This window comes from Mustela erminea, chromosome 2 (genome assembly GCF_009829155.1).
Source record: "Mustela erminea isolate mMusErm1 chromosome 2, mMusErm1.Pri, whole genome shotgun sequence".
Classification (NCBI taxonomy): Eukaryota; Metazoa; Chordata; class Mammalia; order Carnivora; family Mustelidae; genus Mustela; species Mustela erminea.
Window position 1 is genome coordinate 146,639,534 of NC_045615.1, and position 72,089 is coordinate 146,711,622.

The following is a 72,089-nucleotide window of genomic DNA, read 5'->3' on the forward strand; positions in this document are numbered from 1 at the left end:
TAAATAATAAAAACCTTTTAAAAAAGGAGAGAGTCTGTTTTGTGATTTGCCTCTCTTTTTTCCCCCTTATGTACATGTTTTGTTTCTTAAATCCACATGAGTGAAATCATATGGTATTTGTCTTTCTCAGATTGACTTACTTCACTTAGCATAATATTCTCTAGCTCCAACCACATTGTTGCAAATGATAAGATTTCATTCTTTTTGTTAGCTGAATAATATTCCATTATAGATTTTTTATACACACACACACATACATGTATTATACGCATACACACATATATACATGTATTATACACACACACACACACACACTGCACATTTTCTTTATCCATTTATCAGTTGATGAACACGGGTTATTTCCATAATTTGGCTGTTATTGATAATGCTACTGTAAACATCAGGGTGCATATGTCCTTTCAAATGAGCATTTTTGTATTTTTTGGGTAAATACCTATTAGTGCAATTGCTGGATCATAGGGTAGTTCTATTTTTTTATCTTTTTGAGGAACCTCTGTACTATTTGCCAGAGCAGCTGCACCAGTTTGCATTCTCACCATCAGTGCAAGAAGGTTCCCCTTTCTCTACATCCTCATCAACTTTTTTTAAAAATTTTATTTATTTATTTGACAGAAATCACAAGTAGGCAGAGAGGCAAGCAGAGAGGGAGAGGAGGAAGCAGGCTTCCCACTAAGCAGAGAGCCCGATGTGGGGCTCGATCTTAGGACCCTGAGATCATGACCTGAGCCGAAGGCAGAGGCTCAACCAACTGAGCCATCCAGGTGTGCCCCTCATCAACTTCTTAAACATGGATTTTTAAAAGGCATTTTATAATCTCTATTTCAATCAACAACTAAAATCAGTGGCAGTGAAACATAGCAGACAAAATTATGATCCTATTTGCTACTTGATTTCATTAGGAAATCTCAACCAATTTTAAAACAAAATTCCTGTGTCACCTCTCAAGTAGAACATACTAAAAGGATTATTCATCCCTAACCACCCATAACTTCTCATGGGCTTATTATATTTTAGTTCCATCCACCTTTGAATGCATTTATTTTTAGAATGTAAGGGGAAAAAAATAAAGATGAGAGATTTTAAAATAAATGTATGCATTTAAATGTATTTACTTTTTAAAGATTTATTTATTTGAGAGAGAGAGGGAGAGCGCAGTAATGCACAGGGGGAGGGACAGAGTAGGGGGAGAGAAAAAGGAAAAGAGAATCCTGAAACAGACTTTCTGTTGAGCTCAGAGCCTGACACAGAGCTTGAGCCTGAGTTCACAACCTGAGCCAAAATCAGGAGTCAGTCACCCAAGTGACTGAGCCACCCAGGTGCCTCTTAAATATATTTAAATAAATGTACATATAAAATTAAAGAACTCAAGAATCATTATATGTAATTCGTGGATAAGCAAATAGTAAGGAAGAAATATCTGAATTAAATCAAAGCAAGAAATACCTTTAAGAACAAAGCTCAGTAATAAATAAGAGTTTCATACTTAAACAAAACAGGCATCAGACATTTAAAAATGTGATTAGACATTATCTATGCATTTGCAAGACTAGTTTTGTGGCGCACCTGTGTTTAAGCATGAAATATACCATTCTCTCAGTCATAAAAGTAGGCAAAATGAAATTACAGTATAATTTGCATGAACAAGAGCATTTCTGTCTCTTAATAATTTTGGTAGTTTGAGAAGGCTGACAAGAACCTTTCAAGGCATAGTAAGCTGAGACGAGAATTGATTGATCTGGTTATCAGAGTCGAACACTTTCTACACTGCAATTTATTCTTTAACCAGTTTCACATAAATTATTTAATTCTGCATTGTAAACTGGAAATGTTCTGATTTCCCTAGTATGCTAACGTTTCTTCATTATTTCCCTCACAAATGATTAAAAGAAAGACATTTTTACCAATTTTTATCAAACCACTAGTTTGGTATTGTAATTTAGCAAGGAACCCATTTTATAGATGGATATAATGCAGAATATGAATGAGGACTGACTTAACCCAATAAATTTAGTCAATGCATCTAAATTGGGGAATCAGAATTCTAGGTTGAGGAAAGAGAGAGAAATCACTAAGCCCTGGGTCAGCATAACAAATGGGAAAACTAGACAACCATATACATAATATGATCTATTAATAATTTATATTTTTGAGAATAAATTAATCCAAGTAATAGCTAGAAAATACTTTTGATAAGAGTGGGGGGGTGTGGGGGGAAGGGATAAGTGAGAATATTGGCCTTCCTTATCATTTTGTATAAAGAGACAGAGAAAGTTAAAAATCAGCTGAGATGGGGTTCCTGCGTGGCTCAGTGGCTCAGGTCATGATCCCAGGTTCCTGGGATTGAGCCCCACATCGGGCTCTCTGCTCAGCAGGGAGCCTGCTTCCTCCTCTCTCTCTCTTTGACTGCCTCTCTACCTACTTGCAATTTCTGTCTGTCAAATCAATAAATAAAATCTTAAAAAAAAATCAGCTGAGACTACCTCAAAGACATTTCAAGTCTTATCTTTTAGAGCGATGTTACAGTTAATTATCATCTCTAATGCTTTCCACTTATTCTTTGGATACTTATCTCTATTGGGCATTAAAAGTACTTGAGTATTTCTAATTTTTCCACTTCATACGTATATCACCATTGGCAGCACTGAGCTGGTCCCTTCTCTGATTATTCAAAATTGGTTTTACTATGGTTTTCTCGGAGTAACCTTACTTTGCACCTCTCTTCTTCCTGCAGCCAAGACCAGTTTTCAGTTAACTCTGTCCCAAGCCGGGATCATATTCACCTTTGCTTTTATGGGTTTTAATGGTCTTTAGTTCCACACTCATAGGATTCAGCCATTCTTCCTTTTAAACAGGTTCTTAAGCTCTAATTCTGACTTATTTTTGAGAATTTTAAAAAATAAATAAACTTACAATAACAAATGACTATTCATATGGACCCCATATCTCATTTTTCATAAAATTAGATGCATACATTTTACCTTAATACTATATAATGATAATTTATGTGTTATGTTTTCACATAATAAAATTATATAACATTATATGTATTTTTCACATAATATAATTATATATAGATATTACATTTCATTAATGAATCCCACAATGAAGCAAATAGACAGGAAATCCAGGTCAAGAAATACTCATTATAAAAACATTCCCTTAAGAAACAACTATTACGAATGAAAAGAGTTGAAACAAATGTAGGAATTGGTCTGAAAATTTAAATTTGGTTTTGCAAAAGGCTCTAGTATATTATTCCCTCTGAATTACCATATTATTTTACTAAGCCCCTCTCATTTATGTAAATAAAACGTTAGAGTATTTTATTGATCTATCTTAAATGTCCACTTGAATACTCTCAGCTAGCTTATTATTATATTTCTTTAATTGAAAAAGTTAATAATAATAGGGGCGCCTGGGTGGCTCAGTGAGTTAATGCCCCTGCCTTTAGCTCAGGTCATGATCCCAGAGTCCTGGGATTGAGCCCTGCATCGGGCTCTCTGCTTGGCAGGGAGCCTGCTTCCTCCTCTCTCTCTGCCTGCCTCTCTCCCTACTTGTGATGTTGGTCTGTCAAATAAATAAATAAAATTTTTAAAAAAAGTTAATAATAATAATATTATTATTAAAAGATCACTCTGGGCCAAAATATTTGACAAATATTCCTCTATATAACTGGACGGCTACTGTGAAATTTATCCTATCTCTATTTGAACACATTTATTATTACTTTCCCATCATGTATGCTTAGGAATTTTTTTTTTATCAACCATGGAGCGACCTTTCTGTCTAAAGCTTTTAATCTCAAATCCTTTTTAATTTTCAAATGCTAATAATGACAACATATCAAACACAACAAATTCTCAAATTCAAATGATCTATAACTGAGAAAGGAATTAAGTATGCATTGTTACCAACATTTTCCTCTTTTATGTTTGTATCCTAACATAAAAGATGCTATAACTTTAATCTCAAACTACAGAAATATAGAATAATAAAAAAGTTTTGAGAAATAGTTTAAAACAGAAAGATGAAATTCAGCTTTTAAATATAACTGTAGACTTGCACATTTCAACTTAGTTGTCACAAGCAAACTTCCACTTTAAACAATATTAAACAGGAATCAGTGAGGCAGAGATATGGATAATAAAAAAAAAAAAGCAGATTCCAGCTTGATCAAAAATTTATTTTTTATTTTTTATTAATTATTTTTATTAACATATAATGTATTATTTGCCCTAGAAGTAAAAGTCTGTGAATCATCAGGCTTACACATTTCACAGCACTCACCATATCACATACCCTGCCCAATGTCCATAACCCAACCACCCTCTCCATATGATCAAAAGGAAAGCTGGGAAATTATAGGCAAACATTTTGAACTGTTGAAATCCATTAAAGTTTAAAGAGCCTAGAGCAAAATTGGGTATACATACATACAAATAATATCCTTAACCTGTCTCTGGAGACTTCTATATAAGACAGGTACCATACTTTAGGACAAACATGGGAAAAATGGAAAATTTTCCTTCTTGTGATTTTTAAAATTAAAATTCTTTTTGCTTGAATTATGTCTTTTAAAAAACAAAAAAACTGCATCATACAAAATATGTAATTTTATTGATAAGATGTTTCTCATCTGTAATTCTGGATGAAATTTGTCTAGTACTTGTCTGTTTCTATGATCAAAATGCTTATCAATGCCTACTGTCAGATTTTTAGATGTGACTACCCTAACATTTTGGAAGTAAGTAAAAATGAAGTTCAAATTATGGTCATTTTAAATCTGAGCCAAGTAAAAACAAAATAGTATTAAGACATTGTGCTTTCATGTTGCAGACACTGTTTGGGATATTTTACAAATAGATCTAATTTATTTGATTTGTCGAATTTAAATCTTATAATATCATGTGAAGTATGTACTATTTTTATCTACAGATGAGGAAACTGGGGCACAGAGAGATGTTAATTAAGTTGGAAAGAGCATACAACTAATGAATAACTGATTATAGGTCTAACCTAAGCAGTCTGGCTCGGAACCTAGCCACTACACTACTCAGTTTCTTTTTATGAAAAACTTCAAACATCTAGGAAAAATAAAAATTGCAGTTTGCCTATGAGTATATATATTTATGAGTATATGAGTATATGAGCCACATATATTTTATTGCATATCATAAAACCTGCATAGCACTTTAACTCTCCCTCTCTTAAGGCACTTATTTCACTCTATCTAGTATTACAAATATTTTTACATATCTTCTTTCATGTACATTTACACCAAGACCTTAACTTCCTTGACATAAAAATTAGATCTGACTTTTTGAATTCTCAAAAATCCCTGGTAAAATTTTACATATTCTTTAAGCATTCATTCAGTATTTTTGAATAATAGAACATAAATCTGTCTCCTTCATTAAGAAACTGGATAAAAAACCACAATGCCCTACAGGTCTGGATTAAGTCTTTACTCTCCATATAACTACCTCCCCAACTAACCCCCCATTAAAAGTGGAAATAGATACCAACTCTCTCACTGAGACTGAATACATTTCATAAAAACTAAGCAAAACTGAATATAAACTTTCAACCTACAGTGATTTTTTTAATAATTTCAATAACACAATTACTTTATTTAAAATTCAATATACTTTTACTTAGTTACAAAGCTCCAGTCTTTATAATTTAACTGGTAAAATGTTTTAGAAACCATAGACTATATGCAACCATTGCATTTTTAGTATTTTACCATGTAAAGAAAGGGAAATAGCTGAAATTAACAGCAGAGAATGACCCAAATAACAGAGATGAAAAACACTAAACATTTTGATAATGCAGTGGTAATTTTTTCCAATTTGAAAGGTATCGAAGGGAATAATAGGAAGTAATAGCAGAGAAGAGGTAGAAATTAGGGATAGAGATAAAATTGGCATTTAAATTTATTTGAATAGGCAGTTGAAGAATTCAATAACATAAGAAAAATGAGTACAAGAGGAAAAAATGCATAAAGATGAAAGATCTTGAGTATTAACTGTGCTTCATCAGAAGGGACTAGATATACAAAAGAAAGGAAGATTTGAGAGGGAACTCACTGGCAGACTAGCATAGATTTTTGTTTTTTGGTTTTTGTTTTTTAATCAAGATCTGTTTTTTTAAATTGATGTATAATTGACAAACAACATTATATTACTTTCAGGTGTAAAACATAATAATTTGATGTCTATCTATATCTATGTATCTATATATATCCATATCTATAATCCATTTATATCCATATATATATACATATATTGCAAAATAATCACCACAGTGTCTATTTTACATCTGTCATTGAGCATAGTTACAGAATATTTTTTCTTATGATGAGAACTTTTAAGATTTACTCTGTTAACAATTTTCAAACATGCATACAGTATTATTAACTACAGTTTTCATACTGTAACACAGTATGTAACACATTACATTCCTATAACTTACTTGTTTTATAATCAGAAATTTTTAACTTTTGACTCCCTTCTCCTATTCTGCCCACTCCTAACCTTCCCTCTGGCAATCCCCAATCTGTTTTCTGTATCCATAGCATAGAACGTTTTAAAGGACACAAATGAACAACAATTTCAGAAAACAGGGAACATTCAAAACTATAGATAGTATAATGAGAACAAGAAGTGAAAAGAAGTCTTCAATTTTGGTGACTAAACAGTTCTTTGTGACTATAGAATAGTTTTTCTTTGAATTGGGGAAGATAATTTTTGGTTGATAAAGAAGGAAGATTGTATGAATACTGAGAAAGAAAAAATATATATGTACAGATTACTTTTTAAAGAAAGAATAGTGACTGAGCAGTGATCTAGACGTTTACCAAATTATGGTTTGAGCATTAAAAACTCAAACCATTGTTAGAATCTTAGCAGAAAGAAAATAATTGCCACTCCAAAAAATTTTAAAGTATGATCATTCTTGAAGTGAAGGTCAGCACAATTTTCTGAATATCCCTAACCATTAATCTATGGTATATTTTATTCTGAAACACCTTTAGAAACAAATCATCTCACATTTATGTAACACTTCATATTCTCCAAACAGATTTCCTGGCCTTTGAAGTACTGTGATCCTCACAATAACCATATGAGTAAGAAGGAAGATTATTATCTTTTCAACTGAGAAAATATGTTCCCTGAGAAGTATCATTTGACCCTGGTATTGCTTGGCCTACAACTCAGTACATTGAATCCTAGTACTGATGTTCTTTCCACTAAAACCAAGAGGGCTCAGGAACAGTTTCCTTCTGTGTTTACAACCAAGACTTGACTTTAAAGACCTAATAAGGGGGTGCCTGCGTTGCTCAGTTGGTTAAGCAGACAGCTCTTGATTTCAGCTCAGGTCATGGAATCAGATCATGGTCTCAGAGCCCTGGGATGAAGCCCCACATCAGGCCGTATCTAGCCTTGCATCGGGCTCTGCACTTAGCAGGGAGTCTGTTTTTGAGGATTCTCTCTCTCTCCCTCTCCTTTTGCCCCTTCCTCTGTGCGCTCTCTCTCTCTCTAAAATAAATAAAAATCTTAAAACAAACAACAACAATAAAAAAAAAGGCCTAAAGACCCAATAACCCAAATATGTATAAATGCAGAAAGTTAAGTACTCTTTCACTTCTAGTCTCAAGGCTATGAAGTGGTTCCATAGCAACCATTGGCCATTCACTTCTCATTCCTTTTTTTTTTTTTTTAAGATTTTATTTATTTGACAGACAGAGATTACAAGTAGGCAGAGAGGCAGACAGAGAGAGAGAGGAAGGGAAGCAGGCTCTCTGCTGAGCAGAGAGCCCAATGATGCAGGACTCAATCCCAGAACACTGGGCTCACGACCTGAGCCAAAGGCAGAGGCTTTAACCCACTGAGCCACCCAGGTGCCCCACTTCTCATTCCTTTTTATTCATTATTCTCTCTCGAAAAACCATTAGTTGAGTTGAGACAATCTCTACTTTAGAACAAAAATAAACAGAATGAGTTGCTTTTGTAAGTTCCCAAAGCGTATCAGTGACAGAACTAGTATATGACTTTAAAAATCTCAATACAGGCAGTAATTTCTTTGACCCCGGTTACAGCAACCACTTGCTAGACACATCTACAAAAACAAGAGAAACAAAAGCAAAAACAAACTATTGAGACTTCATCAAGATTAAAAGCTTTTGCCCACCAAAGGAAACAATAAAAAAAAACTAAAAGGCAACCTACAGAATGGGAGAAGATATTTGCAAATGTCACATCAGACATAGGGCTAGTATCCAAAATCTATAAAGAACTTATCAAGGGGTACCTTGGTGGCTCAGTTGGTTAAGTTGCTGCCTTCAGCTCAGGTCATGATCTCAGGGTCCTGAGATGAAGCCCCATATCTGGATCCCTGCTCAATTCTTTTTCTCCTTCTCCTTCTGCCCCTACTTGCTGCTCTTGCTTTCTCTTTAGTGTGTGCATTCTCTCTTTCAAATAAATAAATATCTTTTTTTAAAAAAAGAACTTAACAACCCAACACCCTGAAAAACAAAAAACCCAGTAAAGAAATGGGCAAAAGACATGAACAGACATTTCTCCAAAGAAAACATACAAACGGCTAACAAACACATGAAAAAATGTTCAATGTCATGTGGCATCAGGGAAATAAAAACCAAAACTATGATGAGATGCTACCTCACACCAGTCAGAATGTTTAAAATTAACAAGTCAGGAAAAAAAACAAATTTTGACAAGGATACAGAGAAAGTGGAACCCTCTTACACTGTTGGTGGGAATGCAAACTGGTGCTGCCACCATGGAAAACAATATGGAGGTTCCTCAGAAAGTTAAAAATAGCCATTCACTATGACCAGCAATTGCACTAGCAGGTATTTGTCCAAAGGATACAAACATAGTGATTCAAAGAGGTACATGGACCCCAATGTTTATAGCAGCAATGTCCACAATAGCCAAACTCTGGAAAGAACCTAGATGTGCATCAACAGATGAATGGATAAAGAAGTTGTTATTCAGATAGATAGATAGATAGATATAGGAATACGATGCAGCCATCAAAAAAGAAATCTTTCCATTTGCAATGACATGGATGGAACTAGAGGGTATCATGTTAGGTGAAATAAGTCAGTAAAAGAAAGCCAAATACCATATGACTTCACTCATATGTTGAATTTAAGAAACAAAACAGATGAACATGAGGGAATGGAAGGAAAAATAAAATAAGATGGAAACAGAGAGGGAGGCAAACCATAAGAGACACTGAACTCTAGGAAACAAACTGAGGATTGCTGGAGGAGAGTAGTGCGGGGAAGGAATAATTTGGTGATGGACATTAAGGAGGGCACTTGATTTACTGACTACTGGGTGTTATAAGCAATTCATGAATCACTAAATTCTACCTTTGAAACTAATAAAAAACAAAAGAATTTAAAAATCTCAATCCCTTACCCAGCTTCTTTTACTGGGTAACCCTGATCCTCATAAAACTAATTCTGTTTATTAGGACAGGTTTATTATGTTACAGTGAATATACAAATATACATGTGTACATATATACATATACTTATCAAATATTGATGTATACTTGAATTACATAATGTTGAGTTTGCAAGCAATTGGGAGGACTGGAAAGTTACTTTTATCCACCTACCCAGGTTTCCCTTCATTTTGTTATTTAAGTAAATGCACCCTGTTCTGAACTTAACTTTGCTGTCCATGATGCTACATAAGCTGTTAGATTAGCTAGTGATATACTTCAAAGTTAAGTGGTGAAGAGAAATACATAAATATGATAGATCTAAGTAAATAAAAGATAATTATAGTTTAGATATCAAGTAGGAGTTCAAAATATAAATAATGTGGGTTCAGACTATCTGGCTCCTTATCACTACCTAGGGAAGAAAATAATGACTCTGTAAACTTATAGTATTCATGAAACTGTTACAAAATATTGTTCAGAGATATCTACTGGTTGTGAAATTAACTTCATGGAGAAAAAACAATGTATATTGCACCAAAGATAGAGGAAGCATAAAATATATAATATTGTATTTACAGGGTACATAAAATCTTATTGGATCAGTGATAAATATTTGTGCTTCAACAAATTTTATTATTTTATAAACCACCTTCCTTGGGGATGTTTGTAAAATATATGGGCAATTTATTAATCAGTATTAAAACGCAACAATTTTAAATCTTGGGCAGGAAATGTGTGCAAAGCAGCCATTCTAAAAAAATATATTTAATTAACAGGATAGTTTTCCATTTAAAAGTTATTTTGTCTGAATAAAATTCTCTAAATACAGATTCAACACTTATGAAGACTGGAAGGCTCTTGTTCAGAAAATATGTACAAATAAAAGGTATTTTGCTTTTGATACTAATCAAATTTTAAAATACATTGATGTACACATTAAATATTAAATAGTGAGTTTTTATTGTTTATGACAGATATTTGCACTTTTTCTTCTGATTCTTGAAGATTTTATTCTTTTTTTGCTGTTGTTATTCTTGATTCTTAACATTTCAAGCAATCAGATTCTATGCTGGTGCTACTGGTTCATAAGAATGTCAAGGAGTTATTTAACTTTCTATTTGACACTCATATGATTCATTTGGAATGATTAGAATGTGCTTATTATTTTATGAATGAATTATTCATTACTAAAGACAACACAACCCGTGAATACCAGCAAGTAGTATTAATCAAGGAATACTTATGGCCATAAAGCCATCATATTTAAAAAGACAAAGAGGAAAATGAAAAATTTTAAAATGCAATGAGCTGAAAAATGAACCAAAAAACCCTATATATCTTAAATTCTTCCTCAAGCATCATATATAATTAAATGACATCTCACAAATCTCGTATTTCTAAGGATTTAAATTCTTATTATGGCACTATAACTATGTGGCCACTCTATTAACTAGCACCTCAGTCCACCCTAATGTTCAAAACTGAATTCAGCTTTCTCATCTCTACTTCAGATTTAATGAACTCAAAACTGTGAACCACATTCTCTTCAAAGCAATTTTTTTCTTACCAAGAAGGCAGAACAATAGCTTGAAATGTATTGGCCCTCGTTATTTTTTTTTAAAAAAGATTTTATTTATTTATTTGTCTGAGAGAGTGAGCACAGACAGACAGAGCGGCGGCAGAGGCAGAGGGAGAAGCAGGCTCCCCGATGAGCAAGGACCCCCGATGTGGGACTCGATTCCAGGACGCTGCGATCATGACCTGAGCTGGGATCATGACATGAGCTGAAGGCACCTGCTTAACCAACTGAGCCACCCAGGCGTCCTGGCCCTTGTTATTTGAAGAATCTACTTCAAATAAAATAATAATATTAAATTATTAAGTAACTAGAGTTTCAACATTGATCTAAGACACTCATACCATCTTGGTTTTATTTGAACCCAGGATGATGATAATGATGATGGTGATGGTGATGGTGATGGTGATGATGACGATGACGATGATTACAGCCACAAAAAAACAAGCCATGAAAGCACTATGTGTGTGTGTGTATATATATATACATATATACACATATATATATATATATGTGTATATATATATATAATACCTATGAGGTAAGTATTATTATGTATGTTTTCCCATTGAGAAAATAGTGGTTTAGAGAAAATATGTAACCTGTTTTTTACAACCAACCGTGTAAGATTGACTCAATATTAAACCAAAATCTGTTTAAGTGAACTTGTATTATTTTTACTTTGTTGAACTATTTTCAAGGGGCCATACTTTAAGATCAAACATAGTAGATTAAATAATTACATTTATCTTTGTGCTTTATAAAATCCCACTAAAATTATAGTAGACAGGGGTGGAAAGCATAAACCCAAGAAGACAAAGAGAAGAGGAGGAGATAATATATAAAAGAAGTAAATATTCAGAAAATAAAAAACAGATGGATGGCAATTGGTATGGCAGCTAGGAAAAAGGAAATTCCTGTTGGAAAACCCTGAAAAGATTAAGGCCAAAATGTGGTAAGGGCTAAAAAATAATAATAATTTAAAAATATTTTTAAGTAGAAACCCTGAATATTTCCCCCTTAAATCCCTTTCCCTACATTTCTCCCTTAGGTAATTATTCTGTCTCAAACTACCAGAGGATCCCAGTTTTAGAGATTAAACCTGAAAAAAATTGAATCTTGAGCACATGGGCACAGTTTAGGGTGGAAGAAAATGCTATCTTGAAAAAATGAGATGAAACATTCACATCTGAAATAGTTAAGTACCCGTCAGGCCCACCTGCCCCTCAAGTTCCCAGAATAGTCCCAGAATAGTTAGCTTAGATCACACTACCATCAAACCGATACCTCCCTTACCTTGAACTGGGTATTCCTCTCTGGAATAAGCAATCAGCCCCAGAAAAAGTCCTTCAGTTACTACAGTTTGGTTCTTCACAAAAAAAGTCATATTTACTCAACCTCTTTAATGTTTTTTCCTATATTAATTTATTTAAGTTTTTTTGTCTGATTGTGGTATGGCTGGCTGCTTCATCTTGCTTACAGTTGCTACTTGCATGATAAGTCCTTTTATTTCCCTTTTATTTTCAACCTATTTATATCTTTAACTATAAAGTGTATCTCCTATAGACAGCATAGATTTGAGTCCTGGGTTTTTTTTAATGCAATTTGATACTGACTTGATTATTTAATTCATTCATATTTAATGTGATTGTGACTATAGTTAGATTTATATCTGCCATTTTACATTTTGTTCTCTATGCGATTCATATCATTTTTGTCCCTCTTTCACTGCCTTCTCAATATTAAGTAGGTACTTTCCATAACATTTTTATTCTTTTAATAATTTTTTATTATATTTTAAAAATTATTTTCTTAGTGATTGCTCTGGAGCTTTATATATCTTAACTCCCAAAATCTAATTAAGATTTAAACTAACTTGATTCCAGTGAAATATAAGAATTTTATTCATATAGAGCTGCCTTCTCTCCCATTTTTGTGCTCTTATTGTTATACATGTTATATACATATATGTTACAGACCCTATAATATATTAGTATAATTATTATATTGTATAATCATATCTTTTAAAGATAAGGGAAAAAAGAAGAAAAGCTCCAAATATTTATTTTTGGAGTTTGTATATTAATCTTCCTATTTGTGGTTATTAATTCTCTTCATTTTTTTATCTGTGCATTCAAACCACCACCTGGTATCCTTTCCTTGCTAATATAAAGTTTTGTTCCCACCCACCTTCTTTGTACTGGTTTTGATAAATACATTACATTTTTATATCCTATAAGCTCAACAATATAATTATATACATATGTATATTGTTTTATGCAAGTGCTTTTAGTTTTTAAAAAAGGAACATAAATATGCAATTATACTGTCGTATGTAATTACCCACATAACTGCCTCTACTGACACTTGTGTATGTATGTGGATTTGAATTACTGTAAGGTGTCACTTGCTTTTAGCCCAAAGTACTTTCTTTAGTATTTTTGTAAGGTGGAATTGCTAGCAACAAATTCTCTCAGTTTTGCTTATCTGAGAATGTCTTTATTTTACCTTAATTTTTGAAAGAGAATCTTGTTAAATATAAGATTCTTTTTCTTTTTAAAGATTTTATTTATTTATGTGCAGACAGAGATCACAAGTAGGCAGAGAGGCAGGCAGAGAGAGAAGGGGAAGCAGGCTCCCTGCTGAACAGAGAGCCCGATTTGGGGCTCAATTCGAGGACCCTAGGATCATGACCTGAGCTGAAGGCCGAGGCTTTAACCTACTGAGCCACCAAGGCTCCCCTAAATATAAGATTCTTAATTGAAACTTTTGTTTTACTTTTAAGTTTCATCATTTTGAATAGGGTGAATATTTTGCGCCACTGCCTTTTGGCCTCCATTGTTTCAGAGGAAAAGTCAGCTGTTAATTTTATTGGGATTTGTTTATATATATGAATCATTTTTCCCTACTGCTTTCAAGCTTTTTTTTTTTTTACTTTCAGTATCTTGGGTATGTATCTAGGTATGATTATCTTTGCATTTATCATACTTCAAGTTAGTTAAGCTTTTTGGATGTATAGACTATTGTTTTCAGCTAATTTAGGAAATGTAAGGAGATAGCATTATGGCTACTATTTTTTAAGACTTTGTTTATCTATTTATTTATTTTAGAGGCAGAACATAAGCAGGAGGGGTGAAGGAGATGGAGAGAGACTCTCTAGTAGATTCCATGCTGAGCGTGGAGCTCCATGCAGGGCTTAATCCCATGACCATGAGATCATGACCTGAATGGAAACCAAGAGTCAGATACTCAACCAACTGTACCACCCAGGCACCCCATGGATGCTATTTTTAAAAGATAACATAAAGAAAGGCCAATCTCGGGATTCAAAGTTTGACCAGACATGAATTAAATGGCAATAACTAAACCTGGCTTATATACTCAGAGCTTCTAATCTATTTTATGGTGTTTCTTAATTTTTTTAAAAGATTTTATTTGTTTGTTTTTTGAAAGAACACACAAGCCAGGGGCTGGGGAGAAACAGAGGGACAAGCAGACTCCATGATGAGCCAGAAGCCCAAGTCAGGAGCCCAACACAGGGCCCATCCCATGACCCTGAGATGATGTTCTGAGCTGAAATCAAGAGTGTTTGATTTCACTCTTTCACACTGACTGAGCCACCCAGATACCCCTACTTTGTGGTATTTCTTAAATAGAAAAAGACAAAGCATGATATCAGATATATTAGTATTCTATTATTATGTAATATATTATCATAAATTCAGTGGCTTAAAATAACATTCATTTATTAGCTCACAGTTCTCTAGGTCAGATTTCTAGGCACTGAGTTCTCTGCGTAGTGTCTCAAAAGACTGAAGTCAAGGAGTCAGCCAGGCTATATCCTTATCTACTTTATTAAGGAAGAACTCATTACCAAGATCATCTAAAAGGTTGGCAAAATTCAATTTCTTATGGTTGTACAACTAAAGGTCTTGTTTTCTTACTGACTTGGCTGAAGGCCACTCTTTTTTTTTTTTTATAAGAAATTACATTTAATGTAAATACACTAAACTCATCAGGCAAGATCTAAAAGGCAAAGATTATCAGAAATTTTTTTAAATCATTTCTATGCCTTTTATAAAAGTTCCATTAGAAACACAAGGACACAGAATGAGAGCAATAGACAAAAAAAAATTGGGTGACAGATAATTGGTAACCCTCCCAAAAAAGCTAAAATAGCCTTTGCCAATGCAGAGTGACTTTAATAATAGTTCTTGTCTTAAAATATGTTTAGACTCCTGAAGGCCACTCTTATCTACTTGAGACCAACCTCAGATTCTAGCCATGTGGTCCTTTTTACAACAGGGAAGTTTGCCTTTTCAAGGCCAACAGAAAAATCTGTCTCTACTTTTTGAAACTGGAGTCTTTTGTGACACAAGATAATGTGGTATGTGACTATATATACTAAGCAAAGGAGTGACTATCCCATCCTATTCATAGGTCCCACCACAGCCAAAGGGGTAGCTTTATACAAGTCATATATAACAGAGGCAAGAATTTGATGGGGGGTGGGGGGCATCTTAGAATTTTGCCTAAAAAAACAATTATTTCCAGACATTTTAAAAACCTCTTATAAAAATTCAGAAAAAATAGCATAGCAATGTCTTAGAAAATCAATCAAAAGAAACAGTGACAACAGGAAGCAAAAGAAAACTTCAGAAGAAAAACTTATGCTTAATATCTTCAGAGAGATGAACAAAAACCTTGTCTTCAAGAAACAATAATAAGAAATGATAAATAATGAATAATCAGAGCAGAATAAAGATATCTTAGAAGCTAAAATTATATTAGAAGAAATTTTTAAAAATGAATCGGAAGTTTGAAAAAAAAAGGAATTCTTCCAGAAAATATGACAAAAGAAAGAATAAATACTATTATAATTTTTAGGAAGAAAAGAAAAAAATAAAAAAGAAATTTAGGAAGGAAATAATATAAGAACATTTCCTTGAATGAGGAAATGTTCCCAGATGAAAAGGACCCATCCAAAGCCAGTTAAATAAATGAAAATATATTCTCAACAAATCATATTGCACAAGTTTCAGGATGACACAGAACATCCAGATTCCAGTAATAAAAATAAAAACAATGTCACATGAAATATCTAGTATCAGAATGATATACAACATATTAACAGCAACACTAGAGACAAATTACAATGGAATAGTACCTCCAATATTCTTGAGGAGAAAATATTTGCAATATAAAATTCTATATCCACTTGATTATTAGTCATTGGCACTTTACACATGCAATATCTAAAAAGCTATTAACTCTCGTGCACCATTTATCATGAACCTACTAAGGAGTCTACTTCATTTGGAATAAACCAAAAGAGGAAGAGATGGTATATAGAAATCAGGAAATTCAACAGGAATTCAGAAAAAGGAATTCCCAAAATTAAGGCAAAGGGAAGTCCCAAAACTATCTATATTCCAGTAAAGACCTCTAAGAGAGATATCTACAATTTTAAAAAGCGACATGACCTAATGTGGATAAATGTATTGATAGGAGCACTATAGATTTCCTAGAAATTCTGGCGTGTATTAGTGACAGGTACATGGAAGTCTTTGTACTCATCACCCCTCCCCAACCCCAATAAAACACTGATGTGGATGCATGGTGGCCACAGGTAATTGCATTAAAGGTAATATACTCACACTTATCTATGTAGTCCAGCTTGAAATGAATACTAAAAGGGGTGCATTTCTCAAAGAAAAGCTTTCTTGTGTTTTAAGAATGGAGCCGTATCTCTCATGCTTAGAATTGCAGCAATTCGCCATCACCTTATTACAAGTCCAATGACATTCACTCTTCATGCTGAAACAAGATAATTAATATAAACCCTGTTACATAAAATGCATTGATAAAAGATGGCTCCCCTTCTCTCTTCCTAAATTCTATACTAGATTATGTCACTCCTCTGCTTAAATTCTGGAATGGTTTCCCTTAATCTTCAGAACAATTTGCCAATCTTTGTTTAGCATTCAAAAATCCTCTGAGATTTTACCTCCACCTTTTTTTTTTACACTTTTATATATTTATTTATTTGACAGAGAGAGAGACCACAAGCAGAGGGAGAAGCGGAGGGAGCAGCAGAGGGAGAGGGAGAAGCAGGCTCCCCAAGGAGCAAGGAGCCCAATGCAGGGCTCAATCTCAGGACCTCAGGATCATAACCTAGCTGAAGGCAGACAGGCAACCACTTAACTGAGCCATCCAGGTGCCCCATCCTCCACCTACTTTTAAAGGCTACCTTTATTCTCTATTCTCTGTCCATATACTCCCATCTCCAGTTACCACTTCAGTAACTTATTTAACTGGGTTTTGGATGGGTCCTTGTAATTATCACTAACTCTGCTTCTCTGTCTGCATAAATCTCACCCTTCCTTTTTTCCAAATTCTAAGCCTAAGATATTATTCAAGATTCCTTCCTCTCCTCCGTGCCCCATGTGAAATTAAGGACTAAATTCCATCAGTTCTACTGACAATATCTCTCCAGATCTCTTATCTATCTCAACTGTCTGTCTCCGTCTCAATTTAGAACCCTATCATTTCTCCTCTAGAATATTCAAGCATCCTGTGTATTTATTTCCTGTCTTGCCTCTATTTCAATTCATCACCCCATACTGATATTGCAGTGTTATAGGGATTGTATGTTTACTGCTACCCCAGTTGAGAGAGAAATTTTGAACTGATTACATCCAGCCCTATAGTGGACATGTAGCAATGCTTTCCTTTCATTAATTTACCACCACCAAATTGTCCAAACCTCTATTTTCTGCTCTAATAGAGGGTTCAATTAAAATTGCAAGGGCCATCTCTTTTTGGATTCTTTGCTTGCAATGGGATAATGGAGTTGAGGGGAAGTAAAAGCTGTGAGGCAAATGTCACTTTGAATTGATGGCCAATGAACTAACCAATGCAGATTTTAATTCTCACTGGACAGTTACAAGAAGAGTTAGGCACAGAACAAAATTCCGTGGAGCTCCCTAGTACTTTGCACCCTTACTATTCAAAGGGGGGCATCCATGGACCACTGAAAATTTCTCTCCTGGTATCTTGGAAGAAATATACTTTCCCAAGGTTCATCCCAACTCTATTAAGTTAAAATAAGCATTTAAACAATAAACCAGGTGACACAAATGTATATTAAATTTTGAGAAGCCATTCTCTAAAAGAAACATTTCTACTTATTCACAGCACCTCACTCCACCCGTCCCTCCTCCAGGATTAAATGCCATTCCTTCTTTTTCAGCTGTCAAGTCTTCTTCCTCCATTCTCAGTCTGAATCTTCCTAGTTTCTGCAAGTGGAAAAATTTACTCTGCTAGCATGCATCTAAATCTTTATGTCTGGAACTTTGTCCAGAAGCTTCTTTTCAGTCCTAGTCTCTGTGCTTCCAGAACCTGTTAGTTATACTCATCATCAGAGCAATGTGGTAAGGGAAAAGTCCCTTGAGCTGTAGGTATAAGAATTCTGCAAGTGCTCAGGGGCAGAGAAATTCGCAGGGAACAACAGCTTAAAATTTTGAAATTAATCCTGATACTGGACTATATGTAAATACAAATATAAGCATGCCAGTCCACACCATAAAAAACACACAAACAAACAAAAAAACCCTTCAGTGGCAACCTGATACCCTCAAGAGAGAGCACATTCTCTTAAAATGGCTTGCAAGGTTGTATTGGACATTGATTATTTTATGGCCCCAGAAGATCTTCTATTCTTTCTCAGAGCAAACATACCTCTTCAACCCTCATTCTAGGTGCTTCAGATAAGCTGGTTCCATTTTAATTTCCATGGGTGGGCATGAAACATAAACCTGACCAATATGAACACAATGTTACTAGACAGTGACAGGCCCATGACTCAAGACAATTCTGTCAGGCTCTACAATAATCACAGGACTTTCACTGAAGAAGGGGAGTTGCTAGGCTTTGAGGATCCAGCCACATACTGTCTCAGTTACATATACATTTTTGGTTTTGTTTGTTTGTTCACAAACACCTAAAAGTACACAAAGCATTCTTAGCTTACTGGCTGTCTTAGTTCAGGCTACTATAACAAAGTAGCACAGCCTGGGTGGTTTATAAACAACAGAAATCTATTTTTCAGAATTCTGGTGACTACAAGTCCAGGATCAGGGTGCAAACATGGTCAGGGTCTCAGGAAAGCCCTCTTTTAAGTCGTAGACAGTCATTTTGTTGTTTTATCCTCACATGGGTGAAAGGACAAAAAGCTTTCTGGGGTCTCTTTAATAAGCATTAATCCCATTCATGAGAGCTTAAAACCTAACCATCCAAAGGCTCCACCTCCTAGTACCATTCATTGAGGGTTAAGATTTCAACACAGGAATTTGGGAGATGCGGGACACAAATCAGTCCATAACCCTGGCCTTACATTAAAAGAATTCAGAATTGATTTGGTCTTCAGACATTACTTGGCCAATGCCTGGTAAGTGAGAAAGACAAAATAATTCTATTTTCTGCTGTATTGGAAACTATGAGAGGTAAGTCTTTTCATTCAGAGAGAATCAATGGTTGGAGAAAAAGACAGAGTGGAAAGACAGAGAAAGAGAAGATCCTGAGGACGTTGTTTGAACTCCATCATCTTCACTCTGGAGTTTTCAGTTGTAAGAATTTAAAAATTTTCTTTTAAGTCGTCCTGTGCTAGCTTTTCTTCCACCTGCAAAGAGCAAGAGTCCTAGCGAAGATGCTTCTTGATCATGTTCCCACTTAGATCTACCAGCATCAGTTCTTTTAAGAAGTTAGCCACACATTCCGTGCTCCAGTCACGTATTATCTTGCCTCGGGTAAGTTACAGAATTTTCTGCTTCATTCTATGGTGACCTTTCCTCCCAAATTTGCCAAGTTTACCATGTGTTTATCATTCCTCCTGGAGGATTCAGGTTAGAAGTCACTGTCTCTGGGAAGTCTTTGCTGATCCCTGTCCCACATCTAACAGCATATATCCATTGGGCACAATTCATACAATGTATTCCCTGCTACTTGGATTGCTTGGATTTTGACTATTTCTCTCCTTCACTAATAGCTCCACTAATAGCCCCTCCTCCTCCTCCTCCTCCCCCTCCTCCTCCTCCTCCTGCCTCCCCCTCACCCTCACCCTCCCCCTCCCCCCTCCCCCCTCCCCTTCCCCCTCCCTCCCTCCCCCTCCTCCTCCCCCTCCTCCTACTCCTCCTTCCTCTTCTTCTTCTCTTCCTTCTCCCCCTATTTCCTCACTTTTCTCCTTCTTCTCCTCCTTCCACTTCTGTTTTTCTTCTTTCTCTTCTTCATAACAGAGGCTAATATATTATGCTTACTATATGCAGGGATCCATTTCAATGTATTAAGTAAGTTAGTTTTCAGACCAATCCTATGAGCACTGTATTTTTTTTTTTTTTTAGTTCCTTTTTATACACAGGAAAACGGGGGCACAGGAGTTAAATACCTACCCCTGGTTACATAAATGTTTGGTGACAAAGGAACTTTATTGAACTGGTGCAGTTACTCCAGCCACAAAAGTGTTCTGTTTTTTATCACAACTTGCCACAGGGCCTGGTACAACAAAGAGTAAAGTACTTAGTGTACTTCCCCATCAACTCAGAGCATCCTGTACATATTTTTATTATACGACTTTTCAAACTGAATTATAATAAATGATGTATATATTCTCTCCATTTCCAGAATTTGTACATCCCTAAGAATAAGTGACCAGTCATATATATCTTTGAATCCTTAGTATTTAGCCAAATTCTAAAATATTTAATAGGTGAGGGGTGCCTGGGTGGCTCAGTGGGTTAAGCCTCTGCCTTCAGCTCAGGTTATGATCTTAGAGTCCTGGGATCGAGCCCTGCATCAGGCTCTCTGCTCATCAGGGGGCCTGCTTCCCCCTCCCCCTCTGCCTGCCTCTTTGCCTACTTGTGATCTCTCTGTCAAATAAATAAATAAAGTCTTTTTAAAAAAATTAATAGTGTTCAACAAATATACTGATAAATATTCTGTTTTTGTCACTGTCCATTCAGTAAATATATAGTTCTATTTACATTGTAGAATTTAATCAATGGTAAGCCACTGATACCCAGGATAAAGCATTGCTTTATTTTTTTTTTTTTTGGTGGCTTATTTTATTTTATTTTAATTGTGTTATGTTAGTCACCACAAAATATATCATTAGTTTTTGTTTTGTTGTTGCTGTTGTTGTTTGGTTTTTTACATCATTAGCTTTTGATGCAGTTCCAGGATGCATTGTTTATGTACAACACCCAGTGCTCCATGAAATACGTGTCCTCCTTAATACCCACCACCAGGCTCACCCATTCCCCACTCTCCTCCCCTCTAAAACCTTCAGTCTGTTTCTCAGAGTCCACAGTCTCTGATGGTTCATCTCCCCCTCCGATTTTCCCCAATTCACTTTTCCTTTCCTTCTCCTAATGTCCTCTGTCATTCCTCATGCTCCACAAGAAAGTGAAACCATATGATAATTGACTCTCTCTGCTTGACTGATTTCACTCAGCATAATCTCCTCCAGTCCCATCCATGTTGATGCAAAAGTTGGGTATTCATCCTTTCTAATTGCCTAGTAATAGTCCATTGTATATATGGGCCACATCTTCTTTATCTATTCATCTATTGAAGGGCATCTTGGCTCTTTCCAGTTTGGTACTGTGGACCTTGCTGCTATAAACATTGGGGTACATATGGCCTTCTTTTCACTATATCTGTATCTTTGGGGTAAATACCCAATAGTGCAATTGTTGTTAATATTCTGATGATTCTCTGATTGTTTTCCAAAGTGGCTATAGCATCTTGCTTTAAATCTGTGGGATAGGGGTGCCTAGCTGATCCAGTCAGGAGAGCATGTACTCTTGATATTGGGGTCATGAGTTTGAGCCCGACAATGGGGGTAGAGCTGAAAGAAAAAAAATAAGAAACAAAGAAACAAAGAAGTTGAGGCACCCAGCTGGCTCACTCAGCAGAGCATGAGACTCCTGATCTCAGAGTCATGAGTTCAAGCCCCAGGTTGGACATAAGAACTTACTTCAAAAACCAGTACGTAAGTAAGTAAGTAAGTAAATAAATAAATAAATAAATAAATCAGGATACATTTGGTAAATGCAACACTTATTTTTTTACTCTAATTCTAAAACGTTTTCCTTGCTTTAATATTTAGAGGATAGAGGGAAAACTCATATATTCTAAGTGTTCATCAATCATAAAGTTACATGTATCACTCTTTTTTGTAAAAATCACTCTCAGTGCTTATGGAGTACTGAGGTGACAAGAATCAAGGAATTAGCAGAGAGTTCTCCTCTATGATACAAACAAAAGTAATCATCTCTCACTTATGAATATGATGCATAATTTCAAAACAAAATATTATCAAGTCAAATTTAGTAATGCATTAAAAGAATAAGTAATTATTATCTTTTACTTTTTAAATTACAGAGAAAAGAGACATGATAAATAGTTTCTTCAACAAATGGTTTTGGGAACACCGGACAGCTACATGGAAAAGAGTGAAACTGGACCACTTTCTTCGTCATACATAAAAATAAACTCAAAATGGATTAAAGAAAAAAAATAGGTTAAAGACCCAAATGTGAGACCTGAAACCATAAAATTCCAAAAAGAAAACACAGGCAATAATTTCTTTGAGATCGGCCATAGAAACTTTTTTTTTTTTTTTTGCCTAGATATATTTTCTCTAAGAGGGGAGACAAAAGCAAAATTAAGCTATTGGGACTACACCAAAATAGAAAGTTCTTGCACAGTGAAGAAAACCAGCAACAAACCAAATGAATGGGAGGAGATATTTGCAAATGATATATCCTATAAGCAGTTAATATTCAAAATATGAAGAACTTAACTCCATACACACAGAAAAACAAATAATCCAATTAAAAATGAGCAAAATACATGAATAGACACTTTCCCAAAGAAGACATACAAATAGTTAACAAACGTATGAAAAGATGCTCAGCACCACTAATCATCAGGGAAATGCAAATCAAAACCACAATGAGATATCATAGCACACCTGTCAAAGTGCCTAAAATCAAAAACACAAGATATAAATGTTGGCAAGGATCTGGACAAAAAGGAATCCTCACTCACTGTTGATGGGAATGTAAACTGGGTCAGCCACTGTGGCAAAGAGTATGAAGTTCCTTAAAAAAATGCAAATAAAATTACCATATGATCCAGTAAGGCCACTCCTGGGTATTTACCCAAAGAAAATGAAAATACAAATTTCAAAAAGATATACGCACCCTTATGTTTGTTTATTGCAGCATTATTTCCAATAGCTGGGATATGGAAGCAACTGTCCATCCATAGATAAATGGATAAGAAAAGCAGTATATAGGGCACCTGGGTGGCTCAGTGGGTTAAAGCCTCTGCCTTCGGGTCAGGTCATGATCCCAGGGTCCTGGGATCTAGCCCTGCATCAGGCTCTCTGCTCAGCAGGGAGCCTACTTCCCTTCCTCTCTCTCTGCCTGCCTCTCTGCCTACTTGTGATCTCTCTCTGTGTCAAATAAATAAATAAAATCATAAAAAAAGGAAAAGTAGTATATAAATACACTGGAATATGTGACATAAAAAAGAATGAAATTTGTGATAACATGCATGAATCAAGAGCATATAATGCTAAGTGAAGTAGGTTAGTCATAGAAAGATAAATACCATATGACTTCAATTTTTCATGAACAAAAAAATGAACAAAGCAAAAGGAGACAACCAAAACAAAACAAAAAAAAAAAAAAAAAAAGGCTCTTAACACAGAGATTCAAAAAACTCAGAAAAAACTGATGGTTACCAGGGGGAGGTGGGTAGGGATGGCTGAAATAGGCGATGGGGATTAAAGAGTACATTTGTTGTGATGAGCCCTGGGTGATGTATGCAATTGTTGAATCAATATATTGTACACCTTAAACTAATACAATGCTGTATATTAACTATATTTGAATTTTTAAAAAGGAAGGAAGAGAGAAAGAAAAAAAAAATATGATTGAGGCTACACCGGAAGATAAGCATTAATTTAAAAAAGAAGCTAGACTGTAAGAACAAAATGGGAACAGCCCAGAGTCAGGCTTCCAAGAGCAGAGGACACCTTTTAGGATACTACTGAAATTGTAACCAAGCATTATTGGAAGCTGGACTCATGTAGATGACTAAGGATGCTCCTGAGTTGTCACTTGTATTGTCATCCTTTAGCACCAAGATTCCCCTACTTATTTCTCCAGTATTTTCACTTAATTTACTCAGCTACCCTCTAGCAATGCTTCTATTCTTCCTATGATTTTGAACCTAACTTCCTTATAGTTTCTACTTATCATAGCCTCTGTTGCCCATAACTTGTAATAACCAAAAGTTTTTGGTTTTTTAAAAGGTTGGGCTATATGACATATATTATATTCCCAGGTGATAAGATTAAATAATGTAAAGATACCAATTCTTGTCAGATATATTAATAAATGTAATACTCTTACAATGAAAACACAAGTGATTTTTCTTTTAAAACATGTGTGTGGGTGTGTGTGTGTTTATCTTGCAGTGTATCTAAAGAACGAAGTGAGACTAACAAAAGTGTTTGAGAAATATTCATAAATATTCATTTAAAATATCATAAATATTCATAAAGATATTTATAAAGATAAGAGAATTCTAAAAAAGAAGAACTCAACCACGAACTATTAAAACATATTTTCAAATTATAATTATGAAAACAGAGTAACATTATGGCAAAAAAAATTACAAGGATATATATTCTCTAGAAGCATCCTCTATTATAAATAGTAAAAAAAAATTAACATATTATTAATGAAGTACATCAGATCAATAAAAAGATGAGGGTAAGAAATGAATAATGTTGAAAAAATGGGCTTCCAGTTAGGGAAACATTCCAAGTATATCCTCGCTTCACTGCACACAACAAAATAAATCCCAGATAGATAAATTTGGTAATATAAAAATCTATATAAAACCAGATGTTCACCTTCAATACAGTTAGAAAATATAAAACAAAAAATAAGTTTCATTTTGTGCTAATCAAACTAGTAAATATTATAGCAATAGTAATTTTTATTGCTAGAATAGGTGCTAGAGACACACACAATGATACACTCAAGTGCAAGTGTTGTTGTCTACAACTCTTTTTAGAAATGATTTTTTGGGGCGCCTGGGTGGTTCAGTCAATTAAGTGTCTGCCTTTGGCTAGGGTCATGATTCCACTGTCCTGGGATCAATCCCCACATCAGGCTGTCTGCTCAGTGCGCAGTCTGCTTCTCCCTCTGCCTGCTGCTCCCTCTGCTTGTGATCTCTCTCTCTCACAAATAAATAAAATCTTCTTTAAAAAAAGAATGCTTTTAAAAAAAAGGAAATGACTTTTTAGTTTGGATGGGCTCAAAAAAAGTTTAGACCATTTAACCAGAAATGTCCCTTATAAGGAACCAGGTATGTGTACAAATATGCACATACAGAAATGTCCACTGGTCTATAATTTAGCATAGATTTTTTAAAAATTTTAAAGTCCAAACATTCTGGGTACTTGGGTGGCTCAGTTGGTTAAGGACCCAACTCGATTTTGACTCAGGTCTTGATTTTTCAGGGTCATGGAATCAAGTCTTACAACAGGCATTGTGCTCAGGAGAGAGTCTGCTTGAGGATTCTCTCCTACTTCCTCTGCCCCTCCCTCTCTCTCAGTTCTCTCTCTCTCAAATAAATCTCTATTTAAATTTTTTTTAAAAATTAAAAATAAAGTCCAAACATTCAATTATAAAAGATTATTTTACAAGGACAGTACACTACATTTATTAAGATATAAGTTACTGGGGCACCTGGGTGGTCAGTGGGTTAAAGCCTCTGCCTTCAGCTCAGGTCATGATCCCGGGGTCCTGGGATCGAGCCCCACATCGGGCTCTCTGCTCCGCAGGGAGCCTGCTTCCTCCTCTCTCTCTGCCTGTCTCTCTGCCTACTTGTGATCTCTGTCTGTCAAATAAAAAAATAAAATCTAAAAAAAAAAAAAAAAGATATAAGTTACTAATAAAGATTTCCTTAAACACTTAAATATCTCCTAAAATTTGATAAATAAGTCCCACATAATTAATATACTATCTTGTCAGAGAAGGATAATTCCAGTTAGTTTAGTATAATAGATTGAGCTTTTATTTTTTTTTTAAGATTTTATTTATTTATTTGACAGAGAGAGAGAGACAAGTAGGCAGAGAGGCAGGCAGAGGGGTGGGGAAGCAGGATCCCTGCTGAGCAGAGGCCCAATGTGAGACTTGATCCTAGGACAGGAGATCATGATCTGAGCTGAAGACAGAGGCTTTAACCCACTGAGCCACCCAGGCACCCTAGATTGAGCTTTGAGTTACACCATTTACTATTTTGGGAACATTATACACAGTATTCCTACTTTCTGGACTCTGATTTCCAGTAAGTAATGAGGGGCAGGAGGGAAGAGGCCTAACTCTATGATGGTTTTAAGGATTATATAAGATGATTATAGATGTTCAATAAATGTTATAGCTCTCCCTACATTTTACCCCCAATTCTTCCTTGAGAGATATATCTAATAAAAATGTATACATGCTTTCCAGTTGAATTACACTACATTTATATATCATCATATAAATCTGGATACCAAGTTTTACTTAGGAGACAATAGAGACTAAGAAATGTGGTCATGTCCTAGCCACACAAGCGCTAAGCAGCAGATCTGCGGTGAGAAACCAGGTCTCCCGACTCTCAGCTTATTACTGCAAAGCATGCATGAAATATCAATGCTGAAACTGAGGTAGCCTGTAAATACCTAATGCCTAAAGGACATCTTCCCACATTTAACAATTACCTTCTTGTTTCTGTTATCTATGAAGCGTTCTGACTTGGATGTGCCCCAACTTATTGTCTTGATCCTGTTTTCATTTTAATAGGGATTCAAATGTAGCAATAATAAGGCTTGCTGGAATTTGAATGAAGAAGTAGATTTCTTTTTTTTTTTTTTTTTTTTTGGACCATTTAGATTGGGAACCTTTACAAGGAGGAGACTGATGGTTATGGAGAAGAATTTATGCCAAAAAGACCTGACATTTATTTAAAACACAGTGGATGAATTGATCCCTGTCAACTAAGAGTTCGTTTTAAAGACCGAATAACCCTAGGAATACATTTGCTGAATAAAGATTTTTTTTATGACCATGAAGATTATTACAGCATCATTCTCTTTGTATCTGCCTACTCACCTTTGGAAAACGGGAATATGAAACCAGAATAGATTGTGCTTCACTCTGCATGATTGTTCCGAGCTGTGTGGGAGAGCTGTGTGTGTTCTTTCTTGCATATCTCTGTGAAAATACATTATAGTGATCCTGATGGCCTGAGGAGTGGTGGGTGTTTTGCCATGTGGAGTTAGTAGTGTGTTTGTGGGATGGAAAGATGTAGGAGGCTGGTGTGATGTGTCGGGAACATGCATCATTGTATGAGTTAAGGATGAGTCAAGTATGTACCTAACAGGCAGCAAAATCTTTCACATGTGCTCAAGTGGGCCAAAATTTATTCTCAGTATACCTTGAATTAGATTTGAGCCTACCCATTGAAAAATTCATGGAATCACTTCCAATATTATCTTTGCAGTTAAATATAAACCAAAGGTAGCCATGGTAGCACAGGAGGGACTGATTTTCAAAGATATGGAAACACTCCATTTCCATCACTACCAAGAAATGAAAGCAAACTTCCTAATTTACCTCCAATTTAGAATCAGTGCTGGCTTTTAACATGCTGTGCACAAAAGAGCTTTGGAAAAACTCAAAATTTCATGCAGAATTATGTACAAATTAAATGTTTAAAATTTGTTCTTAAAAATAGAACATGTCATGTGACATTTAGATCAATTACAAATATAGTTTTTTTAATTATTTATTAATTTCAGAGAGAGAGAACCCAAGCAGGGGGAGTGGCAGAAGGAAAAGAAGAAAAAGGCTCCCCACTGAAGAAGGAGCCCAACACAAAGCAGGCTTCATCCCAGGATGCCAGGATCATGACCTCAGCCAAAGGCAGACGCTTAACTGACTGAACCACCCAGGTGACCCTCAAAAATATACTTTTAATTATTCATTACTTAATTAATATTGTTGCCCTAGGAATTCATTCATTCATTTATCCCAGTTTTTAGTAGAAACATTCTAAAAATCAGCAAAAATCATTTCAAAATAAAAATAAATCTTGAAAATAAAATGGAAAGACATTACAATTTTTTGTATAAGCAAAAGATACTTTAACTTACTAAGATCAGTAGTTAATCCACTCTGATTTCCCTAAAAGAAAAAAAATTATAACTTTGAGAAATCAGAAACTTAGCACCTATAAGGAATATTCCCAAGATTTTTCCATAACTAGCACTTATTTACAAGGATTCTTCAAAGTGACAACTCAATCCACAGGAAAAATCTCAAAAGGACACACACAGGAATTGCCTGTTTATACTGGTATCATTTTAAATCTTAGAGTAAAATATTCACATGAGGTCATTTTTGGAACCTGTATGCAATTAATCCTTGTATAAGCACAAGTTCTTGACCGGTCATATGGAATTCTACTTGATACCTGGCATACAGCCATTACCAGGTAATTTGTATAAGAGTTGTGCCTAGAAAGCTGGGCTGGATTATCTTTCGGCAACTCAGCAAGGGTCCCCCACTTCTATGCTCTCTTGTACCACAGGAGCTGAAAGCCTGGGAACTACACTTCCCAGAATCTCTGGGTTAATTCACACCAGTGAGAGGTATTCATAGGAGATCTGGAAGGAAGAAGGAAAGCAGAATGATCTTCACAGAAGTGAGATCTTGCAAAAGCCTCCTGTGAGTTCCTCACCTCCACTCTGAAGCTATTCTCATCACCTAGTAGTTTACTGTGCTTTCTAAAACTTCTGAAACAATCCAGAAGCAATGATACAATTTCTCTTTTTTAAAAAAAATCCATTGATTAAAAAAGATTCATTGAGAACCTTCTATGAGCCAGGTACTGGCAAGGCTCTGTTATTACAAAATCAAATGAACATTTCCCTTCCCCAAAGGAGCTTATTATAATTTTTATAACTATCTGACTACAACAAAAGACTCAAACCTACAGAGATTGATTTTCTCTCATTTACAGATGGGGAGAAGAGGCAGTGCTGGTTTGCTTTCACTGAATACTGAATGCAGCAATTTGATCCTGTAAAGCTGCCAAGGCAATGCCAACTGTCTATGACAGCATATGGGGGTAGACAGACACTCACATACACAGACACAGTGATTTTGTAAGCCTCTTTTATAAGATACCAAACTAAAAATAAAAGTTTTCATCAAGACTATATTTTATCACGTTAAAATAGCCTAATTTGCCAGGCTGTGGAAAAAAAGATGCCGAACCACTTCTGGCAGTTTGAAATGTGATCTAAATGTATTAGAAGATGAAATTTCTTTTGCCTCATGTACTCCAGAATCTCCTCACTGAATAGTATTACAAGTAGCATAAAGAACAGAACAGGAATGTTTACCATGTTCTTCATTCCTGTATGACTTAACAAATACCCACTTCCTTATATCAGGCTGTAGAAGACCATAATGAGGAAACGATGAATAAATCATTTAAGCCAAATGTCTTTCATATGTAGTATAAGCCATGATTTTAAAACTAAAGTGTTTGTAATCCTAAAATACTTTGGGATGGATTCAGGATGTCCATCTTACATTAAATTCAAACAGGAGACACAGTTGTTTTTATAAGAGATGAACTTAGATAACACTAAACTTTTGATGTTGTCTTTTCACTGAAATCAGTGAAGAAGCCAGAAGGAAACAGAATAATTTGCTTTTCATTTTGAATTTTAGTCTGCACATTTCTGTTAATAAAAAAACTTTACTTTTACCCTTGTGACACTATTTAAGCATGAGTATTATATATGGAATAATTCATTAGGTTAACAAAGAGATTAACAATGTATCCAGGAGCACCTGATGATAAAGAAAACCAGGGTTCAAAATAATCTCAACCAATATAAGTCACTAACCTTTTCAGAACATAAACTTTCTCTCCATTAATGGCTCTGTGGATTCTCCACAGCCTTGTTCTAGCAAAATTTCTGTATTTTTCTTCCTCACCTTATTTAGAAGGACCAAAACAATTACCTTTTAAATGAACAGGCAAAACTAGAAATCTCAAACATGTCAAGGTGAAAATTAGTCATTAATAACAAATTGGAAACTATATCCAGAGCAAATAAGGAAGTTCAACTTCACATTATCTTAAGGGAAACCTAATGTTTTTGTAGAATAATACTGATAGTATGTGATTACAGTGAAAATATATCCAAAGGCAGGAATATAAGACCAAATGAAATCCAATTCATGGCAATGGGATGGTCACAAAAATTGCCACCCCAGCCAATGCCACAAAGTGAATGGTCAGGACAATCAAGGCAATGTCATGATGCTTACAAGGAAGGCATGCCTTCACTTAGATCCCCAAATGGAAAGGGATATTGCTTATTATTGTGCTTAAATTGGTGAACAAATGAATGAGTGAGTGAGTGAATAAATATAATGCTCCTGATCTATCCAAGAACACACAGCAAACAGAAAATAAGACCAACACAAATGTGGAACAGCAAACTCCAATTAGAGAGAGAAGAAGCCATTTCTTTTTTTTTTATTTTTTTTAATTAATTTTTTATTTTTTATAAACATATATTTTTATCCCCAGGGGTACAGGTCTGTGAATCACCAGGTTTACACACTTCACAGCACTCACCAAAGCACATACCCTCCTCAATGTCCATAATCCCACCCCCTTCTCCCAAACCCCCTCCCCCCAGCAACCCTCAGTTTGTTTTGTGAGATTAAGAGTCACTTATGGTTTGTCTGAGAAGAAGCCATTTCTAAGTTAAATAATTACAGATACTTTTCAGGAAATATCACAGGAGAAAACATCCATGGAAAACCTTTGATGAAAATTCAACGATTGAAACAAAATACTACCATATGCTGCCTCATTGAACATAATAATAAAAATTAATTAAAATTTTAAAAATACTATTTGAAACAAAAAATATTCTGAAAACTGAAAATAATAATCCTAAAACAATTGCATGGCCAGTTCACAAAGAACTTTCAGCACTGCTGATGAATTCCCTGCTCCCCAAATGCCTGGAGATTTTTTTTTTTTTACGATAGATTTGAAGGGTTGCCTGGGAGGCTCAGTCCATTAAGTGCGTGCCTTCAACTCAGATCATGATCCCAGGGTCCTGGGATGGAGCCGCACATCGGGCTCCTTGCTCAGTAGGGAGTCTGAATCTCCCTCTCCCTCTGCTGCCACTCCCCCTGTTTGTGCTCTCTCTCTCTCTCTCTGTGTCAAAAAAATAAATGAAATCTTTAAAAAATATTTATTTATAGATTTAAGTGGGCAAGTATTTCTTGAAAAAGAAATGCATATGATTTCTCAGTAACTTCATCGTTACAAAGTCCTTAGTTGGGAAGAACTGGAAGTTCATAAAACAACAAACTATTTTTATTGTTGAGTATTTGAATGCTTAAGCTAATGCATCATAAAATGTATAATGTCCTCATTCCAGAGAGGATTCAATTCTATTTTCCTACTTCCATGTCATTTATAACTACTTAAGCTGAAGAATTGTTTCAAGTATTGTTTTTAGTAGTTCCTGAAGTGATACAATTCTACCTGACAATCTCAATTAAAATTCACACATTTAGAGTGTTAAAATGAGGTGAGCATCGTCTCTTAGAGAATTCTGTCTTAGACTTATTTCTATCTAGGTGTGCTATATGTTACTAAAGAAAAAAATATATTTCCACTAGGCTTATAATTATACTCTTAGATACAATCCCATGCATTTATATTTAATCTTTGTAGACAAGATAATTTCAATAAAATTTGGGCTCCTATAACAGAGAGATAGAGAAATAAGAGAGAAGCCTGTTTCTCATTTAAGTAATAGCCTAAATACAAGCATTATACTGTGCTACAGAGGCTCTATGATATGTGGTATCTAGGCTTCTGTTATCATTCCCAAATTTGCAAAAGTAGTAAGCCTTCCTCTGCATGGTCAAGATGACTTAGCTCTATCCTGTGAAGAGAGAAAAGGAAAAATGACAAGGCATCCCTATTATTTAAGGGCACAACCTAGAAGGTGCAACAAAAATTTCTATCCATATTCTATTCAACAAAGATTGGTTACATGATCATATATGGTTGAAAAAAGAGCAGGGAAAGCCTTTATTGTGAAAAGCCATAGCATGCCCCACACTCAAGGCTTCTATTTTGTGACAGAGTAGGTAAGAATTAATATTGAGATGTGTCTTTGTTTTGCTAGCCTCCAAAACAAATGCTTACACAAGGGGATGATTTTAAATAGTGATCTTAGAAGCACAAATTTTAAAAATGGAAAAAGAAAGGGAAAAAAAAACAAATCATAGAGCATCAATAAGCAGGTTACTTCTATAGAGTTCTAGTCCTTTGGGTACACTTGAAACATGCATCAGAATCATTCCACCTGAGAGAGGGAGACTGAGGCTTTCCTTTAAGACCACTCTTCCCATTGGGCAAGAGTTTCCTATGAGAATATTCGTGATCTCACCCTTCTTGGTTGCCATGTGCTATATAACAAGCTTGTACCATAACAAGAGAAAGACTTCAGGCAAAGAGGAAAAGAATCCCAGCCCTTCTGGTAGGAAGCCAGAAATGTACTGGAAATTTCACTGTTAATGCACGTAATCTCAGGTGGTCACTGGGATATGGGACTCCAACAATAACTACAATAGGCAAAACTAACATTCTTTGTGTTTCATTAAAATGACTTTTTTAACTTAGAAAGTTTGTCTCTTATCTGTCAATATTCCAAGCCTAAAATTACAATATCAAAAGAATATCTCCTGCAAAATTTACATTTTATATGTCTTCATGTGTAAAAACAAATCTCAAAAAAATGTCAAAATACTCTAATTTTGGGGACACATTTATATAATTGGCTTGAGTATCTTTTATATGAGAGAACCATAATCATATTCTGTTCTGCCTAGTAAAATCTACCTATTATGACAATCATTTTTTAGAGCAAAAACTTCATGCTCTAATAGTTTTGAAAATATAAGACTAGAACTGTTATTTAAAAGTTAATATTAATTATATCATGTCTCTATTATAGTACTCCCAGGATTCTAAACTGTACATGTTAATATTGAGTTGTATCTCCTATCATTATAAAACATTTGAGGACAAAGTATTTGTCTTATTAACTTTCTAATCCTCATGGAGACAATTCTATGCATTGTTTATAATGGGTATTCAATTATGGCTTGCTGAACTGAAAACATTCTTCCATTTCAAACTTCACTCACATACAGAATAATGAACAAAAAGTGATAAATCCCATGTCTGCAAACAGAAGTCACTGGCAGCAAATAGCTAAAAAATAATAGTAGTAGCAAGAATAGAGAAAATGAAATTATTTACACTAGTAATACAATAAGAAAAAGTAATACTAAAAAATAATGTATCGTGGGGCACCTGGGTGGCTCGGTCAGCTAGCATCCAACTCTTGATTTCAGCTCAGGTCATAATCCCATGGTTGTGAGATCAAGCCATGCATAGGGCTGCATGCTCAGCTTGAGATTCTCTTGCTCCCTCTCTTTCTGTCCCTCCTCTGGCTCTCTCTCATTCTCAAAATAATAAATAAAATCTTTTTTAAAAATTGAAAAAATAATGTGTCTTTTGCTGACTTTTATCACTCAGATCTTACTCTAAAATTAGGTCCTGGCTGGAATTTAGTTTATATAAGGACAGGATATTCCTGGCCACTTCTTGAGAACAGGATGCAAGTCATTATCATCATGCAAAGACCAAAGATGTAGATTAATATTTGGCTTGAAACTTAAATGTTATTTAATATCTCCTAGAGAATGTAACAATATATCATGACAGGATCATAATAAAAGTATTTTCCATAAAGAATTGAATCCAAGGTTAGGTCCACCTTGAACTTTTTCAAATCTCACTGGCTAGAATAGCAAAATGACCCTTTAGTCAGAGAAGCAAGAGTTCATGCACCTAAAACAATGCCATATTCAAACTACAGCACCTATAAATATCAAAATTTTTATTTTTTTATTCTTAACTTGGCTATATTTAACACTATGTTTTCAATTTAACTCATATCTGATTAAGAAATATTTTGTACTTCATTCACAATATGACTCAGGGCCAGAAGTTAGTGAAATATACAGATTGGTTTCATAATAAACAATAATATAATGACATATTATAAATATATTTATATATCTATGTGCATGTATAAACAGTATAATAGTGATTATAACTACATAAATAATAATAGTGTAATACCTGGCCCTGTCCCCAATCAAAAGAATCAGAGTCTCTGATGTTGAGATATAATAATCTTTCCCAAAGACTTTCCAGGTTATTCTAATGTTGCAGACATGGTTAAGACCTATCAAAATCAAATAGAAACAAACAAACAAAAAAAAACCCACCATATTATTGAAGTAACATCATATCTCATTACAATTACCTGGTAAAAACATAAGGATGCTATTCTGTGACACAAGAAACTATTAAAGATGAAAATTTAGCATGCAAAATATCCTATGAAAATGTAAAACACTGGAAGAGATAGTTTAATAATAGGTGTTTAAAGAAAAGATCTTCAATTTGCTGATAATTTTCCTTATCTATTATCTTCTAGATGGAATTACAAATAACTAATATACTTAAAGGACTCTCAACATATAAGAGGAGTTGCATCAATCAAAATGGAGGAGATAATAGTTCTTAATAAGCAGTTTTCAGATGTAAAGAAGCAAATTCAATTATAACATACACCTTCCCTTTCTTCTTCTTAGAAGAAGGGGAAAGTGTTTTGGGGCACCAGCCTGGCTCAGCCTTTAGAACATGCAACTTTTGACCTCAGGGTTGTGACTTTGAGCCCCATGTTGGATGTAGAGATTACATAAATAAAAAAAAAATAATAATAATTTTTTAAAAAAACTCAAGATTTTACCTAAGCAAACTAAAAATAAAATATCAAAGCTATAGATTGAAAACTTCATTACCATTTCTTGTAAATGTTTTCTTCTTTCAAAACCAATAATTACATTGAGTTATAAACACTAAAAATGGTATGTAAGCATTGCTTTTATTTTTAAATATTTTATTGTGTATCCATATAACTCAACTAAAATGCATGCTTTACATGTTTTGCAACTAACCATAACTCTCATCTTATATGTAGGAATAAGTTATCTTACAACTGAAAGAGATCTCAGTTTCACTAATTTTCAGTTTAGGAAAAAGTCAAGGATCACAATTTCCTCAAATACTGAAATTACTGTAACATTGTGTTTTAACTATACTTTAATAAGAGTAATAATAATAATAATAACAACTTCCTGAAGACTACAAAGGAGTTCTCAACAAGGAATCACAACACTTGTTACTAGTACTTTAGTCATATTGCAAGTAATGTGTCATTCAGAAAGCAATAAAAACAAAATTTTTGCTATTTTCAGTTTTCTAGTGCAAGAACTTCTCACTCAAAGCATTTCTTATTCACACAAAGAGTATCCACATTCATATATTTTTCTCTTACCTCAATGTCAACATGTTCTTTCAAATAAGCACAAAAGCATTAAATTTATGACTAGGATGCTTAAATTACAGTTACTAGGATGTGAGAATGTATCACACAAGTAATTTTCATTTACTGTGCGTATTTTGATAAAACAAAAACTTTAAAAAGTTCTAACACAAAGAATTTGTTGTACATTCAAGCTCAGAGGCTTAAGTTTCTGATAGTGTACTCAGTAATCTTTCTAGATGGGTCACTAAAAATCTATGATTTAGTGTAGCATCTTAAATTTACCTTTGCGACAGAATGCTACATGGAAGCTTCAGCTGAGACCCTAAAATGAAAGGTGTCAAATATCAAAGTGGGATGTCAAACTAAATAGAAATAGCAAAGTAGGTGATGAAGAGCCATTTGGATGAGTCTTCAACTCCATCAACATTAAGAACTTAAGAGAGTATAGACAAAAAAATGTTGTTAGAAAAGATTTTTAAAAAGAGTTTTCAGTTTTCTGTGAGTCAAAAAAAAGGCCTGGAATATATTCTTTGGCATAGATTCTGTCTACCATTTTATCACTTGTTGACAATCTGCTGGACCAAATGTACTGGACAATCAGCCACCAGACCTCTTCCCACCTATTCCCAAATAAAGCTTTGAACCTGGATACTTCATGTTGGATTGAGGGTTTGAAGGTAAGATCTTGCCCCTTCACCAAAGGAGATTAAATTGAATTAGTGGGAAATTTCCCTTTGAGCAGAGGCAGCAGTGCACACAGTGCCACAATAAATTCCTACTACATTTTCCCTGTTCAATTGTGTTCTTTATTAGGCAATAAAGACCATTTTATTGACTACTCACTTCAGTTTCATGTAAGGAGTAATTTTGATATTCATGTCATCTAGAATATTAATGATTATTTTGAACAGGGTAGGGCTGAGAGCACACTCTTATGACATAATGTTAAATACATTAACAATTCTTTCCAGGTTGGTCTTGATATATTAATCATATCCTCTAGGGAAAGCTTTTCAACTACCATATGTCACTGATTTTAAGACCTACATTTTTTCACATCTTAACATTTCTAAAATCAAATAGGGTCTCATAATTTCTGTTGACCAGGCAGTGGTCAATGGCACTGTTTCATTGCCAGTCCTTGTACTAACAACAAAATGAGCAAAATGAAAACTTACAAAATGTTCGACAGCTGTTTTGGACATAAAAGTGAGGTTTCTTTGATAACTACCGCATGACCAATTCTATTCAAGCCGCAGAGGTCTATACTGTGTGGAAAAACACACACCTCAATGACTAAGTTAAAACATGATTCATAAGAATCTGAATGAGAAGACATTTTAGAGATAACCAAAGAATTAATTTCATTTAAATGTTTGTTTTAATGTGTATGTGTGTATAGGATATGAAAAATTTACATCAAAAATACAACTCTTTCAGTAAATATAAGGTAACACTTCCAGGGAATAAGAAAGTATTGTGTCATACTAATTGAAAATGTATTTATTTTCTTTCTTTGTGTTATGGAATGAGGAAAGATATAATTACTGACACTTTAGGTTTATAATATAAACATCACATATTAAAATTATTATATTAATTATATCCTAATATAATGTGAAATATAATTATATAAAATTATAGATAGCAATCAATATAAAATATAATGTATAGTTATATATAATAGTTATTTTAATATAATCATTTATTAACTATATTATGTATTTTATATATTAAATAATATAATATAAGGTATTTATTTAAGAAATATAAATTTGTCTCTTAAAGAATAGGAAAAAAAGAACAAAGCAAGTCCAAAGTTAACAAAAAGCAGGAAATAATAAAGACTAGAGGAGAAATAAACAAAATACATGACAGAAAACCAAAAGAAAAAAAGATCAAAGAAACTGAGTTATTCTTTTAAGATCAACATAAGTGATAAAACTTTAGCCAGACTAAGAAAAAAATGACAGAAGATTCCAATAAATAAAATCAGAAATGAAAGAGGAGACATTACTAATGATACTAGAAATGAAAGGAATAATGAGAATAGTAGGACAACTACATGCCAACAAGCTGGATAACTAGAAGAAATGGAAGATATCTAGAAATATTTCACCTACAAAGACTGAATCACAAAGAAACAGAATATCTGAACAGACCAATAAGTGATGACAAGATTGAATTAGTAATCAAAAGCCTCCAACACAGAAAAGCCCAGGGACTGTCCTGTTGCTTCACTAAAGAGTTCTACCAAACTTTTAAAGAATTATTAGCAATTCTCCAAATTCTTCCAAAAATTGTAGAGGAGGGAACACTTTTAAACCCACTTTTAAGGCTAACATTCCCCTATACCAAGTCCAGGAAAGGATACTATAAGGAAACTACTAGCCAATATTCCTAATAAATAGAGATACAAAAATCCTCAACAAAATATCACCAAACTGAATTCAACAGCACATTAAGATAGAGGATCATAGGGGAAGGGAGGGAAAAATGAAACAAGATGAAACCAGACAGGGAGACAAACCGTAAGAGACTCTTAATCTCAGGAAACAAACTGAGGGTTGCTGAAGGGGAGGGCAGTGGGAGGGATGGGGTGGCTGGTGATGGACACTGGAGAGGGTATGTGCTATGGTGAGTGCTGTGAATTGTGTAAGACTGATGATTCATAGACCTGTACCGCTGAAACAAATAATACATTACATGTTAATTAAAAAGAAAAAAAAACAGAACATTATAAACATCATACACCATGACTGACTAGGATTTATCCCTACAATGCAAGAAATATTCAAGATATGAAAATCAATAAATGTGATACATTAGATTAACAGAAAGAAAGACAAAAATCGTATGATCACCTCAATAGATGGAGTATTTAACAAAATTCAACAACTTTTCATGATAAAAAGTCTCAACTAGAAATAAAAGATTGTATCAACAAATAAAGGCCATATATGCAAGCCACAGCTAATATCACTCAGGTCAGTGAAAAGATGCAAGCGTTTTATAGCATGGAACAAGATAAGGATGGCCACTCTCAGTACTTCTATTTAGCATAGTACTGGAATTGCTAGTTATAAAAATTAGGAAAGAAAAAATAATAAAAGGCACCTAAATTTGAAAGGAAGATGTAAAATTATGTTTGCAAAAGACATGATCTTACATGTAGGAAAACTTAAAGATTACACACACACATACACACACACACACACACTATTAGAACTAACATTCATATTTAGCAAAGTGGCATGAAACAAAATCCCATACAAAGATTAATTGCAAGTCTGTGCTCAAATAACTAATAATCTTAAGAAGAATTCTTTTAAAGCACATTCACAGTAGTATAAAAAAGAATAAAATTCTTAGGTATAAACAAATAAGGAGACAAAAGATTCATACACTAAAAACTACAAATCATTGCTTAAAGAAATTAAAGAAGACACAAATAAATGAAAAGACATCCTGTGTTTGTGGACTGGAAGATTTCATATTATTAAAATATTCATATTACCCAATATGATCTACATATTCAATGTAATCTCTATTATTATCATAATGACACAAAAATAAAAAAACAATGATAAAATTCACATGTAATTACAAAGGACCCCAAATAAGCAAAGCAATCTTGAAAAAGAGGAACAAAGCTAGAGACCACACACTTCCTCATTTCAAAACATATTGCAAAGATACAGTAATCAAAACAGTATGGCACAGTCATAAAAACAGGGATATAGATCAATGGAATAGAATAGAGAGCTTAGCAATAAACCAATACATAAATGGTCATGATCTTCAGCAAGAGTGGCAAAGACAACACAACGGAAAAGGATAGTCTCTAACAAATGATGTCACAAACACTGGATATCCACATGCAAAAAAAATGAAACCAGATATTTTTACTACATACAAAATCAATCTAAAAAAACTTAATTTTAAATTTAAACTTATTTTTAGTAAGTTTTTTTAAACTTTTATTAAAAACTTAAACATAACACCAAAAACTATGAAACTCCTGCAGGAAAGGAAGAAAATCTCCATGATATTGGTTTTGGCAGTGAGTTAGATATGACACTAAAGGCAAAGGTTAAGAAAAAAAAAAAAAAAGCAAGCATTGACAAGTGGGACTACATCAAACTAGAAATCTTGTACACAGCAAAGGCAACAACAGAATGAAAGGCAAACTATGGAGCAGGAGAAAATACTTGCAAACCTTATATCTCATAAAGAGTTAATATCTAAGATGTATAAGGAATTCCTAGAACTCCACCGGAAGGAGGAGGAGGAGATGGGGGTGGGGGGGGGAGGAGAGGAGGGAGTAAGAGAACAAGAACAATGAACAAAGAAAACAAGAAGAAATACAAATGGCTAACAGGTGTTCAACATTACTAATCATCAGGGAAATGCAAATTAAAATTACAATGTGATGTCACCCTCATATCTGTTAAGATAGATATCATTTTAAAAAATAATAAATGTTAGCAAGGATGCAGGGAATTTAGAATATTTGTACACTGCTGATGGGAATATAAAATGGTACATCTACAATGGAAAACAGTGTGGAGGTTCCTCAAAAAATTAAGAGTAGAATCAACATATGATCCAACAATCCCACTTACGGGTATTTATCTAAAAGAACTGAAAACAGATTTTCTATGAGATATTTGCCCTCATTTTGCATTGTAGAATTATTCACAATAGCCAAAAGGTAGAAACAATCTAACTGCCCATCAACAGAGGACTGGATAAGAAAATGTACTGTATATATACAATCGAAATTATTCATCCTTTAAAAAGAGAGGAAATGCTTTCATTAGCTACAAAATGGATGAATTTTGAGCTTGAAATAAGCTGGTAAATAATAGATATATACTGCATTATTCCATTTATATTAAGTGTCTAAAGTAATCAAACTCATAGAAGTGGAAAGTAGAATGGTTCTTGCCATTTCCAGCAATGGAAATGGGGAATGGCTATTGAATAAGCATAAAATTTCATCCCAGCAAGATGAAAAATATTCTAGAGATCTGCTGCACAACAATGCACACATAGTTAACAATACTATACTGTGCACTTACAAATTTATTAAGTGAGTAGACTTCCTGTTATGTTTTTACCACAATAAAAACAAATAGATTCTATTGCTTAAATGCCTATCCGTAAAACATGGATTATGTATATGGGTTAATGTATATAAGTTAAATATATATACATCATATATTATTATGAGGGCTAACTTATTAACATACATATAATTTATAGAATAGTGCCTGGAATGTTGTCAGTTGCTATTGTTTATTTTTATATAAACTCATAAATAAAAAATACACTGATTTTGTGTTATATAAATAAGTATCCTATTGATGTTCAATAAATATTGATAACTGATTGATAATTATGAAATGTAAAGATAGTGAGTCAAGGCACCAAACAATGTCACTAATTAAACCAACAGTAAGGGCGCCTGGGTGGCTCAGTGGGTTAAGCCGCTGCCTTTGGCTCAGGTCATGATCTCAGGGTCCTGGGATCGAGTCCCGCATCGGGTTCTCTGCTCCGCGGAGAGCCTGCTTCCTCCTCTTTCTCTCTCTGCCTGCCTCTCTGCCTACTTGTGATCTCTCTGTGTCAAATGAATAAATAAAATCTTTGGAAAAAAAAAAAAAAAAACCAACAGTAAAATTCCCCAGCGGGGTAGTTGTATGAAAATTGCTTGATGATATCTTGATAGTGCACTGTTCTTTTGTCACTATTAAACTTTGTTGAAAGCAACTGGCAGAAGATTACTACTATTATTATTTTCTCATTCACAAACATTGACTTAAATTTGTTTTCTCATATCTATTATCAATTTATTAAAGACACCCAGTAATAAACTGAATATATTAACACCATGAAACTGTGTAGCATTAACTGAGATTATGTATAGATGCTAAAATATGAGCAAGAATACTTGGATTCTACTACTGGATTGCCCCTAGTAGCTATATGACCTTAGGAAAATTATTATTATTTTTTAAGATTTATTTATTTATTTATTTGACAGACAGAGATCACAAGTAGGCAGAGAGGCAGGCAGAGAGAGAGGAGGAAGCAGAGAGCCCAATGCGGGCCTCTCCTGCCAAGCAGAGAGCCCAACGCGGGCCTCAATCCCAGGACCCTGGGATCATGACCTGAGCCGAAGGCAGAGGCTTTAACCCACTGAGCCACCCAGGTGCCCCCTCAGGAAAATTATTTAAACTTCTCTGGGTCCACATCTCTCTCTAAGAGAATGAGGATAGACAACTGAGGTGTATTCCAGGACTAGTGTTTTTTTCCTAACCTAACTTGAATATAGCTAGGCCTTGACTTCTTCTTCCTATTTTATGGCAATTTTCCATTAACTATCACATTTAAAAGATAAAAGTCCCACATTCCAAATGCTCTGAAATATATTCTTACTCAAGTTACTGAAGGACAAAGGGAGATGCATGAAATGGCATGACACAGAGCAATTTGCTCTATAATTTGTCTATGCTATTTTCTGTTCCCAAATATCCACAATGGCTTGCTCAGAAATTATCTTCTCTCTCTGACACTGTATTTGATTTCCAAAAATCTTTCCTCTTAAAATAACCTCTGGTGCTTCTGCATTGGCTTTTATTTGCTCTACACTCTCTCTGTACTGATCCACACTCAGCCATATGTTATGTAGATCAACTTAGCCTTTGTAGATTTCAATCAATACTTTTTACCCATTATTCCAATCAGCCCAACAGAGCAAAGTAGGCAAACACTTATAACTTAATTCTTTTCCTTTTATCTGTATGAAATTTTCAAATGTTGCCAAAAATTCTTGTGTCCTAATTCCGATCCAATCATTTATAACATTGAACATAACCCAAGGAATATCCTTGAAAAGAGACTCACAGCTTTGGCAGTACCAATAGTGACATTACTGCCAGACACAAGATGTGCAATTAATATGCACGACACAATGCTTTTTCTCTTAGGCAAAATGCTGGTTGTTGAGAATACATTGTAGATCTTGGCTAAGAAATAGAAAATAATAAGTGACTTAGAGTTATACTTTCTTCTATTTGTAGGAGATTCTTCCATTGTGTATTGGGCTCAAAGTAAGATAAAATCTTCTCAGCCAAATTGCTTTCAGAAATAAGTTGCAAGATTTGTTACCAAATACCACATTAAACAAATTACCAAAATTTCTACAAACAATCTATCATTTTGCCTTCTTTTATTTTTATCTATGTATTTATCAGAAAATAAAATGTTTCATTTGCATTACATATACTTAGAAATACACTAAGTGAGAAATTCCAATGATATGAAGAAAACTTAAATGACTAGAATCGTTCAATTATATATCACAGAACAAGACAATGAACTGATACAGAGACCTATCTAAAGTGTAGTTTGAGGAGCCTGGGAAGATGGTGGAGTAGAAGTATCCTAAGTTCACCTCATCCCACAAATACACCTAGGTAACAGCCACATCAGGGTAACTAACGTAGAAAAGAAACCAAAGTCTAGCAGACTTTCCATAATTAATCATACAGATGTGGCCACATTAAAAATAGTAGGAAGGGTGGAGTCCCACTCTGGAACCAAACTAACCAGCAAGACTAATCACAAAGGGGAGGGATACCACAAGCACAAAGAAGGAGAGGAAGAGACCCCACACCAGACACCCCAGATGCAGAGGACTTATCCTGGGAAGACAAGTTCCTATACCACTGGGGTCTGAAAATTAGAGGGACTTAATTTCCTGAGTTTTTACAACCACTGGAGCTTAACACGAGGAACTTTTAAAATCAGTGGCCTCAACATGGAAGAGCCCTAAGGCAATGGGAAAGTGAGTCCCTGCCCTGAAAGAGACAGCAGTAAAAACAACCCCAGCAAGATACAGCATAAAACTTACCAGTTTAAAAAGAGCCTAGGGTATATGAGAAGATTTATTTACTCATCACAGAACGTAGACAGAAGTGGCATATCTTTAGGAAACTTCTCTAAGAACAAAGGAGCTGGTGGGCACCAGCCTAGCCTAGCCTTGCCTAGATATACAGACACTGCAAGACCACATGCACATTTAGCTTGCTAACACCATGCACCCCAATCCCAAGTTCTCCTGCAGACTTCCTTCACCCAACCCACCCCGCTCTGTGAGAGTCCCTCCAAAGCACCATCACATGCCTATCATTCTTCAAACAAATCCAACAGTAGCCAGTACCATTCCAAAGTGACTCTTCCCCTGGGAAGAGGGGAAAATAAGCACATACATGATTTCTACTGCATCTCTAGCACTAAGCTGGGGGAGACATCTGATCTAACCAACAAAAATCTCACAGGGGGCTACACAAAGAGAGAGCCCTGTAGTTCAGGGTCATGATAACCCCAACAGACAGACTGGGGGAAGACATCTGCCTGGCTGCTGGTGCCACCCACCAGTGAAAACCTCTCAAGGGACAATGCAGGAAGAGCACCCTGCAATTCAGTGCAACTGCAGTTCTGGCAAACAGGTTGAAGGCAGGCATTTTGAAGACCCCAGACTGGGCTCTTAATAGCACAGGGACTAAACCCTGCCCACAACAGGCAAATGACTGGACTGAAGGCAAACATGGCTCAACCACAGCAGGATGCATGCAACACACCCAGAAGACACTAGGGAAGCACCAGGTTCTGATGAACATGGTACTTTGTACTAGAGGGCACTACAGAACCTCTTCTTTTTAAAGCAACTACTTCAAAGATCGGAGACATAGCTGACTTCCTAATACATAGAAACAGATTCAGAAAGTTAGACAAGATGAAGAGAGAGAGCAATATATCCCAAATGAAGGAACAGGAGAAATCACAACAAAAGAGCTAAATGAAATGAAATATACAATTACCTTGAAAGAATTTAACGTACCGGTCACAAAGATACTTACTACACTTGAGAAAAGAGTGGGAGAGAAACAATCTGACATGAAAAACTCAATAACTGAAATTTTTAAAAATACACTACTGGGGATCAACAGTAGACTAGAAGAAGGAGAAAAATGGTTCAGTGAGCTAGAAAACAGAGTTAATGGAAAACAATGAAGCAGAAAAGAAAAAAGAAAAAAAAGGAATAATAAAAATTACAATAGGTTAAGGGGATTTTAGCAACATCATCATGAGACAGGAAAACTGAAGAAAGCCCATGAAAAACAGTTTTGTTTTGATTTTCCTTTTCCAGCTTCTATTCCCGCTAGGACCTACACCCACAACCTACACATGTCTTATAGTTCTGATAATGTATTTCCTCCCTGTAAAGGTCTCAAGGTGTTGATAATTTCTTTGAAGTCTTCCAGCACAATAGAAAACATCTAAGGAGTGACTGAGTAAGGTTGTCCTGGACATTTTCCAAGACCACTGACTCCAGACACCTTGATGCCAAGACCCCTGGCTCCAAGGCGTAAGAGAGATAGAGGATACTTGAGCACTCTTCCTTGTTTTAATCAGTTCCTGGTTACCTGAAAGGACATGTACATTAGACAACCAACCTCAATAAAAACCCCAGACTCGTGGTGCCTGGGTGGCTCAGTGGGTTAAGCCGCTGCCTTCAGCTCAGGTTATGATCTCAGGGTCCTGGGATCGAGTCCTGCATCTGGCTTTCTACTCGGTGGGGAGCCTGCTTCCCTCTCTCTCTCTCTGCCTGCAGAAAAAAAAACAAAAACAAAAACAAAAAAACCCCAGACTCAAAGCAAAAATGAGACTCATTCTTCTTTCCCTTTCCGAGTTTCCCAGATTCTCTTGTCTGTATTTGCACTCTCTCTATATCAATAAACTGCTCTCACTTCCTACCAGCTCACATTTGATTTCTATTCTGCACGAATTCAAGGACCAACCCACTTGGCTGGTCCTGCAAGATGCCCCTCTAGGTCATCAGACCCAGCCAGCCTACATCATTCAAGCATAATAATATTCACATTATAACGATCCCAGAAGAAGAAGAGAGAGAAAGGAAAACAGAAAATTTATTTCAAGAAATAGCTGAAAGCTTCCTTAATTTAGGGAAGGAAACAGAAATCCATACCCAAAAGCCACAAAGAACCTGCAAAAACAAAAACAAAAAAAGAGGCCCACACCAAGACAAATAATACTGAAAATGGCAAAAAGTAGTAATACAGAGATAATTGTTAGAGTGTCAAGAGAAAATAGTCACATACAATGGAAACCCAAAATATCTATCAGCTGATTTTTTTTAGGAGAAGCTTTGTAGACCAGAAAGGAGTGGTATGATATATTAAAAGTGCTGAGAGGAAAAATACCCTGCAACTAAGAACATGCTATCCAGCAAGGCTATCATACTGAAGAGGAGAAATAAACAATTTCTCAGACAAACAAAAGTTAAAGAAATTCATCACTACTAAACCAGCCTTATAAGAAATGTTAAAGGAAAACCTTTGAATGGAAAGGAAAGGCCACAGTCAGGAGTAAGATAATTAGAAAAGGAAAAAAAAATTTATAGGTACATACAAATACAATAAAAGTAGTATATTAATCATTTATAAAATCACTATGGAGGATAAAGCAAAAAAGCAGTAAAATTCATTATATCTGTAAAATCAGTCAAGCAATTCACAAAATAAAATGATATAAATATTATGTACATAAAATGTGGGAGGGGAGTAAAAATTAGTGCTTTAAGAATAGGTTCAAACTAGGGGCACCTAGGTGGCTCAGTGGGTTAAGCCTCTGCCTTCAGCTCAGGTCATAATCTCAGGGTCCTGGGATCAAACCCTGTATCAGGCTCTCTGCTTAGTGGGGAGCCTGCTTCCCCCCTCTCTTTCTCTGCCTGCCTTTCTGCCTACTTGTGATATGTCTGTCAAATAAATAAATAAAATCTTAAAAAAAAAAAAAAGAATAGGTTCAAACTAAAGTGACCATCAACTTTATATAGACTGTTATATGCATAGAAAGTAATAGATAGGGCACCTGGGTGGCTCAGTGGGTTAAGCCGCTGCCTTCGGCTCAGGTCATGATCTCAGGGTCCTGGGATCGAGTCCCGCATCGGGCTCTCTGCTCAGCAGGGAGCCTGCTTCCCTCTCTCTCTCTCTCTGCCTGCCTCTCCATCTACTCGTGATTTCTCTCTGTCAAATAAATAAATAAAATCTTTAAAAAAAAAAATTTTTTTTAAAAATAAAATAAAATAAAAAAGAAAGTAATAGATAAACCTAATGGTAACCAAAAAACAAAACCCAATTGTAGATATGTAAAAATAAAGAGAAAAGCATCCAAGTATAACATTAAAGAAAACCATCAAACCACAAGGGGAAAGGGCAAGAGAAGAAGGAATCAGAGAACTGAAAAAAATAAAATAAATAACAAAATGGCAATAAGTACATACCTATCAATAATTACTTTGACTGTAAATGAAATAAACACTGCTTTCAAAAGACATAGGGTGATGGGATGGATAAAAAAGCAAGACCTATCTATATGCTGCCTACAAGAAATTCATTTTAGACCTAAAGACACATGCAGATTGAAAATGAAGTGATGGAAAAACATTTATCATGCAAGTAGAAATGAAAAGAAAGCGAGGGTAGCAATACTTACATTGGATAAATAGACTTTAAACAGAGACTATAACAAGAAAGAAGGACACTACATAATCATAAAGGAAAAATCCAACAAGATAAAACAATTGTAAATACCTATGCACTCTAACATAGGAACACTTAAATACATAAACCAGCTAATAACAAACATAAAGGAAGTTGTTCATAGTAATACAATAATAGTAGGAAACTTTAATACCACACTGACATCAATGGATCGACCAAACAAAAAATCAACAAAGAAACACTAGCTTTGAATGAATCATCGCATCAGATGAATCCACCTGATATATTCAGAACAATTCATCCTAAAACAGAATACACATTCCTTTCAAGTGTGTATAGAACATTTTCCAAAAAAGATCACGTTAGGCCCCAAAACATATCCCAGCAAATTCAAAAAGACTAAAGTCATATCATGCATCTTTTCCAGCCATAATAGTATAAAACTAGAAATCAACCACAAGAAAAAAATCTGGAAAGGACACTAATACCTGGAGGTTAGATAACATGAATGGATCAACCATAATTTAAGCAAATTAAAGAGGAAAACAAAAAGTATATGAACACAAAAGAAAATGAAAACACAATGGTCCAAATCTTTGGGATACAACAAAAGGTGATTCTAAGAGGTAAGATCATAGCAATGCAAGCCTACCTCAAGAAACAAGAAAAGTCTCAAATAAACAAGCGAAACTTATACCTAAATTACTAGAAGAACAAACAAAACCCAAATCCAGTAGAAAATAGGAAATAATAAAGTTTAAAGCCCAAATAAATGAGACTTAAAAAAAAAATAGAACAGATCAATGAAATCCGGAACTGGTTCTTTTTGAAAACATCAACACAACTGACAAACTGAAAGACCCTCGATCCGCACCCAAGAAGCAGACACCAAGCCTCCACCGGATGCAAGTTGCAAGAGGTTTATTGGTTACACAGGCGCCTGCGGACGCATCAGCCTTTGTGGGCTGAGCGCGCCGGGCTAGGTTGGGGAACAGATTATATAGGGCAAGGGTTGGGGTGGCGGGAAGCAGTCTTACAGAAGCAGATGCTTGGTTACAGGAATCTGATTGGTAAATTTAAATCAAGCATTGTTAGGCACTGTGTTCAAGGCAAGGACATAATGGTTTGTTCTGGCGGGAGGCGGTGGTGGGAAGCGATCCTACAGAAGCAGATATGCATGGTTACAGGAGTCTAATTGATTAATTTGATTCAGGCATGATTGGGCGTTGGGGTCAGGGCGTTCTGGTGGTTCCTTGGGTCAGCACTCTGGAAAGTCCCAGTTACATTTTACTTTCCATTTGTCTTTTCTTTTGACAAACCGGGTGATCACAGACATCCTGCTTGTGCAGGATATATGTTGTCATTCGACTATGGGAACAATCAAGCCTTCAGCAAGGGGAGAGGGGGTGCTGTGGGGACATCAGGTTACTTAAACAAGCCTTTAGCAAGGGGAGAGGGGGTCTTTCAGGTGCTGTCCTGCTCGCGTCCCTCACGGGAACTTAGGAGCGTCTTAGCTAAGGTCTATCCGTATAAACCCCGGACCAGGCTACTCCATGGAGTAGATGACCGTTATGCCGTATGACGCTCCGCGAGACTCAGGGTGCAGCCCACTCAGACTCCGTAGCCAAAGGCGGTGGAGCCACATAAACATTCATACACTCAGGCATTCCTCAGATTCAAACAGGTTAGACACCCTCCCTTAAACAAAATGTAACCTTTATAACCAGTATAAGGAACATATAACTATATTTAAAGACATAACATGAAGACATTACTAGAACAATTTAGACATAAGAGACACAAACAGATATTGCTGTGCAGCCCTAGATTTAATGGCCCAAGATTCTGGACCTTCCTAGACTTGATGGCCCAAGATTATGGACCTTCCTAGACCCCCGAGGCGTCCCCCGGGGTGGCAGGGGAGAAGTCTGAGTTCGTCAACTCCTTCTCATGCTGCCCCTAGATACCTAGATATGGATCCACATAAAAACAGACAAACAGAGACAGAGACACAGATGCTGGCCAGCTTACCTCCCGGTGGGGATTGGCCGGGGTCTTGGGTGGGATTCCAAGAGATCTCGGTGGAACCTCCAAATGAAAGACCCTCGATCCGCACCCAAGAAGCAGACACCAAGCCTCCACCGGATGCAAGTTGCAAGAGGTTTATTGGTTACACAGGTGCCTGCGGACGCATCAGCCTTTGTGGGCTGAGCGCGCCGGGCTAAGTTGGGGAGCAGATTATATAGGGCAAGGTTGGGGTGGCGGGAAGCGTGTTTACAGAAGCAGATGCTTGGTTACCGGGATCTGATTGGTTAACCTAAATCAAGCATTGTCAGGCACTGTAACGGTTTGTTCTGGCGGGAAGCGGTCCTATAGAAACAGATATGCATGGTTACAGGAGTCTAATTGATTAATTTGATTCAGGCATGATTGGGCGTTGGGGTCAGGGCGTTCTGGCGGTTCCTTGGGACAGCACTCTGGAAAGTCCCGGTACATTTTGTTTCTCATTTGTCTTTCCTTTTGACAGACCAGGTGACCACAGACAATGTTTTGCCATCAGGCTATGGGGACAATAGGTTGCTAAAACAAGCCTTTACCAAGGAGGAAGGGGATCTTTCCTTTACCAAGGAGGAAGGGGATCTTTCAAAACCTTTAAAAAGACTCCTAGAGGGAGAGTAGAGAGAGTGACAGCACTCAAAAAATATAATCAGAAATGAAAGAGAAGAAATAATAACATCACAGACATACAAAGGATTGTAAGAGAATATTATTAAAAAATATATGCCAACAAATGGGACAACCTAGAATTAATGGATAAATTCCTAGAAATATAACCTCCCATAACTGAGTCAAGAAGAATAGAAAATTTGAACAGATCAATTACTAGAAATGAAATTGAATCAGTAATCCAAAAAAAAAAAAAAGAAACCTGCCAACTAAGTCCAACTAGAGAGCTTCACAGGTGAATTCTTCACAGGTAAATAACACTTAAAGGAGAGTTAATGCCTATTCTTCTCAAAATATTCCCAAAAAAGAAGAGGAAGAAAAGCCTCCAGATCAGAGGCCAGCATTACTCTAATCCCAAAACCAGACATTACCAAAAAAAAGAAAAAAACAAACCGTTATTTCTGATTATCTTAAAACCCTCAACAAAATACTAGCAAACTGATCCAACAACACATTTTTAAAAAATCATTCACCATGATCAAGTGGGATTTATTTTAAGAATGCAAAGGTGGTTCAATATTCACAAATCAATTGATGTGATACATCACATTAACAAGAGAAAGGATTAAAACCATATGATCAGGGATGCCTGGGTGATTCAGTCTGTTAAGCGACTGCCTTCAGCTCAGGTCATGACCCAGGGTCCTGGAATGGAGGCCTGCAAAGGGCTCCTTGCTCAGCAGGGAGCCTGCTTATCCCTCTGCCTTTCACTCCCCTTCCTTTAGAGTACCGTCTCACTTTCTCTCTGACAAACAAAATCTTAAAATAGTAATAATAATAATAATATATATATAATATATTATATATAATATATATAATAATAATAATCATCATATATATATATAATCATATATATATATTATCATGAATGGATATACTTTGAAAAAATATTTGACAAAGTATATCCATTCATGATAAAAATTCTCAATGAGAAGGTTTAGCAAACATTCCTCAATATAATTAGGGCCTCAGTGAACATCAAACTCAATGGTGAAAAACTGAGAGCTTTTTCCCTAAAATCAGGAACAAGAAAAGGATACCTACTGACATCAAAATGTGAAATTTGAAACCATAAAATTCCTGGAAGAAAACATAGGCAGTAATCTCTGACATTAGCCATAGAATAATTTACCTGGATATGTCTTGTCTGGCAAGGGAAACAATGCAAAATTAAACTATTGGGACTACACAAAAATAAAATCTTTTGCACCGCAAAGGATACCATCAACAAAACAGAGACAACCTACTAAATGGCAGAAGATATTTGCAAATGATATATTTGATAAGGGGTTAATAGCCAAATTATACCAAGAAGTTACACAACCCAACACCAAAATTTTAACAAGTAGTTCGATTTTAAAAATTGGCAGAAGATAAGAATATTTTTCCAAGTAAGACATACAGTTTATATAAGGATTGCCACTCCTGCTTTATTCTGATGTCCATTAGCATGGTAAATTATTTTCCACCCCCTCACTTTAAATCTGGAGGTGGTCTTTGGGTTTAAAATGAGTTTCTTGTAGGCAACATATAGATGGGTTTTGTTTTTTTTTCCATTCTGATACCTGTGTCTTTTGATTGGGGCATTTAGCCCATTAACATTCAGGGTAACTATTGAGAGATATGAATTTAGTGCCATTGTATTGCCTATAAGGTGACTGCTACTGTATATTGTCTCTGTTCCTTTCTGATCTACCATTTGTAGGCTCTCTCTTTGCTTAGAGGACCCCTTTCAATATTTCCTATAGAGCTGGTTTGGTGTTTGCAAATTCTTTCAGTTTTTGTTTGTCCTGGAAGCTTTTAATCTCTCCTTCTATTTTCAATGATAGCCTAGCTGGATATAGTATTCTTGGCTGCATGTTTTTCTCATTTAGTGCTCTGAATATATCATGCCAGCTCTTTCTGGCCTGCCAGGTCTCTGTGGATAAGTCTGCTGCCAATCTAATATTTTTACCATTGCATGTTACAGACTTCTTTTCCCGGGCTGCTTTCAGGATTTTCTCTTTGCCACTAAGACTTGTAAATTTTACTATTAGGTGATGGGGTGTGGACCTATTCTTACTGATTTTGAGGGGGGTTCTCTGCACCTCCTGGATTTTGATGCTTGTTCCCTATGCCATATTGGGAAAATTCTCTCCAATAATTCTCTCCAATATACCTTCTGCTCCCCTCTCTCTTTCTTCTTCTTCTGGAATTCCAATTATTCTAATGTTGTTTCGTCTTATGGTGTCACCTATCTCTCGATTTCTCCCCTCGTGGTCCAGTAGCTGTTTGTCCCTCTTTTGCTCAGCTTCTTTATTCTCTGTCATTTGGTCTTCTATATTGCTAATTCTTTCTTCTGCCTCATTTATCCTAGCAGTGAGAGCCTCCATTTTTTATTGCACCTCATTAATAGCTTTTTTTATTTCAAACTGGTTAGATTTTAGTTCTTTTATTTCTCCAGAAATGGCTTTTATATCTCCCGAGAGGGTTTCCTTAATATCTTCCATGCCTTTTTTGAGCCCGGCTAGAACCTTGAGGATCATCATTCTGAACTCTATATCTGACATATTACCATTGTCTGTATTGATTAGGTCCCTAGCCTTCAGTACTGCCTCTTGTTCTTTTTTTTGTGGTGAATTTTTCTGCCTTGTCATATTGTCCAGATAAGAGTATATGAAGGTGCAAGTAAAATACTAAAAAGGTGGCAACAACCCCAGGAAAATATGCTTTAACCAAATCAGAGGAGATCCCAAATCGTGAGGGGGGAGAAAGGGGGTAAAAAGAGGTTCAGAAAGAAAAAAAGAAAAGAAAAGAAAAGAAACAATTAAAAAAAGAAAACGAATAAAGAAAAAAAAAATATATATATATAATATAAACTAGTTAAAAAACATTAAAAAAGAAAAGGGTAAAAGTTTTAAAAAATTAGAAGGAGAGAAAAAAAATTGAAAAAGAAGAAAAATTCAATTAACTGCAAGACTAAGGAATGATGAGAAGAAAGCCATGAATTCCATGCTTTGCTTTCTCCTCCTCTGGAATTCCGCTGCTCTCCTTGGTATTGAAACTCCTTGGTCAGTGAACTTGGTCCTGGCTGGATTTCTTGTTAATCTTCTGGAGGATGGGCCTGTTTTAGTGATTCTCAAGTGTCTTTGCCCCAGGTGGAATTGCACCGCCCTTACCAGGGGCCCGGCTGAGTAACCCGCTCAGGTTTGCCTTCAGGAGCTTTTGTTCCCTGAGCGCTTTCCCCGGAGTTCCGGAGGGCGGGAATACAAATGGTGGCCTCCTGGTCTCCAGCCCGGAGGAGCTGAAAGCCTGGGGCTCCACTCCTCAGTGTGATGAGGGAGCAGGAGGCTGGCTGGAGACCAAGCAAGGGCTGGCACCTTGCACCCCCTCTCTATCGGCTCCCCCTCCATAGTGTGTGTGGCATTCCTCAGGCACCGCTGACTGCCATAGACGATAACAAATAGCCTACTTGCAGAGATCTCAGTCCTGCAGGACAGGAGTCTCCCTTGCTTTACAAATGTCCTGGAGATCTACAAACAGGGAGGTTACCTTATCAATAGCACAAACTTCCAGAGGCAAATAACTCTCAGTTCCTCAAGCCCTAATGTCTCCCTCCCCACCATAAACGAAACTGGAGGAGGCTGAGGTAGAAGGGAATGTAAATATAGTTAAATCTCTTCTAAACCTAGATCTCACTAACAAAGACGATTGATAGCAGGATCATGACACCCGCCAAGAATCTCCCAACTATCTTGATGTTAATGGCTGGCCTAAAGACAACATTGATCAAGCCACAAGGGCAAGGCCTCCAATATCTTGGCAACTTGTAGGCCCTCTTTAACATATGAAAACTCCTTTGAAACCTCCCTTCCCCTCACCTTCCCCAACCAAAGGGTACATAACCTGCCATCCCTCACAACCCGGGGCAGCAGCTCTTCCTGACCACAGGTCCTGTCCCCGTGCTTTAATAAACCACCATTTTGCACCAAAGATGTCTCAAGAATTCTTTCTTGGTCATAGGCTCCGGACCTCAGTCCACCAAACCTCACCTAGGTTCTAGAACTTCATCAAGTGTGCCCTCAGAGAACAGCTCCCAATTACTCCTATCTTCCTGGTCTCCAGCCGCACTCCGAGCTCACTAAGCCTGCAACCGGTTCAAGGTAACCCTGAGCTGAGAGCTCACTCCTCAGCTCTGTCTCTGTAGCCGGCTTCCCCGTTCTAATACCTACAAGCTCTGTGACACTCAAACACCCCCAATCCTTCTGTGACCCTGTGGGACCTGAGGCCACACTGATCCCACGTGGGCTTCACCCCGGTTTAGCCTCTGGAGCAATGTCCCTCAGCGGAACAGACTTTTAAAAGTCCTGATTTTGTGCTCCGTTGCTCCGCCACTTGCCGGGAGCCGGTCCCTCCCCCCAGAGTCTATCTTCCCATCGCTTTGGATTCACTTCTCCGCCAGTCCTACCTTTCAGAAAGTGGTTGATTTTCTGTTTCTAGAATTGCTGTTCTTCTTCTCTTTGATCTGCCTTTGGATTTGTAGGTGTTTGCAATCTTTAGATAAGCTATCTAGCTGATCTCCTGCTAGTTGAAGTAGTCTCAGCCTGCTAATTCTCTGCCATCTTGACTCGGGCAAACAGTAAGACATACAGCTTAATAGATACATGAAAAGATGCTCAACATCACCAATCTTCAGGAAAATGCAAATCAAAATGACAATGAGATATCACCTTATATCTGTCAGAATGCCTGAAGTTGGGCACTCAGGTGGCTCAGTCATTAAATGTCTGCCTTCGGCTCGGGCCATGACCCCAGGGTCAAGCCAGACATTGGGCTCCCTGCTTGGCTGGAAGCCTGCTTCTTCCTCTCCCACCCCTCTGCTTGTGTTCCCTCTCTCCCTGTGTCTGTCTTTGTCAAATAAAAAAATAAAATCTCAAAAAAAAAAAATGATTGCCTAAAGTAAAAACCACAAGAAATAACAAGTGTTGGCGAGGATATGAAGAAAAAGGAATCCCCATTCACTGTTGGTGGAAATGCAAACTGTGAAGCCTCTGTGGAAAAGAGTATGGAGGTTCCTCAAAAAATTAAAAATAGAATTACCATGTGATTCATAATACCACTGCTGGGTATTTACCCAAAGAAAATGAAAATACAGATTTCAAAAAGATATAGGAACCCCTATGCTTATTGCACCATTGTTCACAACAGCCAAGATAAAGAAGCAACTCAAGTGTCTATTGATAGATGAGTGGATAAAGAAGAAGTGTGTACACACACACACACACACACACACACACACACACACACACACAGAGGAATATTACTTGGCCATAAAAAAGAGTAAGATCTTGCCATTTGCAACATGGGTATATCTAGAAGGCATAATGCAAAGGGAAGTCAGTCTGAGAAAGACAATACAATATTATTGCACTTACATGTGGAATTCACTAAACAAATCAAAGAAAAGAAAAAAGAGACAAAAATACTTTTTTTAATTTTCATTCTTTTAAATTTTTAAATTTTTTAAATTAAATTCAAGTTAATTAACATAGAGTGTATTACTGGTTTCAGGGTAGAGTTTATGATTCTTCAGTTGCATATAACACCCAGTGTTCATTACATCAAGTGCCCTTCTTAACACCCTTCACCCAATTACCCCATTCCCTCATCCACCTCCCTTCAAGCAACTTTGTTTGTTCCCTATAGCTGAGAGTCTCTTATGATTTGCCTCCCTCTCTGTTTTTATCTTATTTTATTTTTCCTTCTCTTAAATATATATAGAGAACAAACTGGTGGTTGCCAGAGGGAAGGTGGGTGGGGGATGGGTAAACTATGTGAAAGGGATTAATATTATACTTACCTTGATAAGCACTGACTAATGCATAAAATTGTTGACTCATTATATTGTATACCTGAAACTAATATAACACTGTATGAACTTTAAAAAATATAAATAAGTAAAATAAAATTGAGGTCGAATGACTATTACATCACATTTCATCCTCACTGGTTAATCTGTTTAAAAAACAGCACTAGGTGTAATACAAATCTGAACGATCTTTTCAAGACTTTTGACATTTACAGGCATTAGTATTAACTTTAGTTGAATATGTAAATTTACCAAAATTGCTTTTCAATCTTCACGGACCCAAAATTTCAAACATACTTTGAATCAAATCGGTTATTCAATAGTTTGTCCTCTAGAAAATTGAGAGAATATAAAGTTTTCTAAACTGAATACTATTTTTTATTCTATGCCTACCATTTCAGATTTCCAAAAACAATAATGCATGCCTTTCTGCTTAAGTATGGCTTAGTAAGTGGAAACACATACACAAACACAAGTGTGCACATGCATGCACACACACATGATTCTACTACCTATTTCCTTTTATTCCCTGGTAGCATGTCTCTTTTATTCACAATTCTTCTCATTAATTCTTAGAATTATCCACCAATCAACCAAAAGAAAAATGACACATAACTATACCAGCATGTCAGCTCTGATATCCAACACCCTCATGGTTCCATTTAAGTAAAACCATTCTATTCACAGCTCCTGATGAGGGGGTAGCTCTAGATAGTCATGACTTGTACAGCTTGTCTTAACTCCCTTATGCCTGAAATACAAACAGATACTTAGTTCAAGTTCAGCAATCATCTATAGGCTCACTAGCAACACATGATGTTGCCTGATATAGTAAAATAAGCTTAATTAAGCTGACCTTCTCTGGCATATTAGCTTGGAGGGAGGGAGCTGAGCAATTGGTGGAAGCACCTAAAGCTGAACAATTACACACATAATATCAAAAAGGTACATTGGCCCCTAGCGGCAGGGAAGCTGAATATGGGAAGGAGCAATCAGAAAGCCAAATTCATGAAGACACAGAAGCTAAGAGGTACCAAAAAGCTGGGTGCAGAAAAGGGGACAAAAACTGGGTCAAAAGCAAATGGAGAACAGAAATAAGGAGCATAAATAATAATTAGATGAAAGACAGAAGCTAGCTACTTAATGAGTAGGAAGAAGATATATGCCTGTTGGGGGCACCTGGGTGCTTAGTGGGTTAAGCCTCTGCCTTCAGCTCAGGTCATGATCCCAGGGTCCTCGGATCGAGTCCTGCATCGGGCTCTCTGCTCAGCAGGGAGTCTGCTTCCCATACCCTCCCCACCTCTGTCTGTCTATCTGCCTACTCATGATTTCTCTGTCAAATAAATAAATAAAATCTTAAAAAAAAAAAAGATATATGCCTGTTGGATTTCTGCAATAGCATTCAAATTTTAGCTATGTTATTGTTATCCTTGCCCACCGAAATCCATCCATTCCCCCATACAATTGCCAATATAGTCTTCTAAATTATGCATCCTATCCCTTGAATGCTTGCTTGAAATCCTCCAAGATCTTCCCATTTTACTGAGAATAAAATGTAAGGTCCCATATGATCTACCCAGTTTCTGCTCTCCAGCTCATACTGGACCACACTTTCCTCCTGCTCACTAAGAACCTGTACGTAGAATGTTTGGTCTCTAGATCTCTTCTTCAAATATCAGCTCTTTTGTAAGGACTTGCCTAATCGCCCACTCTAAGGCATCGTCATCTTACTTCTCAACCCCTCAGCTAGTTACTAACCCATCATCTAGTTTTATTTTCTTTTTAGCACTTATCACTACTTGCAATCCTAGTCTAGTCTAGTCTAATCTATTTATTTACTACTTGTAATTCTTTTATTTGTTTACTGGTTAAGTGCCCAAGAGAACGTAGACAGAGAACTTGTCTTGAACCCCAACACTTAGAACGCTGTAGGAATCCAAAATATCTAAGAAAGGAATGATGAAAAGGTGAAAGCACAGGATGGAGGAAAGAAGGAAAAAGAGGGAAAGGGATGGGAGGAGAATATGGAGAAGAAGGAAAGAAGCTCCTCCTAAAGAAACCCCAGTGCGGCACCTGGGTGGCTCAGTGGGTTAAAGCCCCTGCCTTCGGCTGGGGTCATGATCCCGGGGTTCTGGGATCCAGCCCCGCGTCGGCCTCTCTGCTCAGCGGGGAGCCTGCTTCCCCCTCTCTCTCTGCCTGCCTCTGCCTACTTGTCATCTCTGTCTGTCAAATAAATAATAAATTTAAAAAAAAGAAAAGAAAAGAAACCCCAGTGCTGTTCTGAAGTCTTAATTACACTCATTCGAGATCTTGCTTTTCCTCCATGAGTCCTTGGATTTTCTACAGTTCAAATTTCAAAGTTTCAGCTTTGCCTGGGAGCTAATAGTTCATATCTTCCTCATAGTCTGATAAACTGAAGCTTTACAATAAACTCTCACTTATATAAAGTAACTTGCATAAGTAGTTCTTTCTTAATAAAAGAAGAAAAACGCTTATTATCATAGCAGTAATGACAGAAAAACACTAAGGATAAAATGACTCTACATATTTCTTCACTAATGAAAAAGAAGAAAAAGCTCAAATAATTAAATTTGTATTTCGTTTCTATTATCCTGTCACACAAATTATTTCATCCAGTTAACATTCTCCTTAATAGAAAAATATGTTTATATTAAAATGTTTATCAAGTGTAGAAAAGCACAAAGAAAAAGTAAAAATGTACCATAATCTTATCACCCAGTGAGGATCACTGAATGTTTTCTGCACGCATTTTTTGTTTGTTTTTTTTAAGTTTTTATTCAAATACTAGTTAGTTAATCTACAGTGTTATATTAGTTTCAGGTGTACAATATAGCGGTTCAAGACTTTCATACATCACTCAGTGTCCATTGCAACAAGTGCACTCTTTAATCCCGTCACTTATTTCACCCATCCTTCCAACCACCTCCTTTCTGGTAACCATCAATTTACTCTCTATAGTCAAGAGCCTGTTTGCCTCTTTCTCTCTTTGCATGCATTTTAAATAAAAGTGAAATCATAACCTATAAATTTGTAGCCTGACCTGTCACTTAGTACCATAATATTCCCATGTCTTTAAATATTCCTCTATGTCCTTCCTTTTCATATTTACTGTTTAAAAACTTTTATACAATATGAGTAATTTTATATAGTTTACCAATCTTTTTTACTTTTAGATTAGTTGGAAATTTCACAAATGTAAATACTGAGATGAACTTTCATAAAATTAAATTTTATATGTGTCTACAATTTTTCCTTGGAATAAATCAGGGTTTTTTTGCCTTATATTATTTTGTCTTCTGAGTCACAATCATAAACTACAAGATACTAAAAATTCAAGAATCTAAATTAAATTGAATTATACTCATTGTTTAAAAACTGAGAGTGGGACAGAGTATATGCAGACAGCATCAAAGAGCTGGCTGTGTGTGTGTGTGTGTGTGTTACAATATTGTAGAACAGTGCAGACATAATGACCACAATCGGGGGAAAGATAGTACCTCAAAATAGGCACGCAGGAAACATTAGCAGGAACCTAATGAGCTTTTTAAAATTACTTGGGTTTTTTAAAAACCTACAGTGAGGAAAGATATATAAAGTGAAGTTGCCAATCAGATGACGAATTGGCAAAATTCTTGTTTACAATAATGGATGCCTTTAGGGTTTGTCCATCAATATATATATATAAACTAATCTTATTAAAAACTCCAAACTTTTCCATTGACTTAAGATCAATGTCTTTTTATTTTTTATTTTTTTTCATTTAAAAGTGAGACAAACCAGGGGGAAGAAAGAGGAGAATAGATGAGGGAAAGCTGTCCTTTCCACACATTTTTCATAGAAGCCTGCAGTTTGAAATCCACTAGAAGAAGAACTGCTTCATGTGCTGAGAAGAAGAGTACAGGCCCTCCTTAATCAGAGATGACACAAAATCAAGACTTTTCAGGGCAATACCTGCAGTAAAGGATAAGTATTCTGACAATGTCATTGTCTGCAAACATCTCCTAATGCCACCAGGTAAAAAAGAATCACCATCAGCAGTATCCAATGCTTATTCAGCTAGTCATGGACCTAAATGACCCTTACTCGGATTTCTGCTACAAGATTTACAGAGGAAAAGAAGCCGACATTCAGCTGAAAAAGAAAAGTCACTAAAACAGAAAAGAATCAAACTAGGATATATAATCACCAATAATCAATCAGTGGTATCAAAAGGGCCAATTCGAATGCAAGATTTTCTACCGACTGTTTTGGATCTTACCATGTGTTATGAAAAGCATTTTTAGATATGTAGATGCTGAGTGTATATAGTTAAACCTAGTGGTATGTGAAGCTATCCCACAGCTAATTACTGATGATCCCTTCCTAATTCTTTTTTTTTTTTAAGATTTTATTTATTTATTTGACAGAGAGAGATCACAAGTAGGCAGAGAGGCAGGCAGAGAGAGAGAGAGGAGGAAGCAGGCTCCCTGCTGAGCAGAGAGCCTGATGCAGGGCTCGATCCCAGGACTCTGAGATCATGACCTGAGCCGAAGGCAGCGGCTTAACCCACTGAGCCACCCAGGCGCCCCCTAATTCTTTTTTTAGTGACATCACATTGGTAGCTAGAAAGTGGCCATGGTGAGACTATTTACATGGAAATTTCTCTTTTTCTTTTTTAACATAGTGCCAATTGCTAATTTACCCAACGTAGTGCTGGAAACCTAACTGTATTTTTTGTGAATTATATATTCAGATACACAGACTCTCCTGATGGACAAAGGATAAAACAATAAAACAGTCAGTATAAAGCAACAAAATAATTAGTCACAAGCTATGCTAGTTAATGATGTTACTATTGGGCCCAGAAAGCACATTTTCAATACAGGCCCTTCAGTGAGAGTCAAAAGGCAACCTGATTTTGCTTCACAGAATGACAATTTATAAATGCACTCTTTATAATTAATTTTACTGAAATATCTTCAACATGCAGTAAAATGCACAACTCCTAATACAGTCCTATGAGTGCTAACACATGTCCGTGTAACTCATGTACTAACAAAAAAATCAAAGTATAAAACATTCCCTTCTCCCCTGAATGGTCCCGTTTCCTTTCCAATCAATAATGAAATCACTCCCTACTCCCTGCCTAGGCAACCATAATTCTGATTTCTAACATTAAGGATTGGCTTTATCTATTCTAAAACATCATCTAAACAGAATCATACAGTAAGTGTAGTTTTTTGTTTTACCTCTTTCACTAAAAATAATATGTTGACCTACATCCCTGTGTTTCTCAGTACTTATTTTTTTCCTCAGTACTTATTTTTTTAAACAAACTTTTATTTGGAAATAATGCCAAAGTTATAGAAAATTTACAAGAATTACAGTAATAATATTTTTAAAACTCTATCTTTTATCCAGATTCACCTGTTGACAGCATTTACCTATTTCTTTTGACATTTATGTATACACTCTCCCTCTTATATAAGGTTGGTTTATGAATACCATGGGGGTTAGGAGGCGCCAATCCTTCACAAAGTCAAAAATCCAAATATAACTTTGATTCTCCAAAAACTGAACTACAAATAGCCTACTATGAAACAGGAGCCTTACCAAAAATAAAAACGACAAACACATATTTAGTATATTAAATATATTACATACTGAAATCTTCCAATAAAATAAGGAGGTAGAGAAAAGAAAATTATTATTAAGAAAATCATAATGAAGAGAAAATGCATTTATAATGCTGCATGATAAAAATTTTCATGTGTAAATGGACCTACACAGTTCAAACCTGTGTTGTTCAAGGGTCAGCTGTATATACATACACATACAGACGTATGCACATATAAACATCTCCATACTTACATTTTTATAATATATAAAATTATACTCAAACATTTGAGAAGTTACATATATCATGGTTCCATACCTGTATATACTCAGTGGGCTACCTACAATTAAATATTCTCCATAAAATCACATCATATTCAACAAATTTAACATCAATAAGATTCTTTAATAAAACTACCTCATATTCTAATTTTGTCAATTATGCACTCTCAAGTATATCTTCTATGTGCTCTTTCCCTCCTAAGGATCCAGTCTAGAATCAAAATTTTTTTCTTTTTTATTGAGAAGTATTCCTTTGTACAATACATTTCAGTTATTTATTCATTCTTTTATTCAAAGACATTTGAGTTATTTCAAGCCTAAGACTATCATGAATAAAAGCTGCTATTAACATTTTTGTCTACACTGTTTATGAGAACCAACACTATCATTCTCCTGGATTAATAACTAACAGTAAAACCGCTGAGTCACAATAGATGTTTAACTTTGTAAGAAATTACCACACAGCTTTCTAAGGAGTAGTACAATTTCACAGGCCCCAGAAATATATGATCATCACAGGTGTTCAATACTTTCATAAACTTTGATATTGTCAGCCTTTAAATTTTAACAATCTAGAAAAATGTGAAGCATTTTCTCATTGTGCTTTATTTAATAATTCCCCAATGACAAATCATGTTATGTGCCTTTTTGTGTCTTATTGACCATTTTTATACTTTCTTTTATCTGCTCAAGACTTTTTCCCATTCTTTTATTGATGTGTTTTTATTATTGATTTTTAAAGCTCTTAATATGTCATTCATGAAACCCCTTTATTAGATGTATGCATTGTGAATGTTTCACAATTACTTGATTTTTTTTCTTTTTTTGGAAAGGTGTCTTTTGATAGGGAAAAGGTTCTGATTTTGATTAAGCAAACTTTTTATTTTCCTATCTAAGAAGTATTTGCCTAATCTAAGGCCTAGGTAACTTAATATGATTAGTTCTGTGATCTGTCATGAATTAACTTGGGGAATGGTATTCAAAAAAGCAAAATACATTTTCCCTCAAAGTTATCCAGCTGTTTCAGAATACTTGTTTAAAAGCCTTTCCTCTCTCCATTGCATAAGCACATTTGTTTAAAATAATCTGATCGTATATTGTGGATCTATTTCTGTACTTTTATTATATTCCATTGATGTATTTCCCTGTGCTAATGCCAATTTCACACTCTCCTAATTATTGGTGCTTTAAAATACATCTTAGCATGGATAGAAGTAAAGGGTATTATGCTAAGCGAAGTAAGTCAATCACAGAAAGACAATTATCATATGATCTCACTCATATGTGTAATTTAAGAAACAAAACAGAGGAGCATAGATAAAGGGAGGAACAAATGAAACAAGATGAAATCAGATCAGGAAACAAAACATAAGAGACATTTAACCACAGGAAACAAACTGAAGGTTAATGGGGCAGGGGTGTGTGTGGAGTAAAATGGCGATGAGCATTAAGGAGGGCACGTGATGTAATGACCATTATGTGTTATATACAACTTATGAGTCACTGAACTCTACCTCTGAAACTAATACACTATATGCTAATTAATTAAATTTAAATAAAAAATAAATTAAATTAAATACTTCTTAGAATTAAGTAATATAAGTCTTCTCACTTTTTTTAGTTTTAGGTTGTCTTGTTTCTTTTGGGGCCTTTGCATTCTTCTATACATATTAGTATCAGGTATTATTCTCTTAAAAAACTCATTTACTAGGAGTATGATTGGTTTTTCCTGGAAACTATATCTAAATTTGAGGTGAATTTACATTTTATACAGTGATTCCTTTAATAGCAAACATGGTACATCTCCCCATTTATTCCTTAAGTTTTCTCTGTAATGTACTATAGTTCACACAGTACTATGCAGTATAGCAGTGTATCGTTGCTAGTATATTGAAAAACATTTTTTTAATAAAGTGACTTTATATCATGAGAAGATGCTACATCCAATCTTTATGCTCTTCATTTATTTTTTTGAATTATTGCACTACTAGAATTTTCAAAACAATGCTGAATATAACGGTAAAAACAGATATCCTTCCCTTATTCTTGATCTTAGAGTGCATTACTGTAGATTATCATAGATGCCTTTTATCAGATTGAGGATATTCTATTCTACTAAATTACTGTGATTACTATCAACAAATGGTAAATTTATCAAATCTACTTTGTTTTGGTTTAATTTTTTTCCATCTATTATAGTACCCATAAGATTTTTATCCTTTATGACATAATGTAGTGAATTTTACAATATATGAATAAAGTTTAATGCAGTAACTTTTTAAAAATTCACAGTATTAAGTGTACAATTCAATTACTTTGATCAAATATCTATGGTTATGCAACAGCCACCACAATCATGATAGAGAACATTTCCATGATCCCAAAAAGTTATCTTGTGTTCTTCTCCCTTCACTTCAGTCAAAGCACTGCCCCCACTTTAGGTTCTGACAATCACTGACTGGTCTGCTTTATATTTTCAACTTTTTTAGAATTTGGAGTCTTTCATTAAAATATGGTTTTGAGGAAACATTATCCTTCTTTATTGAATTAGCATACTTGTCAAAAATCAATTAACTGTGTATGTGTGGATTTGTTTATATTAACATATAATGTATTATTTGTTTCAGGGCTACAGGTCTGTGATCCATCAATCTTACACAAGTCACAGCTCTCACCATAGCACTTACACTCCCCAATGTCCATCACTCAACCACCCCATCTCTCTAACCCCCCTCCACTCCAGCAACCCTCAATTTCTTTCCTGAGATTAAAAGCCTCTTATGCTGTGTCTCCCTCTCTAGTTTGATCTTGTTTCATTTTTTTCTTCTCTTCCCCGCTGATCCTCTGCCTTGTTTTTTAAATTCCACGTATCAGTTAGATTGTATGATAATTGTCTTTCTCTAATTGACTTATCTCACTCAGCATAATAATATCTTCTAGTTCCATCCACATCATACCAAATAGCAAGATTTCAAATTTTTCATGTCTGTATAATTCTGGTGTGTGTGTGTGTGTGTGTGTGTGTGTATACACTACATCTTCTTTATCCACTCATCTGTCGATGGACATCTGGGCTCTTTTCATAGTTTGGCTACTGTGGACATCACTGCTATAAACATTGCAGTACCCGTGCCCCTTTGGATCACTATATTTGTATCTTTGCGGTAAATTCCCAGTAGTACAATGGCTAGGTCATAGGGTAGCTCTGTTTTCAACTTTTTGAGGGATCTCCATATTGTTTTCCAGAGTGACTTACCAGCTTGAATTCCCACCAACAGTGTAGGAGAGTTCCCCTTTCTCTGCATCCCCACCAACACCTGTCATTTCTTGACGGGTTAATTTTAGCCATTCTGACTGGTGTGAGGTGGTATCTCACTGTGGTTTTGATTTGTATTTCCCTGATGCCAAGTGATATGGAGCACTTTTTCATGTGTCTTTTGGCCATTTGGATGTCTTCTTTGCAGAAATGTCTGCTCATGTCTCCTGCCCATTTCTTGGTTGGATTATTTGTTCTTTGGGTGTTGAGTTTGAGAAGTTCTTTATAGATTTTGGATACTAGCCCTTTATCTGATATTTGCAAATATCTTTTCCCATTCTGTCCATTGTCTTTTGATTGTTTTGTTTCCTTTGCTGTGCAGAAGCTTTTTATTTTGATGAAGTCCCAATAGTTCGTTTTTGCCCTTGCTTCCCTTATCTTTGGAGATATGTCTAGGAAGAAGCTATTGCAGCTGAGGACAAAGAGATTGCTGCCTGTGTTCTCCTCAAGGATTTTGATGGATTCCTGTCTCACATTGAGGTCTTTCATCCATTTTGAATCTATTTTTGGTGTGGTGTAAGGAAATGGTCCAGTTTCATTCTTCTGTATGTGGTTGTCCAATTTTCCTAACACCGTTTGTTGAAGAGACTGTCTTTTTTTCCATTGGACATTCTTTCCTGCTTTGTCAAAGATTAGTTGACCATAGAGTTGAGGGTCCATTTCTGTGCTCTCTATTCTGTTCCATTGATCTGTGTGTCTGTTTCTGTGCCAGTACCATACTGTCTTGTTGATTAACAGCTTTGTGTAATAAAGCTTAAGTCCGGAATTATGATGTCACCAGCTTTGCTTTACTTTTACAACATTTCTCTAGCTATTCAAGGTCTTTTCTAGTTCCCTACAAATTTTAGAATTATTTGTTCCATTTCTGTGAAAAAAGTTGATGACATTTTGATAGGGATTGCATTAAATGTATGGAGAGTTCCAGGTAGCATAGACATTTTTGCAATATTTACTCTTCCAATCCATGAGCATGGAACATTTTTCCATTTCTCTGTGACTTTATAGATTTCTGAGTAAAGATTCTTTGCATCTTTGGTTAGGTTTATTCCTAAGTATCTTATGGTTTGGGGTGCAATTGTAAATGGGGTCGACTCCTTAATTTCTCTTTCTTCTGTCTTGTTGTTCGTGTATAGAAATGAAACTGATTTCTGTGCATCGATTTTATATCCTGACACTTTACTGAATTCCTGTATGAGTTTATATGTGTGGATTTATCCCTTTCCATTGATCTATTGTATCCTTACAGTAATGTCAAACAGCTTAGATGACTATCGTTTTAGAATTAATCTTAAAATTATGTAGTTTAAGTCCTCCAAGTGGTTTTTCTTCAATATTCATTTGACCAAGTCTAGATCTTTTGCATTTTCATATGAAGTATAGCATGAATTTTCCATTTCTACAAGAAATTTTGCTTTAATTTTGAATAATATTGCTTTGAATCCATAGATCAATTTTCGTACAATTGACATATTAATAATATTGAGTCTTCCAGTCCATGAACATGGGGTATCTCTTTGTTTAGTTAGTTTTCCTTAATTTTTCTCAACTGTATTTCATATTTTCAGTGTACAGGTACTTTTCTATACATATTCATTTAGGATTTTTTTGATGAATTGATTTCCTTATCATTCTGAAATATGCCCCTTTGTCCTTGGTGATATTCCATGCTCTAATCTACTTTGTCCAATATTAATATGAACACTCCAGACTCTTTTTGCATATATTTTTCTATCATTTACATTCATTCAATATTTTCCTTTTCATTTAATCTATGACTTTATATGTACAAATGAGTTTCTTATAGGTGGCAGTTGGATTTTGCTTTTTTTTAAATTCTATCTGACAATTTCTGCCTCTTAATTGGTTTTAAAGATCTACATATGTGATGTAAATAATGTATATATGACATATACATATATATATATGAATGGATTTCAATTTACCATCCTTTATTTTCATCCATTCATTTCTTTTCTATTTATCCCTTTTGAACTTTGTTCTTTTTATGCTTGCCTTCATACCTTCATTTGGATAAACTGAGGCCTTTGGTTTCATTTTATCTCCACCACTCTCTTGCTAGTAATACTTCTTTTTGTTTTGTTTTGCTTTGCTTTGCTTATTTTTAGTGATATTCTAGGGTTCTAATAGTGTTCTAGTATAAAATCTTATAACATTATATTTCCATTTTCTTCTCCCATTCTTTGGCTCCTATCTTCATAGCTTATTTCTACATATGTTAAAAGCCCCATGATAGTCTATTGTTATTTTTACATTACTGAATAATCTTTTAAAGAGTCTAAAATCATTTGAAGATAGTTTTTATATTTATCTCTTATCACACTATTTATTCTCTTCTCTAGGTCAATTTTTTTTTCCTGACATATCTCTTTTCTGATAATAAATTTCCACAACATCCTTTGGAATCTGTTTCTAATCCTCAAATTTCATTTATCTTGAATGACTTTAGTTTGTCTTTACTTCTGAAAGACAATTTCACTGGATGTAAAATTCGAGTTACATAGTTTTATGTTTTTGTTTTTGTTTTTATCTTAGCACTTTAAAGATGTCATTTGATTATCTTCTGGCTTCTGTTTTCTTTGTATGACCAGTCAAATATGATTCTTCTTACTGTTCCTCTGTAAGGAATATGTCCTTTAGTCCTCTACTTTCCATTGTTTTTCTGTATCTTTGGTCTTCTAAAGATGACATTTCTATATGTACCTTTTTTTGTCTTTATCCTACTTGAGTTTGGCTAAGCTTCTTGAATATGTGTGTTATTACTGAAATTTGTAATATGTTTAACAGAGTCAAATTACTAGCTTATTACCTTGATTCTACATGATCTGAGTCATTATCTTTATTAAGGCGGTTCTATTTCGATTTTTCTCTTAGTCCTAGTGTTTAGCTGTCATCCTGGGCTTTTTTCTACTCAAAGTTATGCGTCACCGGGCCACCCACAGTAACATACCTACTGGCTACAGCACTATTACAGCAAAAAGAAAAGCATAAGGAGCCATAAGTGAAGCTTTTCTTCCTACAATGTCTTATTAGATCCCTTTAGTGACAAGGTCTAATATTGGGCCAGCTGGTGAAGAAAAAATTTTGCAAGATGCAGTTCCAGCATCATAAGGCAGGGCAAAGAAGGATGAATTTTGATAATTAGCACAGATGGTGTGATACTTTCTTAATTATTATAAAATAGAAAGGAAAGAGGTCACAGTAATTTCATTGTCAATTTTCAGTCATCTGGCAGATCCAATTTCCAACCTGTATCTCTCCTCATCCTAGTAAGACTGTTATTTTCTGTTTAAGTTCTCTTTACTCATGCATCATCCCAAACTGAGAAGTGTCTTGTCAGCCAACTGCAATATCTGGGTCATCTGTGGATTTGTAAGAACCTACTTGGGATTCAGTGGAAAACCTGAGGTGTGCAGCAATACCTTCCTACTTGGCAGGACTTGAACTCCAAACTCTTTTCACAGCATCCCAGAAACAGCTTCCTAGAAAGTCTCACAAGTAGACCAGTGCACAATATCTTCCTGAGTTTTGCTAACACTCCAATGAAAACCTTTCCAGATAGTCTCATCACCAGTGTAGCCAGTTGCTTCCTGGAATATGTTGGCAGAATCAAAATGGACGTGACCTAGAGAATTTCCCTGGATCTCCAGGGGGTGTTTTCCTCTTGACCAACCTTGGCCAATGACACTTCAGCAAACCTCCTCCACACAGTATTCTACAGTCACATCCTGCCTATGAAGAGTGAATTTCAGCCCTGGTAATATCTCTTGCAAGTTTGTTCCCCCCCTTGAGTATCCACAACCTTACATTTGCTACCCCAATATTCTCTAGGATTCTCTTTACACTTTCTTAGTAGCTACTCCCATTTTGCAAATTAATAATTCTATTTAAATTACTAGTGTGCTTTCCATCTCCTTACCATTACCCTGACATCTTTAAATAACCTCAAAGCAACATGAATTACAATGTTTGAAAGAACTTTCTCAAATGATGTATAGTTCAATTCAATTCAGTTTAGGATTTTACAAGGTGTATCTAATGCCTGAAATATCTTACAATTGGACAATAGCAGAAATGTAGATTTTCGTTAAAATGATGAAATTAGGGAGATGTTCGGAAACATTGTTCATCCTGAAGCCTACACCCATTCTTCAAAAGTAGGGTCTAAGAAATATAGTGCAGATATTAAATTATTAAACTACTGTGAGGGTAATACATTTGCGTTCCACTACAAGGCTTAAAAAAAAAACTATTTCATGTCATTTATCACAATTTTAAAATAGATGTTGCATCTGTAAATATAACAGAAAATAATATGAGGTTATTTAACAAGAGAGAATACAAAACTTTACAGTCTCTGCCCTGCGATAGACCTTCTATATGATAACTGATATTTCTTTTTTATGTGAACATGGGTTCAAATACTTCTTCCAGAGCCTATTACTCTGAGTACCTGTTTGTGTGTTTGTTTGTTTTTCTCACATGCCCTTCCCCAAACAATTCATTTTCCCTACCCTCTTCAGTCTCACCGCTGCTCTTTCTTTATGCTTGCTTGTAGTGGTGTTTGTTTTTCATTGTCAGGTGGAAACCTGGAGACTGGAAAACTGGTTAAGTACTGGATTTAGTTTTACCCCCTAAGTACTTGAAGGAATGGATTCCTTTTCCACTGCTGAGAAGCCTCGAAACTTGGGAGGCCCACTGTTGTTTGCTCTTCTAGAAGCTTATTGACTGTCAGTGACTCTTGGAACCACCTGCTGCGGCTAGGGAATGTGACCTGGCTTCTGCAGTTCCAAGTGAGAAAGTATTCATTTTCTTAATAATAAAGTATTTCCTTCTAAAATATTATTGAAAAATCATTGCTGCTGACTGCTGCTCTTCTCAGGAAAGGGTGCTTTCCTTTTAGAAGGATATTGACTGATGTAGGTAAATAAACTTGATTTACCATTTGGGCTTGCAAACTCATCTTTATGCAAAGTGATAGAAATTGTTGAGTTAAAAATATTCTAATTATTGAGCACATAAAATCATTCCATTCAACTCAACAGGCATTTATCAAGTGTCTAGTGTATGTTTAGAATCATTTTAAAGCAGTACTATTCACAATTTAAAAAAAAAAAAAAAAAAACTAGACCCTGGAGTCAAACTTTCTTGAAATTTGACGATTTTATTTACTACATTCATAATAAAGGCTGCTTTGTAAGCCCCGAATTCCTCATCTGTAAATAGATATGGTAGTATTCTCTACCTCATTAGAGGATTACATAAGATACCACATACAGTTATGTATAACTATTAAGATTTAAAATATTTTTTTAAATATTGGAAAATTGTGTGGAATTTTTCCTGCCCCCTATAAGTTTGCATGAAGGAAGAAATAAACAATAAAAGAAAATATAAAGCAATAAATCACCAGGTTCCATAAAATAAATTTTATAAATTATAGCCCTACTAATATATATAAAGAGTATTTGGGAAATTGTCATTTCCTAGAGATTTCCAAATAACTTTCAAGAAAAAGTTGAGAAGCACCTGGCTGGCTCAGTCCATTGGGTGTCTGTCTTTGGCTCATATCATGATCTCAGGGTCCTGGGACTGATGCCCATGTCATTCTCTCTGCTCAGAGGGCAGTCTGCTTGTTCCTCTTACTCTCCCTCCGTATTCTCCCTCTTTCCCTCTCAAATAAATTTCAAAAAAAAAAAAAAAGAAAAAAGTTGAAAATGTAGATAAGCATAAATAAAAGCAGATTATATAAAAATAATTAAAATCTCCAAATTTCTTTTTATATCCAAAGTTCCTGGTCTCTATAAGAGCATATATGGATTTTAAAAAGGAATCTCATCATCTAAAACCCATGAGCCCTCAAAATCATCCATTTTTACAATGTTATTAAAGAAGAAAATGTCAAAGTAAGAAAGTCTTGGTCCCTCCTTCTTTAGTGAAGTGGTATCACTACCTGGTAGCAGAACAAAATTCTCTACATATATGGGAAAACATAAAAGTACATCAAATTATATGTGAGATAAATATTTATGATATAAATTTACCAAACAATTATAATTTGTGTTCTAGTGCTCTGCAATGTGTTTTGTTTTATTTTTGTTTTATTTTTATGTCATACCAGGGATCGCTCCCATCTAAACCAATTACCCTAAACTATCTGCTCCTACCTTTCCCTAAGTTTTGGAGAATGGTAAGTTCCTGGCCCAACTGTGGACACTTAGGAACCTAAAGTGAAATGAGAGAAAGGCATGATTCACTTTCCCTACCAGTGAAATTATACCTTTCCTGATAAATTTTTGGGAAATTAGGTAGGACAGCCAACAACTGGCATATGACCTAAAACAGGCCAACGAAAATCTCTCTTGAGTGTTTGTATCTTGAGCAGAATGACACGAGTTCAAAAAACAACAACAAAGAAACAAACACAAAAAATGAACGGCCTTTTTTCGACCATCTAGATATGAGCGGTTCCTTCCATTATTTACCATGTCTTCTCATAAGACTTTCAGGACCAAGACACTGCTGAACAAGAAACAAAATCAAAATCATCCCATGCCCCAATTGATCCAGATAAAAACTAATCATGAAGTCACAAACAACAACACAAGGAGATGTTGAGGAAGACCTAAGCTGATTTTGTAAGGAATTGCACATAGATGGCACCAATATTTATGCTGTATCAAGGTCACTCGCGTCTTATCATAACAAGCTACTAAGGTCACCACTATCTGCACAGTTGGACATGTTTTACTAGGAAAATAATGAATCCTCTCTTTGTTCTATGCTTCTGTACTCATACTCATATGTGACACCTTTTGTTTGGGAGGAAAAAGAAAACAATTGAAACTGCTTCAAAGAAAGTGACCTGAGGAGATTTTACTGACACTTGATGCTGTCCTAATTTCTCTCCTGTCAAAAGCTTGGATGTTCAGATTTTTCTGTCAATTTTGAGAGGTTCTGTGTGT